General features: G+C 39.0%; 1 protein-coding gene across 1 annotated transcript; it reads left to right on the top strand.

Moving 5' to 3' along the window:
• Positions 1 to 6,588: 6,588 nt before the first annotated feature.
• Positions 6,589 to 23,707, top strand: LOC110877279 (WD repeat-containing protein 11). The gene is made up of 20 exons (XM_022125433.2): positions 6,589 to 7,728; positions 8,611 to 9,094; positions 9,957 to 10,044; positions 10,157 to 10,338; positions 10,494 to 10,633; positions 10,926 to 10,992; positions 11,947 to 12,082; positions 12,302 to 12,407; positions 12,528 to 12,603; positions 12,710 to 12,892; positions 13,055 to 13,215; positions 13,404 to 13,506; positions 14,446 to 14,647; positions 15,977 to 16,266; positions 16,923 to 17,044; positions 20,797 to 20,941; positions 21,041 to 21,133; positions 21,897 to 21,970; positions 22,897 to 22,950; positions 23,237 to 23,707. Exons 1-20 carry the CDS (start codon positions 6,698 to 6,700, stop codon positions 23,532 to 23,534), a joined length of 4,035 nt encoding a protein of 1,344 aa, XP_021981125.1. The 5' UTR covers positions 6,589 to 6,697; the 3' UTR covers positions 23,535 to 23,707.
• Positions 23,708 to 62,621: the final 38,914 nt, after the last annotated feature.

Genomic DNA, 62,621 nt, shown 5'->3' on the forward strand with positions numbered 1-62,621 from the left:
CATATCTGGCATATCTACTTGATGTTTATTACAAAAAAATGTAACATGTGCAAGAAAATAATCACATCCATTGATTCTGAAATCATTTAGACGTTCTTTTATTGCTGAAACTAACTCCATGGCATTAAGAATATCTTGGGATTTCTTTTGTAAGGCTTGAGAAAGTCTCTCAGTTTTCTCATTACTTCCTTTATCAAGTGAAGAATAACACACGAACTCAAATGATTTCAAGTGACCATAAGCTCTACACCAGCATCTTCACTACGAATATGCTTTCGAATTTTATTTGCAATATTACCAAGAATTTGTTTTTGAAAATCTCTAGAAGTATACTTTGAACTATAAGGAGCATTCTCTAATATAACATTTGAAACTTCATCTCTAATATACTATAGCAAGTTCAAGAAAATTACCTTGATTTCTAGAATTAGAACTTTCATTATGCCATCGTAAAGCACAAACTTGGTATGTCAACTAACGAACTGCATCATTTAAGCTTTAATTGTATACGATTCTTCAATATTTCCTCTTCATTTTGTTTCAATATGTGTGTCAATGTGTGTTGCTTGGATCAACAAGTTTTCACTGAATACTATAAAATTTCTATGTTGTGAACTGTCATTGTGCTTGATAAATGCCAAATCTTTCCTTTTAGTTCTTTTCAAACTTTCAAATCCTTTAATAGTAAATGCATCATAACCATTTATCATACTTGGTTTATTATTAAATAGATAACAAAGAAAACAGTAAGCAAAATTTATTGTTGGAGAATACTCTAACTAACTAGGGTAAATTTTGAACCAAGAATACTGCAACCTACGAGCATGCGTCTTTGAACCTTTATTCTGATACTCTGTAAGTTGTATTTGGAAAGGTCCTAAACTCAGATAAGCTCGTCTTACTTGTTCCCTTAAGTTAACCGGATAGTTCCACATTTGTCTTCATTTAGCCGGATCTCTTTCGAGATGGTTAGGATCCACTTCATTGGTATTTGATTGTGGTTCTTGTGGAGCTTTAGAAATACCATGCTCTTCTTGTTGATTTTCATGTTCTTATAGTTGCGACTCACTTGTTGATGAAGCTTTGTGACGTTTACCCCCTTCCTCTTGATTTTCATTAAAAGTTTCTTTAATTTCATCAACCTTTCTATTGAAAAAAGAATGAATGGTTTTCGACTTCCCCATGATAATTAACCTAAATTCAAAATCATAATTCATAAATGACAAATCGATAACCAAAACCTAACAATTATATCACTTGCGTCTTGTATATCTGGGGCTCCTCTACAAAGTACAAAGTGTAAGAAGTCAATGTATGCATTGTGTTTTAAATTTTAGGCATGATATTTTATATTCTTTTGTTATTGTTGGGATTGAACCCTATCAGAGGAACAGATGATTAAAGCCAAAACTGGATCAGGGCAGTGGATCCAGAATAAGCAGATGTTTGTACACAAGCTTTCCCCTTGATAATGGCTCTAACATCTGATGGATTCAATCTACTGGCTTTCCTAACTGTTGTTGACTCCAAAAGACTGATAAAGACCAAAGTGCTGATGACTCAAACAACTGCCTTGTCTCAAGTACTGCTGAAGACTAGAAGCACTGCTAAAGACTAAGCGGTGGAATGAAGAATCAGTAGTTTAGTTTATTTCTATGTAATATATTGTAATCAATTGTTTGCTATCAGTAGTTGTAATAAGGGCAGTAGTTAGAGTTTGTTAGGAGGTTAGATGTCACTATCATGGTGACGTCAGCAAAGATGCCACAGTGGTTTGCTCGTGCCTATAAATAGAAGAGTACCTTGTACTGTTCTATTAGCTCTTCTTCACTTTTCTTCCTGTACGAACAAACATTGTGAGCTCAGGCTGAGGGGGAGTTTGTTACATGCATGCAAAGTTGTAATCGGTGATTGGAATAAATTTAATCATTCGGTTCAATGTTTAAACATGTGTGTTGAAAGCATTTCTCCTATTTGATTGTGTGCAAAGTTTATTTCCATTTATATTCTGCTGCAATTACTTGTTCATCTTCATTAATTTCTAAACGAAAAACACAATAAAAAAGAAACTCAGATTCTAACAGTTACTGTATAATAAAACATCAAATGCATTTAAAACACAATAAAATGTATTCTAGGCATGGGAATCTAAAACACCATGCGAAGAAAGTTAATAAGTGTGTTTTAAATTTAATGCCTATAATATTTATGATTATGTCTTAAATTGTTGTGTTTGGTATTTTTCTATATTATACAATCTCAAATGAATTTAAAACACAATGCCTAAAATTTAAAACACAATTTCTACTTTGACTTCTCACACTTTGTAGGAAAAATGCCCTTTGTAGACTAACCCTATCTATCTTGTATATTTTGTTTCTATAACTCAACGTAATAGTTAACACTTAAAGCCTAAAGACATAAGAACTAAGTAAGAGAGTGAGTACCTGGTGAGGGGGAGTACATTCTGTACTTTGATTGTATTGTAAACATTCTGAATTGAATGAAATCATTATGCAATAATTCCAAAATCCAATCGTGTTGATGATGATGTGTTTGTATTAACTATGTGGATTAAATTTCCATATCTATTCTACTGTTTAATAAAAAAATCACACACTTCACACTCTCAGATCCAACAATTCGTCACTTCACATGTGACAACTCGAGTCTTCAGGGTCTTTCCTCGCAGATGTGTCTTCATAATTCGTTGTGTTGTATTTTGTGCACCTTGTTAATTTGTTTATAAATTGTGGTGTTGTGTTACTTGGTTAAATAATGTACTGTGGAACTTGTGAACCATTTAAAGTTTACAAACCAAACCCTTACATTCTCACTTTTGGCGAAACCCGAACCCGACGGAACATTAATGTTTCATCATCATCCATACTCGACGAAACCTGGAGAGTTTCGTCGCCCAATGTAGTTTTGCCAAGACAGGCTTTCGGCCCATGTAAGGCCCATCGGCGACTAAGCCAACCCGTTGCCACTATCTTCACTTACGCACAGCCCAATCTTTTGCAATGAGACTCGGCCCAAACTCCCCTCTTGATTTGTGTACGTAAATACATGAACACAACTTTGGCCTTATGGCAAACCCTAAACTTGTTTCCCCTCTTGAATGGCGACGGCAATGGCAGACCCTTTCCCTTCGAGATAACATCTTGTTCGTTCAAATTCTTGGTTAGTAGTTCTTATCTGTGACATCCATATTTATATGATATTGTTTAATGGTGATATTGAATTAGATTAACGATTCATTACTTGTGATATTATGCAATGTTGTTATACAGTTAACATGAATCTGATTGTGATGGGCGAATAATTGTGATCTGTGATTATGGTTCGAACTTGAGTGTATCTATTTGACTTTTTGACAACGATTATTGAGTATTATTTGAGTATGTATAATTTTTAGGATCCGATAACTGTATGATCAGTGGGGTAGTGAAGTGGCTGATGATGATGATTTGGGTTCTGTGTTCGTAACTATTGAGGAAGGTTAAGGCACGAGGAAGGTTAAGGTTCCTCCTGAGGAAGGTTAAGGTTCCTCATGAGGAAGGTTAAGGTTCCCCGTAGGGGAAGGTTAAGGTTCCTCGTGAAAACCTGTAAGTACTTAAGGTTCCTCGTGAAATTTATAAGTAACAGTAGTAAAGTATGTTAACTCTGTTAGTGTGATAACTCTGTTAGTATGTTAACTCTGTTAGGTATGTTAACTCTATTATGCATGTTAAGAATGTAAACCCAGTTAGTTTATTAACTGTGTTAAGCTTATTAACTCTGTTAATTTTATTAACTTTGTTAAATTATGTATGCCACTCTGTTAAGTATATAACTCTATTAGTTTGATTACTCTGTTAGTTAACTAACACTGTTAGCTTATTATTCCTGTTATATATGTTAATCCTGTTAAGTTTGTTAACCTTGTCAAGTATGTTAAAGAATAACCATGTTAGAATAAACTGTGAAAGACATTTATGAGAAGCATGAATTGCATGAGATTGACTTATTGCTTACGTGATACATGATGTTAACTGCCAAGCACACTTAGTGACCTAGATTGCATGTGAAACCTTACCAACATGTATTGATTGTGTATACGTGCATAACTATAGGACTTGACTGATTACTTGTGAGCACATAGTTTAGCATACCGACAAATCAAGGTGAGTTCACACTCTTTCCAAGGCATGGGAGTCCCAAGGGTTGGGAGTGGGTTAATGATTTAAACGGTAATTACGACCATCCTCCGTGGGTAGGATGCCAAGAATACACACTGGACCAAACCTCTATCATTGAAGTCCCTCATTATATCGACTTAATCGCCGAGGCCTATGGCAAGCGGGTTATTAGTTAATAGCGCTATTAGGTTGAACAAACCTCACACCGTGTCGTTCGAATGGGCGTGTACTAATGGACTATGGGCAAAGGGTCAATGCTGATAGACATTGACTTAGGGCACCTCTTACATTTTCGTAGCAGTCGATACACACGGTCTAGTAACACATGGGAAGCCCCCACTAATCTTCGCAAACATGTCTGGGAGACCGCGATACGAATTAATACGATACATGGTTTACAAAACGAACATATGATTTACGAAACGAATACTATAACTAAACAACCAATTGTGAACTCGCTCAACTTTGTTGTTGACTCGTTGTTACATGCCTTGCAGGTCTTTAGGTGCATACTGACTGGAACTTGCTGTCTGGGAAGCTGGAGTGGTCATGGGTCGAGTTACATGGAAACGCAACACAAGACTAAGGGCTTTTACATGTGGTTTATAAACTCTTAACAAATGAATTTTGCTTCCGCTGTAAACTGTGAAATATTGTAACGTTGTAACACTTATTGTTAATAAATGAAAGTTTTATTTACATATACCTATGAGTTCAATGTGATTGATGGCTAAGATCTTGGTATGTCACACGCCTCGCAGGAGTTTCCGCATGTGGTATTTTGGAGGTGTGACATCACAGACTTCGACACTTCACACTTCGAATTGCAGTTTGTTGCCCCTGGTTACATGGTAAACAATCGAGTGGAAAACAGTAGATTAGGGATAGATAGTCAATCGTAGGTGGGAGGCCTGGGGGCGGTTCATTCTTTTCATAAAATCAGGCCTTCAGTTAATGAATTGATTAACTATATGAAGATGCGTCCCCATGCACGGACTAAAGTGTTAGGTATGAAAGTCAAATGACTTTAAATAGTTTTTTTAAGTTGTACTTATTAATCAACATGATGCATGAACTTTAAAATAAATTAGTAATAAGACTCGCGCGTGTTGCAACGCTGGTATTTCGCAAATATCGAATGGATTAGTCCAAGTATTATGTGATGTGTTAACCATATGAAAACGCACGTTTTGACGTATCCGATTGAACTCAATGTATCCTATAGTTGCATTGCGATTGGATCAAAACGTAACGTAAATCGAATTCATATCGTACAATCATAACGTATTATACGCGACTCGACTAACTCGAATTTATATCGTCAAGCAAAAAATTCTCGAGGGGATCAAAGTGGCATTTACAAAGTTTATAAAAAGTTAAGTGGTTAAAAACTGCATTTCCTAAATTTAAGGGCTAAGAACGGGTAAAGATAAAATTTAATAAAATTTTAGGGTAAGAAGAAAATATAACAAAGTTGGGGCTGAAAAGAAAACTATCACAAAGTTAGGGTGTAAAAAACAAACTATTTGTAAAATGGAGTATTAGTTTAGGGATTAAATTTGTCATTTTATAAAACTTTGAAGGTATCAAAGTCAAGGGGCTAAAATTAAAACATGATGAAAGTATGAGGGGAGGGGGAGGCAAAGCCCATGGAATTTCCACCAATTTTATCTTTTAAGGGCATGTTTGGCTAAGCTTTTTGAAAATTGCTTATTGACTTATTGGTTTTTTGAAAAGTCAGTATGGAGTGACTTTTTGGAAAAGTCACTTTTCCCACTCACATACACCCTCAGACCATGTGTAGTGGTTATACACTATAATGCCCCCACCATGGGGCGTTTTGCGCCATGTGGCGTCCTAGTCAGCAAGGGGGCATTATAGCAAAAGTGGTGTAGCGGGTATAATGCCCCATAATGCCCCATTCAATCCTTAAACAAAAAAAAAAAAAAAAAAAAAACAAAGTTATTTCTCATTGGTGGGTCAAACATAAGTCAAAGCTCCAACAATGCAAAATGGCGTTTTAATAGTCACGCCGGGAGGATTTTTTTTCAAAAAAAACGCCCCAAAACGCCCCATGTAATGGGGGTTTGGGCGTTTTTGGGCGTTATAAAGCAAAAATTTTTAAAAAACACGTCCCGTTACGCATGGTCTCATTATCAAACACCATTTTAGAGCTTATGACTTTTCAAAAAACCAATAAGTCAATAAATTATTACAAAAAGCTTAGCCAAACATGCCCTAAGAGTATCAGAAATAATAACAATAATAATACGTCATCAGTTGACATAATGGAGATGATCAACAAGAAAATTCTGAGCAACAGTAGTGAAGAGTTGATATAAAGCTGGTGTCCTAGTTGCCTTTTTGAATTTTTCTAAAACTTCAGGGACTAATTGTCAATAACGTAAACATAGCGTACATAACCATTTACCGACAGTTGAAACAAATACCTACCAGACACTCACCGGTCCACATTCCGGTCAAAACCCTCTCACCGGAAACTTCCACCGGCGACAATGCCGCCAAATCTCCGGCCACCACCGGACTCCTTCGACTACATGCTACCAGGCCCACCGTCTCGCAGCAACGGCGGTTCCGCCGACCTCCGTTCCACCGGCCTCCTCGCCTATGCCGCCGGCAGCAGCGTCGCAATCGTCGACTCACACTCAATGCAACTCGTCACCGTCATTCCAATCCCTCCGCCTTCCACCGGAAACTCAACAACTTCCTCAACGACGTCGTCTCTATCTCCGTTTGTAACTGCCGTCCGCTGGTGCCCTACGCCGCTTCGCCTGGACCTCCTCTCACACGATCCTACCTCTTCAAACTCTCACCTGCTTCTCGCCGCCGGTGACCGTCAAGGCCGGATCTGTCTCCTCGATCCTCGTGTGAAGTCATCCGTACCGGTTTTCCTGCAAACAGATCCGAATACGAAATTAGGTATCCAGGACCTCTGCTGGATCCGATCCGGGTTATCTGGATCCGATTCATGGATCATCGGATCCATAACCGGATCCTCACTTCTCTCACTGTTCGAAACCTCCACTGGCCGTTGCTTCTTCAAATACGACGCCGCACCGGAGGTTTTCACGTGCATCGCACGTGATCCGTTTGATTCACGCCGGATCTGTGTTGTAGGTCTTAGAGGTTTTCTGTTAACGGTTAGAGTCCATGGTGATTCTGAATCCGACGTCGTTTTGAAGGAGCTTCAGATATCTACTGATGTGTCTGAGTTGAATAAGTTGGAGAGAGATGCGGTTGCTTCCGGTGGAACGAGTGGTTCTGGTTCAAATTCTAATGCTCCGGCGATGGCGGTTTATCCGAATTATGTTGTGAAAGTGGCGTTTTCGCCGCATTGGAAGCATATTGTGTATGTGTGTTTTCCTAGGGAGTTGGTTGTGTTTGATTTGCAGTATCGGAGTGCTTTGTTTCGTGCGGCTTTGCCACGTGGTTGCGGGAAGTTTCTTGATGTGTTGCCGGATCCGAGCTTGGAGGTGGTTTATTGTGCTCATTTTGATGGTAGGATCAGCGCGTGGCGGCGGAAGGAGTAAGTTAACTCTCTGCTTAATTGAAAACTGTATTATGTTATGCCCATTCTTTAATATTAGCTACAGGTTTTCCTAGTGCATTGTGATCATAGTTGTCAGTGGCGCCAGGCGCAATTTAAGCGCAAAGGGTGAGCCTTGGGCCTAGGCGCAAGGAGCTTAACTAGCGAGGGTCCGAGATAAGTGAGGCGCATAGCCTAAACATACCATTTTTAAACATTTAGACATGTTTTAGGCTGGTTCCTGGGCGTTTTTGGATGGCTCAAACCAGTTCGGCCGGGATTTGTAGGTTTTTGCCAGAATTTATAGAACTTGGCTGAAATCCCGTCGGAACGTTGCTGGATTGCCGCTTTCCTTGCAACTCGCCCCGAGGGCCTAGGCACACGCCCGAAGGGCTTTTGACAACATAAATTGTGATCTGGACAAGCCAAAATTTTCTAAATTTAAGTCATATTCATGGTCATTCTAATCCACTAATTTGAATTAATTTATTTGGAGCTAAATGATATGCATATGAATTTGAAGCAATTGATAATCTGTAACAACAATTACACTTTTGCATGGTGGATTGAAGGTGATATAAACTAGGATGTTTTAGTTGTCCCCTGCACTTTTTTGAAGTTAAGGCAGTTGTGGTTTTCTTATACATGATATATCGGTCGTCTGTAAATGTTCCCCAATGAATATGACACATGTTTAATTAACATAAACGATAAGATATACTTGTTTTATGTAACTTGGAGCTATGGGTTTTGATCTTGATGCAAATGCCTTTATCATTGACTAAATAATGTTAGTTATGTATGCATGTCTATGTGTGTATATATTATATATCTTAATTTTTTTGGACATGAGAGAATGTACTTATATGCGTATCACCACAGAGGAGAGCAGGTGCATGTAATGTGCATGATGGAAGAATTGATGCCGGCACTTGGGACACCTGTCCCTTCTCCCTCAGTGCTTGCAGTTGTCATCTCTCGGTCAGATTCCACCCTCCAAAATGTTCGCAAGAGTCTCTGTGATGGTCATCACGACACAGAAGTTGATACGGATTTTGACAATCCTTTTGATTTTTGTGATGAGTCTCAAGTCGTTTCTAAAACACATTTGCTATCGATTTCTGATGACGGGAAAATATGGAATTGGCTTCTGACTGCTGAAGGCCCAACAGAGAATCAGAAAGATACGTCGGATGTTGGAATTGTTGCAGATATCAGTAAAGATCCAGCTTTAGATACAAATGCTAATGGAGTGGATTCTTCCTTAAGTTCTGTGAAGGATGTTATTAAACAAACAGATAAGGAGAATATTAGAAAGGGACGTTCATCACCCTCCAAAAAGAGCCAGGATGATCTGGCAGTGAAGGTTGATGCTTAAACCATTTCCAAGAATCAAATTGCATAAATTTTGTTGCTATTATTTAATACAGGCTCAATATTATGATTTAGGGCTGTAAAGAACCGAATATTCAGCGAACAGTTCGTGAACCGTTCGGCCAGAAGTTCGTTTGTGTTTGTTCGTGTAATAAATGAATGAACATGAACAAGAAATTTCGTTCGTTTAGTTAAATGAACGAAGATAAATAGAGGCCTGGTTCGTTCATTTATGTTCGTGAACGTTCGGTAACATGTTCTTTTATGTTCAATAGTTCATTAGGTTTTTTATTTTTATTTTTATATTTTATATTAATACTTCAAAATTCCAACTAATAAAATATTTAGTAAATTTTAGGTAGTGTATATTACATACCTTTTTGTATACCTTCGTTTTTGTTCATGAATGCTTGTCTGTGTTCGTTTGTGCTCATGAACGTTATTTTGTGTTCGTTACCTAAAATTAACGAACTAACACGAACACGTTCATTTCCTTAATGAACAAACACAAACATAAAATCTCATTCGGTAAGTGTTCATGAACAGTTCGTGAACACATTTATTTTCTAACGAACGAATACGGACAAGGCCTTTTTCGTTTTTGTTCGGTTTGTTTGCAGCCCTAGTTATGATTCAAGTAGGTTTGTACTTTACAAAGGCCAAAATGTCTTCCTTCCCTTTTGTGTGTGTTTATAACTACATGGTGGTGGTGTATCAATGTTGTTATCGTTTTATGTATGTGTCGCTAGCACTAAAAACTGACATGCTATTACAAAAGGAGATTATACATTCCAATTTGAAGCTAATTTTGATTATTGGGATTTATCAGAAGCTTGATAAAATAATTTATGCAGATCAGCCTGGTTGGCCAGCTGCATCTTCTTTCTTCATCAGTGACTATGTTGGCTGTACCATCTCCTTCTTTAACTTCTACTTTGGCACGTAAGTTCTGTTTTCTACGACTTTTACTATATATAATCTGAAAACATATATCACAGTTCTGGTGGTTATGTATTTGATTTATCAATTAGTTACTAAGTTATAACATGTGAAGGAGGGGGAAACCATCCTGCTGTAGCAGTTCCACTTGTTGCTTTAGGAACTCAGAGTGGTTCAGTTGAAGTTATTGACGTTTCTGCAAATGCTGTTGCTGCAAGTTTTTCTATTCATGATAGTGTTGTAAGAGGATTAAGGTGGTTGGGAAATTCAAGACTAGTCTCATTCTCATACACTCAGGTATCAAACAACAAAAATATACTTAAAAAATGAGTAGAATTTCCTTATTAATTTCGTATACCTAAAAAATGGTTGGGAAATTCAAGACTACTATATTAATTTCGTATACCTGAAAATAACACTAACTACATACAATTATTTCTTTGAGAGTTCAGGGAAATGAGAAGACTGGTGGTGGCTATACAAATAGGCTTGTTGTGACCAACCTTCGAACAGGCCTTAATCGAACCTTTAGGGTTTTGCAAAAGCCAGAGCGTACGCCAATAAGAGCTCTGCGGGCTTCATCTTCCGGAAGGTTCTTGAAACTGAACTAATTTCTTAATTTTCTATATGCATTTTTATGCATCATGCGACCCACAAACTTCACTTGCTAATCATTAATCTTTTGGAACTGCCTGAGCATTTATGCAATTTTTGTACTGAGTTCGTATTAGACTTGTTTAGTGCATACCATTTTAATTGGAAATACTTGAAATATTATGAAATAATCTGAAATCTGCCTTTCGTTTGAGTGAATACATATTCTTATAGTTATAACGGTGTTCTTGTGGAAAGTTATACTGATACAATCTTGGTGCATTTTCTAGGTATCTTTTAATATTGTTTCGCGATGCCCCCGTGGAGGTTTGGGCAATGACAAAGACTCCAATTATGGTAAACTACATGACTCATTTCCTTCTGAATCATTTTATGTAACTCTTTCTAGCAAGTCCATTCGCATATCCATCTTTCTTGGGTTGCTGGTCATTATGCTGCGCTATTATTCATTTCTATGTAATTGTGTATGTATATACTCCATTCATGATTCATTTGCTTGTTTATTATACCTCTACATTGATTTTTTGAAGTTAATTGTTACTCAAGCATGCATGTCTTTTTTATTTTCCGAAGAGACTGCATACTGATTATGTTTATATGTTTATTGTGTGTTTTCGTGGTTACTTATTAAACTTTAAGATAAAATATAAAGTAATCATGTTTGTCATACCCTCTATTTTGATTTTTGGAAGTTAATCGTTAAACAAGCATGCGTGTCTTTAATTCTTGAAGAAATTTAGTTGTAGCTATGTTGACATGTCTACTGTCCATTTCCTTCATGGTGATAATTTCCATGGCTAATCATTTCAGTTAGAATCATATTTGCAATTCTCTTTTTTATATCTTTGCTCTATGCTGTAAGATTTGGATTCTATAATACGAAGCCATCAAATGCATTTTTTTGTTTCTCTATGCCTAAAAGGCGAACACTACACACACACACACGTATTAACATACTAAACATGAGAAGTGAAGGATTTTTTTTCCATCTACTTAAGCATGATATTTTGTTGCAAAATGTTAAAAAAGTAGTGTATTTACTCTAGTAGAGTAATTATGTGTAATTACACTAGAGTTAACATAAGTACTCTACTAGAGTAAATACACGATTTTTTAGATTCTAGGACTAAAATACATGCTTGACAAGATGGGAAAAAAATTTCAATTAAAAAAAAGGATTTCCCTCCTTCACTTCTCATGTTTAGTATGTTAAGCCCATTTGTACAATAACCTGACTCTATATGTGTATGTATATATGTATTGATATTAATAATGTTTCCTTTTGTGCAGCTTAGGTCTTTAGCTCTTCCATTTACAGTATTGGAGTGGACTCTTCCTACTGTTCCACGACCAACGCAGAGTGGAGTATCTAAGCAATCTGATGCTTCTGTGCCACCCACAGGGATGGTATCCCAGGCAGAGTCTAGTGAGTTAAAAATCAATATTTATTACCATGGTCATTATCATTGAACAGTGTCACATTTTTTCGCTCCTAAAACATAAAATCTCATCAAACTGTTAATCATCATATGGACTACCAAACTAATAGACCTTTTTAACTAGTTCGATTTTACCATTGCTGTTGTTGCTGCTGCTATTGTTCTTGATATTTTACTTGGGGACTCAAAAGTATGTTTTGGTGCAGAGGCAGACGGAGCTCAAGAAGAATTTTCAGAGAGTTTTGCATTTGCTCTGGTTAATGGTGCTCTTGGGGTGTTTGAAGTTCAAGGCCGTAGGATAAGAGACTTCAAGTATTAATCTTTTTTTCTTTCCATTTTATTAATATTTTAGTTTAGCTTGTTCTGAGTAACGTGTTACGACTTACGAACTGAGATTCTATAAGCTGACGAGATGTGTTCGTTACTGAGCAGACCAAAGTGGCCTTCCACTTCACATATTGCTGCTGATGGATTAGTTCGAGCTATGGCCTATCGTTGGCCTCATGTGGTTAGTATATATTAATTATCTTTCCCCTTGTTTATCAAAGTTGTATTTAGGGTTTGCATCTTTTGAACTCTTAATATTGTGACAAATTTATAATTTATTTGCTTAGGTCATGGGTGACAGATCAGGAAACATACGGTGGTGGGATGTTACAACTGGACAATCATCCTCTTTCAACACTCATCGCGAAGGTATTCGGAGAATCAAGTTCTCACCTGTTGTTCCTGGAGACCGTAGCCGTGGACGTATTGCTGTATTATTTAACGATAACACATTTGCTGTATTTGATCTTGTAAGTCAGACACATAACAATGCTTTGAGTCTCGTTCTTGATGTTCTAAATATGATCTTATATTACTTGAAGTGAAAAACAGAAAAAAGTAAATATTAACTTAAAGAGAAGATCATATGGATAACGTATACATAGAAAAAGATTAAAGTTGCTTTTTTGCAGGATTCACCAGATCCATTAGCCAACTCTCTATTACAGCCTCAATTTCCTGGAACACTGGTGCTGGAACTTGATTGGTTACCTGTACGAACTGATAAAAATGATCCGTTGGTTTTGTGCATTACTGGAGCAGACAGTAGCTTTCGACTTGTTGAGGTTAACGTGTATGTATGATAACTTATCGGGTTTTCAACAACTTTACTTAATTCTTGTCACAAGGGACAACTTTCCAAGTTCTTTTTCTGTTTGATTAAAAGAAATTGTACTGCTGATAAGTATCTGTTGATTGGTTGTTGAGTTTCACAATTTGCTATTATATATGTTCATTAGAATTTCCTATATTTTTATGCAGTGAGAAAAGAGTTGGTTATGAGGCCCAGTCTGGAGCTATAAAGGAGCGATTTCGGCCAATGCCTTTATGTTCTCCTATATTACTTCCTACACCACATGCATTGGTAATTCTGACTCCAATCTGTTCTTTAAACAAACTTTATGTTTTTATTAGATACAGCCTTGGATTAACTCTTCTAATTTATTCTTAAACCATAAGTATTATTTCAGTTATAAAATGCTTAGAACTGTTTATTTTTATTTGAAATGGTAGTTCTTTAAACTCTGCAGTTATATGAAGAACGGCTGCTTGGTTCTTGCGGTTTAAAAGCCTTTTATGGTTAAATTCAATGTTTTAAAAACCGGTTTTATACCATACTGGGTTGGGCTCAGAAACGGTTCAACCGGGTGTATCTGGCGGTTTAACCGGGTGCACCGAACGGTTTAACCGGTTGTATCAGATGGTTCAACCGGTACTACCGGCCGGTTTAAACCGGTTTTTAAAACTTTGGTTAAATTACTTTAGATATTTGAACATTTAACCCCTTTATCTTTCACTAGCTTACATGTAGTCCCTAAAACTGGTAAACTTTTACATACAAAGTGTAAAATTAGTTTGTGTAGGTTAACATCTAACCCCCTCTATGTTCATTAGTTTACATTTGGTCCTTAAACTTATAAATTTATACATAAAAAGTATACAATTAACATTATATATATGTATAAAAATTATAAATATCTATTATTTTTTTAATTTATAAATTTTTAACTACCTTATCGCTACTGCTACGTAGCATATAGGTAGTTTGTCGCTATTGACCACTATTCGCTATTAACAACTATGATATAGTGTGAACAAAAAAATTTGACAACAATCTTCATCACTACAAAATTGTACTTCTATTAGTAATATGTTGAATTCTCTTTGACATCATCAATCAATTTTTTTACTTGTTATCTTGTTTACAGTATGCTGCTGACCTGTGGAAATGAAGTCAAAAACTGACTATTCTATTTCTTTATAGTCATTCAACACTTGACCTCTTTATCTTTTTTAATGGCAGGCACTGCGCTTGATCTTGCAATGTGGTGTAAAACCTTCATGGTTTAACACAAATAGTTCCCTTATCAATAAAGAAAATTCTCAGTTATCAAAAAGTTCATCAGTAGGAGATCTTCGTAGTTATTTAATTGATATACCAACTATTGGTGATTCAGTTGTGCCAGAATTGCTTCTCAAGGTATTAGAGCCTTACCGAAGAGAAGGTGAGGTTATGAGTATATGGCATGGAGCTCATTCTAGTTAGAGGTGGCAAAATGGGATTTGTTGGGTAACAGGTTCAGGTTGAAACGGGCCGGGTCAAGTCGGGTCGGTTAACCCATGACACCTTTTTAACCATTATTATATTTCTTTACCACATTTACAACAATGCCATTCAACTCATGTTTTTTTTTCTTTTTGTGTATTCAACCCTTCACTTTTAGCATTGCCACTTACACCCCCTCAGCTTTCTAAAAACTTTGTAAAATGTCATTTTGACCCCCCCTCGAGTTTTACGTGCTTATTTTTATGTACGTGGGTCGAATATAATATGTTTTCGTGCTTATTTTCATGTACGTTTTTGGTTGGTCTACGTGTTCAGAAACGAGTCAGGTCAAATACAATACGTATTCACTAAGTAGTATATATTTGAGTTACTTTACGTTTCAACTCTGCCGCAACGCGTGGTACCGTTCTTTAACGTAAAAAAACACTATTTTCTTACGTGCTTATTCTTAAATATGTTTCGTTATAAATCCAAGTTGGTTTACGTTTTGACGTAAATTTTCTCGGTAGTGAGTTGGTCAAATATAATACGTTTTTCGTGCTTATTTTCATGTGCTTTTTCAGTTGGTCTACGTTTTGACGTAAATATTGTTCGAAAACTAGTCGGGTCAAATATTTGACGGTATAAGTTCGAGTTACTTTAAGTTTCGACGCCGCCGCAACGCACAACGGGTCAAATTATTAGTTTTTAACATATATTGTTACAAATATAATCTATGCAGTTAATGCGGTAAAATAGCGGATATCGGTCAAGGACCGATATTTGATATAGGTTATCTCGGTGAGATATCGGTGGGATATCGGTAATTTTAATATAATGCAGAATTTATATATATAGCAATTTAACACCAATAATTCAGTGATATATCGGTTATATCAGTCAAATATCGGTGATATATCGGTGATATATCGGTTATATCGGTCAATATCGCTGATAATATCGGTACCGATATTTTACTCAGGGACCGATATAACCAATATATAACTTCATAGAATATAATAGTATGACACTATCACACTTGACAGTAAAAATCTAATCTTTGAATTAAATGATTTAGGAGGCTGTTGTACTTTAAAATTAATAGATGAGTTGAATTTAAAATCGACTCATTTGAGATAAACTGTAACCCAAATCGACCCATTCATACTTCTGATTGAAATTGCAGTAAATGGGCTGTGATTGAAATTGCCACCTCTGTTTCTAAGTGTATATTGTTGAAAAAATTCGTTCATTTATTGTTTTACTTTGTTGAATTATGTTGCATCAGGTTGCATACTTGATAATGAGATTGTACGACAGTATGCTGCTATACTTAATAAAGGTTCAGCTGCCAGATTCTCTTTTGCAGCTGCAATATTTGGTGAAACCTCTGAGGCTTACTTTTGGCTGCAACTACCTCGTGCACTTAAGCACTTGATGAACAATCTGGCTAACAAGTCTCTACAGAAAAACCCAGTAATATCATCATCATCATCAGAAGCTGATGACGTGTCCTTGCTGACTAGGATATCCTCCAAGGGCAAATCTGGAACTGGGTCAAGTAAAAGTAACACAGTGGTAAGCTTTCTGGGTTTTTTTTACCATAGAGAACTGAAATACTGAAATTCTATTTCAGTTAAGTATTGCTAAAACATAACCGAGGTCTTTCACAACATCATTTATGGTTAATTATAGGCTACTTATACAACTAACTTCCTTTCCTCAGAACCGATTATTTGATCTTCAATAATCCGAGTTATATAATTAGTTGTAATAAAAACAGGAAATGTTGTTTGGATGTGCTTCATCCTTTTCTAGTTGTAACAGCCAGATAAAAAATATTTGAGTGCTTGGAAAATTCTTATTATTGAAGGAACTAATAAATATATGAAGCATTAAAATTTAAGATAACGCAGTTTTTTTCTTTCAATTAATATAGTTATAACTAATAATATTATTAGGAGGATTGTCATCTGTAATTTCAACAATAATCTTTTTCCCTGAGAGAAAATTTAACTATGAAAATTTGGGCAACAATTTTCAGAAACGACTGTTTCAAGCCCCTCCTATAGGTTTTACATTTTACCAGTATTTACTTTTAATGTAAATTTTTAGTGCTATGAGCATATACCTATACTTCCATATTTCTGTTTATCAGGCCTTTCTTTGAGAATGAATCATAAAGAATGAGTTATTTTGTGAGTAGAAATTAACGATGTTATCACCTCAAACAGAGTGATGGTGAACTTAGATCAATGGCTTTTGAGCAAGAAGAATTGTGGGAACGAGCTAATGAGCGTATTCCCTGGCATGAAAAACTAGAAGATGAAGAAGCTATTCAAAACCGTGTGCATGAGTGAGTATAATTACCGAAATTTACCTTTTACCCAGTTTTATATCAAATGGGTCAAATAAGATATATAGATTAGGGGAACATGCCAAATGGGCCAAAAGTTTATTTTTAGTGAATACAACCTCCAAAATTTTTAATCAATCATTGAGATTATGATTGTAGGGGCTGGATCATGGACATGGCAATCTTAGCCTACAAAACGTAGGGGACAACCTCAGGGTGACATGTGTCCTTTTTAATTTAAAGGGGGGGGGGGGTATTATGGTCTTTTCTCGTGTGACCTACATCACCCCCAATTTTTGAACGGCTATAACTTTTTCATATGATAGTTTAAAAAAAATTACACTGTATTAACGAGCATTTCATTCTCTCTAATTTGAGTAGGCTATTGCTATAATTTTCTTAATTTTTAATTTTTTATTTTATTTTACAAGCTATAAAGTTAGTAGTAAATTGTTGGAGGTGGTAGATGCACTTAAAAGACGTAGGATAGGGATAGCATGCCTTCAGGAGACTAGGAGGAAGGGGCACAGAGGGGAGGTGTGTAATGGATACAAGTTATTGTACTCGGGGACGGATGGGGCAAAGAATGGGGTAGGCTTTCTAGTGGCTTTGGAACTGTACAAAAATGTGGTAGAGGTGATACGACACAACGATAGGATTATGGTGGTGAGGTTAGTACTAGGAGGAGAGGTGGTGGCAGTGGTCTGTGCTTACGCACCACAAGTTGGACTAGGGGACCAGGAGAAGCGGGATTTTTGGGATTGTTTAGATGCAGTTGTGAGGGCCATACCAAGGGATGAAAGATTATGTATAGGAGGCGATTTTAATGGTCACATTGGTAAAGGTAGTGACGGCTTCCAGTCAGTGCATGGGGGTTTTGGGTTTGGTGATAGGAACGACCCCGGTAGGGATCTTCTAGACTTTGCAGTAGCTCACGACCTAGGTATCTTAAACTCTTTTTTTAAGAAGAGAGATTCACATTTGATTACCTACAGTAGTGGAGGACGTAACACACAGATTGACTATCTTTTAATGAGGCGATGTGATCTAAGATGGTGCAGGGATTGCAAGGTTATACCAGGGGAGGCAATAGTGGCTCAACACCGTTTACTGGTCGCTGATATAGTCATGAGAGAAATTTTGACTAAAGGGAAGGGGAATATGCGACCTAGGATACGTTGGGGTAATTTGAAAGGCGACAAGATTGCACTATTCAGAGATAAGGTCATCTCGACAACTTCGGCCCGACTGGATGGGGACTCAAACCTGGTGTGGGAGGCTATGGCGACCACCATTACTTATGTGGCGAAAGAGACCCTAGGGGTAACAACAGGAAAGATAGATGGACGTAAAGAGTCTTGGTGGTGGAATGATGAAGTACAAACCAAAATAAAGGATAAGCAAGAGAGCTTTAGGGATCTTTTCAGATGCACGGATGACGAGGAGCGTGTGAGATTGAGGGAGAGATACACAAAGGCCAAAAGGGAGGCGAAAAAAGCAGTGACTGAAGCAAAGAACACAGCCTATAAGATGTATGAACGCCTAGAAACAAAGGAGGGGGAAAACGATATGTTTAAGATTGCCAAAGCTAGGGAGCGCAGGAGGCAAGATCTAGGGGTAGTGAAGTTTATAAAGGGAGAGGATGGACGTGTGTTACTCAAGGAACATGACATAAAGACGAGATGGCAAACTTACTTCCACAAACTTTTCAACGGCGATGGGACTTACCAACAGCAAAGAGACAACTCGACTACACAAAGACAACAACGAAATAACTGCTATTGTAGGCGTATCACACAGGGAGAGGTGATGGCAGCACTTAAGAAGATGGGAAGGGCTAAGACAGTGGGTCCGAACAACATACTAATTGAGGTGTGGAAGTGCTTAGGACATAATGGAGTTCAATGGCTAACTAACTTGTTCAATCTCATTTTCAAATCTGGAAGAATGCCAGACCAGTGGAGGAGTAGTATTGTAGTGCCTTTATATAAGAACAAAGGAGACGCCCAATGTTGTGGTAGTTATAGAGGGATTAAGTTGTTAAGCCACACTATGAAATTATGGGAGAGGGTGATTGAGACCAGACTTAGAAGAGAAACCCAGGTTACGGTAAACCAATTTGGTTTCATGCCAGGGCGTTCAACTACAGAGGCGATACACATTCTAAGGAGATTGATGGAAAAATATAGAGAGAAAAATCGAGATCTACATATGGTGTTCATTGATTTAGAAAAGGCGTATGACAGTGTGCCACATAGATTGATATGGGAAAGTTTAGAGGATAGAGGGGTACCTAGTAAGTATGTAGACTTAATTAAGGATATGTATGTTAAGACTAAAACTAGTGTTCGTGCACCGGTAGGGGATACAGATTTCTTTTCTGTGGAAGTAGGACTCCACCAAGGGTCAGCGTTGAGCCCTTTTCTATTTGCGATTGTCTTAGATGAGTTGTCAAAGTCGATTCAGGAGTCCGTTCCGTGGTGCTTGCTTTTTGCAGACGATATTGTGCTGATAGAAGAAAGTAAACAAAGCTTGAATGCGAGGTTGGAAGAATGGCGTATAGCCTTAGAATGCAAAGGTTTGAGGATAAGTCGCTCAAAGACTGAGTACCTTTACTGTGATTTTAGCGGAGCAAGCGACGAACAAGACACTCAGATTACCATTGAGGGCCAGGTGGTACCACAGGCAACTAAGTTCAAGTATTTAGGATCGTTTGTTCAGAGTAATGGAGAGATAGACAGCGACGTGGCTCACCGTATCCAGGTTGGATGGTGTAGGTGGAGAGCAGCCACGGGGGTATTGTGCGATAAGAGGTTCCCTGATAAATTAAAAGGGAAATTTTATAGGGTTGCAATTAGACCCTCTATCGTATACGGAACAGATTGTTGGGCCATCAAGAAAATGCATGCTCGAAAGCTAGAGGTAGCGGAGATGAGGATGCTAAGATGGATGTGTGGGCATACTAGGTTGGACAAGATAAGAAATGAGGTTTTTAGGAAAAGACTAGGAGTCGCTAGTATTTCAGACAAGATAAGGGAGGGGAGATTGAGATGGTTTGGGCATGTCAGGAGGAGGCAGACGACAGACCCGAGTAGAATAGTTGAAACACTCACTGTAGATGGAAGGAGGAGTAGAGGCAGGCCGAAAATGACTTGGGATGAGCGGATTAGGCAAGATTTGCTAGATTTGCACCTCTCTGAGGACATGGTCGAGGACAGAACTTCGTGGAGACGTAGGATTAAGGTTAAGGACTTTTAGGATTGCGGCCTGGTTTTTGGTTTAGGTTCTCGTCTTATGAGTTTAATTTTTCAGTTTGTATAAGGTGTGATATAGCTTTTATAAGTTCTCACATAGTCCCGGTGTCGTATTTTTACTAACACGTACTTATTCATTTATGTGTTTATTTTTATTCCCCCCTTTTTAGTAGTTGTGTGCTTATATAATGTCCCAGAAGCTTATGTCTTGATTATGGTTTATAGAGCCGGGGGTCTCACTGGAAGCAGCCTCTCTATCCCTGGGATAGAGGTAAGGCTTGCCTACATCCTACCCTCCCCAGACCCTATCAATAGCTCTGCTATAGGTGGGATTATACTGGGTATGGTTGTTGTTGTTGTTGTTGTTAAGCTATAAAGTTATGTGATTGTGTAGCGTTACGTGATTTTGTTCCGGTATGTAATTTAGACCTAAATCACGTATTGTAAGGTAATTTTAATATCTTATATTCTATGTTTAATAATAATAATAATAATCAGGCTCGTGTCAATTGGTAACTTGGAAGCCGCTGTGAGTTTGATGCTTTCCACACCTCCAGAAAGCCCATATTTCTATCCAAACGCCTTACGTGCTGTTGCTCTTTCATCTGCTGTTTCAAGATCCCTAAATGAACTAGCAGTTAAGGTAATTGGGATTTCAATATCTATTAATTCTTCAAATTTAAATATTACTTATTCCCGCACTTTAAATACTCATTCTGCACTCACTTGTTATTTTATGTAGGTGGTTGCAGCAAATATGGTTGAGAGTGACAGGTCATTGGCTGGTACACATCTGCTCTGTGCTGTAGGGAGATATCAAGAAGCTTGTTCACAGGTGTTGTTCGTTAACACAATCTTGTCATTTGTGAATTTTCAGAACTCCACAAAGTTGTAATCGAACTGTAGAAACACGTAGTGGCAAGTTAAACGGGCTATTTTCTTGAGTAAATTTCTATTTTGGCCCTTGAGGTTTAGTCAGTTTAAGCATTTTGACCCAAACAGGAATCTTTTGATATACCAGACCCTGAGGTTGCATTTTGTAACGGCTTTGGCCCCTAACACTAACTCTGTTACTTTTTTCTATTAAATGTAAGGTATTTTAGTACTTTTACACCTCAGGGGCCAAAATAGTTTTAAATATAACTCGACTTAACTGAAAATAGTAACAGAGTTAGCATTAGGGCCAAAATCGTTACAAAATGCAATCTTAGGGTCTGATATGTCGAAAGATTCGTTTTTAGGCCGAAAGGGTTAGACTGACTAAACCTGAGGGGCCAAAATAGTAATTTACTTTATTTTCTAAGTATGGTTAAAAAAATTATGTTATTTCAGTAAGTGAAGTTTTTTTTTTTTTTTTTTTTTTTTTTTTTTTTTTTTTGATAAAATCATTTTGGATGTTAAAATTATGCTTGGGGTGATTTTTGACCCATTTGACAATTGACGAGTTCCCTTTTAACTTAAGCAATATTATTTATTTTACCTGCTTGACCTGTTAGAGATAAAACGTAATGCAAGACCCATCAATAATTAAATTAAGTATATGTTTGAGACGTGAAAGTTATAGGTATATATGATACGGTACATTCATTATGTTGCAGCTACAAGATGCGGGATGCTGGACAGATGCTGCAACGTTGGCAGCAACACATTTAAAAGGAACAGATTATGCAAGGTTTGCATTTCCCTTTAACCGTTTACATTCATCTTTCTTTCTAGCTTCACAGTTCATTATCCATGAATATTTTACGTATCATCTCTAGCACACGATTTATTTTCCTCAGTTTTTAGTATGAGAAGAAATAAAAATAGAAATAAGGACATTGTTATATGGGGGATAATTTCAAGTATCCCCCTTTATCCTATTTACCCAACAAAATTTCATATTATCAAATATTCCTGTTTTAAAATTTAGCCTTTTGTCTTGCGTCCCATGTCTTCAAATTTCGGTAAGAGTTTACGAGTTTGGAGTGTTTTGAGTTTATTACGAAGACATCATTATGGAGGACTAAATGGTCATGTTATAATTTGTTTCTAACGAAATGGGAATATAAAAGTTCTAAGTGTTTTTAATGGGTATAACTGGTAGGATAAGGATCCGTTAGGAGCCACCCTTTATTGCGAGAACCGGTGTGAGCACAACCAAAAATACCTAAAAAAAATTAAAAACACACAAAATAATTTATTTTATTAAAATTCGCTAAATTTCGTCACTAAAAAAAGGATTTTTTTTAGTGACGAAATTTAGCGAATTTTAATTAATTTTTTTAGCATTTAGTGGGGTTTAGCTTTATGGTTTAGTTTTTAGCATTTAGCTTTGGGGGGGGGGGGGGGGGTTAGGTATTTGGGTTGTGGTGGGGTGGGGGTGGGTTTCTAGGTGGGGGTGGGTTAGTTTTATTTTGTTCTGTTCACATTGGTTCTCGCAACAAGGGTGGTATTATCGTTTTGAATGAGTATATTTGATTTTCAGCAGGGGTTGGGGCTGTATCTGGTGTTACTTTAGAGTGAATTAACTCTGTTAATATAATAAGTTATATATTTTCGCAAGACAGTTAGAGATGGTAGATTTTTTCTCATGTTTATAATATTGTGGTTTATCAGGGTATTACACAGATGGGCTGAACACGTCCTTCATGCAGAACATAACATCTGGAGGTATTCATTATCATTTCCTTTTGTTTGGCTGTAATTAAACTAATCAATTTTAAAGGTGGACCGGTTTACTTAACAAATAGGTCATATTTAGGGCTGCATTTTATCTCTAATGACTAATGTGTCAAATAGCCAAAATAGGAAACAAGTGCTAAAAAATGACACGTTCACTCGACCTAACACTAAGCAATTTTGTGCGTTTTGCTTCGTGGTCACTATATTCCGATTTCAATACTTCTCAGTTTATTTTCTATCGTTTAGTTAATCCTTGACTATTTTTCCAATGCAGAGCCCTGATTTTGTACGTAGCAGCTGGTTCATTACAAGATGCACTGTCAGCACTCCGTGACGCTCAGCAACCCGATACTGCTGCAATGTTCATCATTGCCTTTCGGGAAATTCATGTTGAGTTTATTCAAAATCTTAATACTAACGACGACTCGGATTCTTTAATCAAAGAGAAACTGCTTGTTTTGCCCGGATTAAACCCTGAAAGTGAAGATGTTATTGCTATTGGTGAATTGTACGGACAGTTTCAACAAAAGCTAGTCCATCTGTGCATGGACTCTCAACCATTTTCCGACTAATTTTTTTTCTTATCTACTGTTGTTAAAGCTCCATGTATACAAGTTGAGATTGCTGGTGCACATTGATGTGTATTTATGTAATTGACCATGGTTGTGGTCTGAGAAAAAAGAGTCAAATGGAGCTGTTTACAGATTTTGAGATCATTCTATTAATTATTCAACTTTACCTGTAATGTTTTTTAGTTTATTTTTACACGTTTTACGCAAACCATTCACTAATGAAACAATCACCTATAATAGCACTTGAAAGGAAAATTTGGGCGCTCAACAATCAAGCTATTTTGGGTAAATGTATCAAATGAGATACTAAAAAAAAATACATAGATACAAAGTAACGGCAAGGTGTTCAATACTTCGATGGCAAGGTGGGGTCTATGAATATCAAAGAGTTGTCGTTTTTGTGGCTTTCTAATCAATCCAAGATATCGCTTAGGGAATGGAGAATGTGTTGAGGTTTTGTTTTTTCATTTCATGTTTTGTATTTTGGGTGGTCTCTCTCCAGTTCCTTGCTGGGTGGAGCTGCCCCCGTTTGTTGAACTAAAATCATTGACGTTACGAAAAAAGTTGGGAGGTTTTTGTCTAATGAAATTTTAATTTTGGGAACCAAGGAGCTAGAGTGTTCAAGGGAGCGGCGACCCCCTGGTGGGGGTTCGTGTGACAGCCCGAAACCCGAGCCTGTTACACATTACTTACACCTCGGAAGAGTTTAAAAATAGCATTTAAATGGTTTATTACATGTTAAAAACTCAGTCAAACTCTGTCATCCACTTCGCAAATTGGGGTTTTTTCTTTTAATAGGGGTGGGGATTTCAGTAGATATCGAGTTGACCACACAAGGGGATTTTGATTGGGATTCAACAAATGTGGGACTAGTGTTGTTCTTTTGGTTAAAACTTCATCTAATGAAAATGGGTAGAGGACCACAAAGAACTCCGATGGGGATAATTTATGTATTTATACATTGTTTTTAGGGGTAACTTTGTAGAATAGTAACCAAGTTTCAAAAGTGTTCCAATTAGGTTACTCAAGTTTCAAAAGTGTTCCAATCAGGTTACTCAACATTCATTTTTCATTAAAATTAAGGTTTTTTCATCCATTTCATAGGTAACCGTGGTGATGTGGATTTTTGTTTCTTTTTTCTCTTTTATTTGATGCTAATATCGAGTGATAACGTGGATTGTGACTTGTTTTTTTAATTTTTAATGTAATTAAATGTTTTTTTATTTTTAATAAATATAATTTCATATATTAAGATAATTCAACCCCAACATTTTATGCTCCATTTTTTCTTGACACGTGGGAAAAAAGACATGGCTCGATTTGAATGTTAAGTTATCTAATTGTGACAAAAACGACACCAGTGACCTAATTAGAACACTTTTAAAACTTGGCTACTATTCTATGAAATTTTCCGTTGTTTTTATGTTAACTTAGGGGTTGAAGACAGATTTACCCCTTACGTGAGGGGCACCTGGGGGAGGGGGGATCGGTAGCATGAACAAACGTCATGTCAAGGGACGGGTTGTGTTAAGAGAACAAAGGTCAGGAATGGGAGGTAACAAGGATGGACTGTTAACCGAACCTCACGAAAAACACAATTTACTCCTAAAGCAAATAAGCTACACACAATTCACTATGATTGGATGCCTCCTGCTTTTGTCAAATAACTAAAAGCTTTTGGAAAAAAAAAAAAAAAACTTTATCAAGACGAAACATTTAACTTTCGATAACTGCTCTATATTAAATGTCCAATTAGTAGACATGTCATAACATCACATATCAGGACTTGTCATTCAAACAATTTGTCACGTAAAGCTGCTTGCCACTTTGCCCCTTTATCACATTACTTTGCCAAAAACACTTCCCAAAAGAAATCTTTGTAAAATTGACGTCTACACTTGCAACCTTAGAATTATAAATAAGAGTTTCTTTAAGAAAACCTGATCTCTTATCTGTTGTCTGGTTAGGACTTCACTATAACTACTGATACCCGTAAAATAAGTCACTTATCGAAAGTTTTTCAGTGGTGAATTAGTGGACCAGAGATGCCTTTCGTCATTCTATTGTAGTCGAGAAAAACATAAGATTGTTGTGGTAGATGTCTAGTGGCAATCTTTCGTTTTGTCTGTGAAATGTCCGAACCAATAGAAATGTACGAAGGTTGGTCTTGCCCTTTCCTTTACAACTAGTAGCTAGTAGCTTTGACATTGGTTTATCGTCTTCCCAGCCTATTATGACTCGTATGTCCAACCAACGACAACGACTGTTCTTTACCTTTCCGAAACTTTGTGTACAAGGGAAGTGGGAATCGTTGTGCTCAATTTCCGTCACCAAAGTGGACTCCAACTATGACACCTTACATTGACTTTATCTGTGCCACCTTTCTTGGACTTTAATTGATCTGCCAACACGCCACCTTAACCTTGGCAATAACGTAACTTAACCAAAGCCCGCAAGCCAAACACAATAATTAAAACTTTTTAAATCTTTAACTTGTCAAATCATGTAGACTCACCTTCCATTTTCAGTTTGATAAACAATCTTTCAAATAACTTAGGTGATTAATCCAACTAATTTATCACCTTCATTCCCACTGATTATCATGGCAATCATTTACATAAACATGTCCAGGGTCGGCCTAATGTTTTTTGAGATCCCAAAAGAACCAAAAAGTTGGAGCCCTTTTAAAATACGTTTTGATATAAACCCTCCTTTACTCGTGCTTGGACGATGTGTTAAAAGTAGTTTAATTAAAACAACTAAAATTAACCTAATCTAGACACTAACTAATACCCTAGACTCTTTAAAACTCAACTAAACTACTAACCGGCAAGCGAACCGATCGACTCTAGTAAAGTTGAGTAAGTCCGGAAATCGAACCCACAGGACTCTACTTAACTACGTTAACTAGACTCTCTAGATTTAGTCTGAAACGGCACTAACTGATTTTATATTGGGGAGGGGGGGGGTTTCTAAATATCGTAAAGTTGCAATTAATTAAAACTAATTAATTAAGACACGAATTATGACTTGGGTTTAATTCAGATGACGATGAAAGACTACCTAGACTGGAATCCTGGATTGTACTAGTTATATTTTATTAGGATGCAAGTTATTATGGAACCGGGATCTTATAATGCTAAACCTATCGAGACACCGAACAGGAACCCCGACCCTTCTCAGGAAGACACCTATAGAACTCTAAAGACTGTTAAGAACAGCGGGTGGTCCAGACTCCTTCTCAGGTTATCTAAGTGGTTTATGTAAAGTACCCTAATCCGATCTACTCCCTTTCGGGCTATAAACCTAGGGTAACTTGTCACATCCCAACCGATGGCGGAATCATCGGGGCGCGGCACTAGGCGAATCAGATTGCTCAAGAGAAATCCATAATAACTAAATTGCGATAGTATTTAATGCGTTCATTATCCCATACTAATAAACAATTACAATCACATAAGCTGTCATGAATTTCATGTTCTCCCAAACAATACAAATCCGACAACCTAGATTTTAGGTGTGTTTCTAGACTTCCTAGTGTTAGTGCACTTACGTCTGTCGACTACGTCCTCCATCGAGTCTTAGTATTGGATAGATCAGTCATGACAAAATAACCTAGAAACACTAGATTGTAAAGGTTCGCTTATGTATATAGGTCTAGGTTCGCTCATGAGTACATATCTAGTATAGGTTCGCTTATGTGACTGTTTGTCAGGTTCGCTTATATGGTTGAGTGCAGGTTCGCTTATATGGTCTTGACCATATAAGCGGATCTCCTTCCCTATAAATAGTTGGTTACTTCAAGCGAACCTAGAACACATAGATATGGTGTATTTGTTCCGGTTGAGCCACGAAGTGCTGTTGGAACTTGTATTCGTGCAATTGATCAATAATACAGCAAGTTTAAAGTGAATCCAGCTAGAATAGCACCAAATCATTAGTTTCCGCCTCTTGATTTGGATAGAAATTTCTTTGATCGACTCAAACAGGGCCGAACGCGATCCTACAAGTGGTATCAGAGCTCAGGAGGAAGAGTTCTTGCCATTTTAGCTGTTTTTCATCTATTTTTCTACACTTTCTTCACATTTTCAAAATTTTTCACGGTAAAATCGGCTCAAAATCACACACTGCACTCGGAATCATGGACTAGTAAACCCTTGAACTTTTCAGATCTAAAATCAACCTAGAAAGTAGATTTTTTTGTACATATAGTGACATCAGCAGACAGGTTCGCTCCAAAATATCTGCTAGATCCGCTTCAAGGAACAGATAGATTCGCTTTTAGTGACAGTTTTGAGTAAGGTTCGCTCCAAAATACCTGCCAGGTTCGCTTCAAGTAACAGGTTCGCTTGAACAAACAGCTTCGCTCAAGAGATCCGCTCTTCTGGTCCGCTCATTGGTCATTTCATCTGGTTCGCTCATTGGTCAGCCTATCTGGTCCGCTCATTGGTCATTTCATCTGGTTCGCTCATTGGTCAGCCTATCTGGTTCGCTCATTGTTACATCTATCTGGTCCGCTTATTGTGACAGTGATAGTTTCGCTTATACAACACTTGGTTGGTTCGCTTTTCTGGACAATTGGTGGTTCACTTATTTGGACAGTTTGTATAAGTTTGAAAGTTTTGTGAACCTTGGATAATTGAGCAATGGACACTGAATTCTGTAACGCTTTTGCAACCCCGATTTCAATGACTCAAAGTGCTTTGATTGAAAATGAAACCGGAATGTCTCAGAAGCCGCCTAAACTCATGGATATTGATGATTATAACGTGTGGTCTGAACGTTTTGGAAATTGGGTCGAGGCTTATCATCTTGATGCGTAGGAACACACTGAGGAACAATATGTTAGGCCCACAAAAAACAACGTTGCAAATGGTGCTCCGTTAACACTTAGAGAGATGAGTACTGAAGATAAAAAGAAATATCGAGATGAGAAATTGATGGTGAGTCTGCTTCAGCAAGCGATAAAAGAAGATATCTTGATACTGCTTCAACATGATGGAACTGCGTATTCAATTTGGACAGAATTGGAAGCAAAGTTTACGGGAAGTGATGATATGCTCAAGAATAAGATGTCTCTCATGAAGAAAGAATTTGATTTATTTCGGGGATTGAAAAATGAAAGTACCATGCAGATAATTGATAGATATTGTAACTTGGTGAGAAACTTGTCAAAACTTGGAGTTAAGAAAGATACTGACGAATTAATTGAAAAACTTGCAGATGCGCCTCCACATGAAACATGGGGAACGTTTCTGATGATGCTGAGATCCAATCGAAAAGATTACAAGAATATGACACTGGGAGATTTCATCAAGCACCTGGAAGCTCAAGAGATGGAGCAGAGGAAGATAGCCAGGATGAAGAATTATGATGGAGAACAAGACATCAGCTTGTATTACAAAGGTGGTGTTCCTGGAACGACAAATCATTCTCCGAAAATCGAAACTGCTTTCAGTGTTAAAGATTCTCCTGAAAAGAAGTCATCCCAGGTATCTAGCAGCACAAGATTTTCATCATTCGATCCAAACATTTCTGCAACAAAGAACGGAAAAAGACTTCAATGTAACATTGTATTAAATCTTGAAAGTGATCAAGATTATTCTGAAGAAGTTGCTAAGAATCAAATGTCTTTGTTGGGAATGGTGTTGGAATCTTATAGTAGTTTTGTGGCCGGAAAGATCGGTAATCCAATGCTCACGAAAGAGGATTACGATCAAATTGATGCTGAGGAAATGGAATTGATGGACATTAAATGGCGTATGGCTAGCGTGCTGAGACGAGCTGAAAAGTTTAAACAAATTACAGGAAGAGATGATTTCCGTGATGCAAATGTTTCAACTTTAGGCTTTGATAAATCTAAAGTTACGTGTTTTCGTTGCAGGGAAAAGGGGCATTTCAAGAGGGAGTGCAAAAATCGTGAAGCTACTGGAGCCCAAAATCCTTTTGGTAACAACGATTATCACAAAAAGGCGATTTATCACCAAGTCACACCACCAGCACAGCATCAGGCACAAACTGCTCATGGAAGAGATGTGATTGATAATTCAAAAAGAGCATGTCTAAGCAAATATGAAAACTTTTCATGGGATAAATATATTCCAACAAACAGCAAAGTGTGTTTGGCAGAGCAAGATGATGAAAAGTTGGCTGAAGGTTTCAATTGGGATGATTTTTGCCCAGATAAAGATCTCATGGCCAAAGAGATGTCCAAAAACACTTTAAATGCTTTCTTTGCTAATGCTTATGATTTGAAATGTGCAGAACGAAACAGGAAAGTCATGGAAGCTGCTGAAGCAAGACGAAGAAAGCTCGAAGAAGAGGAAGAAGAGGAAGAGCGATTAAAAGCTGAAGCTAAAGCTGAGAAAAAGAGAAGAGCTGAATTCTTACAACTAAACAGGACAGTCAAAGAGGTTCCTGAATTTGAAGTGAAGATTGAAGCAGAACAAGTTAAAATTCCAGAAAAGTGCATGAATTGTGATTCTTTAATCCAGCAGAACAATGAGTTGCTGCATAACATAAACAGATTGAAGGAATCGTATGATACCATGAACAGAGAAATCAACAAATATACTGATTCGAGTGGTGAACAAGCTGTGGCTATGAATACACTAAAGATAGCATACCTGAGACAGCTTGATGATGCAAATTTCCATATAAAGAAATGTGCTGATCTGGAGTTGGAATTAGCGACACAAAAGATAGAAACTGAGAAAGTTAAAAAGTTATTAGAAAGTTACTCATGTTCTTCTTTTGTTGTTGACAGGATTTATCCAGTTGTGGAAAATCTGAAGACGTTTGAAGAAGTGAAGACATCCGAAGAAGAGAAATCGGTGACAAAATATGAAGCAAATGTGAAGACTTCTGGTAAGAAATCAAGTGTGGTCTATAATAGATGTCCGCCCCCGTTCGAAAATGGATATTCACCTCGAAATCCAAATTCTGAGAGAGTCGAAAAAGCAATAAACTTAGAATGGGAGTCTGGGCCATCGGATAACTTGCCAGAAAATATTGATATCACGTACACGTCATCAGACACTGATCATGAGTCAAAGTTGATAAAAAGTGTGGTCGATCAAGTGTTGGATAAAGATGACAGTGAGGAGTCAAATCCGGAGTCCAAACCAAAGTCAAAGTCTGTGTCTAATTCGTCAAAGCCGACAAATAAAAAGGACAAACGGGTTTATGATAAAGAGTTTTTACTTTCAAAATCTAATTTGAATGATGAATCGGTCAAAGTGGCATATACTTTGAAAGGTTCTGACAAATTATATTCTGATGAGAGTTTTCCAATAAGAAGTGTTAGACTTGAAATGATTCAAAATGTTTTCAAAATAACTGAAATTAATATTTCTGAAATAAAAGATTTAAATCTTATCGGAAAATCTAAACAATACACTTCAAGAGATCAACAAAGAATCAACAAGAAAATGGGTTACAATTGTGGTTATAGTTTTCAAAAGAAACCAAACCATAATCGTAATTTCAAAAAGAAAGGTCTTGGTTTTGTTCCACCGAAAAACTATAAAAATGAAAAACTGTATAAACCAAAAACTGTGTTTGTTTCAGGAAAAACATCAGAAGCTGAAAAAGAACAATCATTCAGAAAGCAGTCTAATCAGGAATTCCTTGCCAAGAAGCAAGAAGAACTAAAGAAGAATGAAGTTCCGAAGAAGATTGAGAAGAGAACTTGTTTTCAGTGCAAGATTGCTGGTCATGTTGCTAGAGATTGTCCGAGGACATTCAAACCAAAACAGGAAATCTCTGGTAAAATGAAAGAAAAAGTTGTTGAGAAGATTGAACTGTCAACCCGGAAGTTTACTGGCTTTGAAAATTCAACTTTTGAGAAAGGAGAATGTTCAAAGAACGCTTCAAGAAGAAAAGATATTGTGCCAAATCAAAAATGGGTTGTGAAAGGTTCAGGTAATAGTTCTGGTGATGAATCTGATTCCATAAAATCAGAGGAGCCACGTGTTGAGAAAAAAATTGAAAGGAAAGTTCCAACTATGAACGATGAAAATTTTCCACCTTTGCGTGTTGAAAATTTTATGAAGAAAGTTGGAAAAGTTGAAATTTCAAATCAATTTTATTCTGACAAGAAGAAATTTGATGTTGAAAAAACTTTCAACGGAAATGTGAAACGTATCTTTGGACAAATGGTCAACGGTAAGGCCAAAAGTATCAAAGATTTTTATGCTTCCAAAGGACGTATTTACAAGCCTGTTGAAAGAAAAGATGAAGAAGATGTTGTTACACCCAAGGAAGGTCAGGCTTGGGTGGATATATTTTTCAAAGAATAAAAACCTGACTTGCCGAAGATCCCAAGTTAGTAATCGTGGATCATGAATCGGCATCCTTCTAAATCTGTGTTTGAGGTTTTGCAGGACTTGCCGGAACTCCCAGGTTTGTAAGCGAGGAGTAGGAATCGGCACCTTGAGAATTCAACCAACAGATGGTAATTGGTTGAAAAACAGGTTTGAAATGCTTAGTGGTTCATATTTCAAATGGTTATATGTTTGTGGTTGTTACAAGTGATTCAGAATGTGAACCAGTTGTTTCTACAAGTGGTTAAATCAGGGTCATTGAATTGAACTTGAATTAACTATTATTCACAAGATTGGTAAAACAATGTAATGATTTGTACCCCAATTTTACAAGTGGTAATAACAACTAAACTTATTTTCCGGAAAAACCATTTTGATTAAAACAAACTTAAGTGTTTTGAAATCATTATGGGAAAATAGTTTGTTGTGAGAGGGAGTTCTGATTGTTTAAGCCAAACGGATGGAGAATTGAAGCGATTCGATATCAGTTGTCATGTTCTGTACAGTTTGTTTTAAATTTTCTTTAGATGTATTTGAATTTTAGGGGGAGTAAGTTTTTTTTAGAAAATCCAAAAACATCAGAAAATTTGAAAAAAGCCAAAAACATGATAAAACTAAAATGAGTTTTTGTTGCATAAAAGAGGAAATGATAGTACATCAGTGGACTATCACATCACGCTAAAGAATTGTAAAGTCAAAATGTGATAAACAATCTTACTGTGGATGTGTCAGTAGGTTTTCGCACATTTAGTAAATTGAAACGAGATATAAACCTAAATTCGAACTTGCTTAATTCGTGGGTAACTATTCTTGAATATATGGGTAACCCCCGAAATCTTGTTTGAAGGGTCCCGTATTCTGAGATACTAGGTCTTTATACTCAGTGATATCTGGGGTATTATCCTGGGACTTCTGCTGTATGGAAGTACTGACCTAGTCCCCGGATAATACTTTCAGCAAAAAGCTTTGAAATACAAGCTCGCCCTTAGCAATTTGATTAAACAATAAAATTGATAATCTTTGCTGTTGTAACAAAAGATCCTCTAAAGGGGACACACCTTAAAGTCGAAGCCGTCATCTCTCTGCGTATACGGAAGTATCGACCTGAGCTCTCACGGCCCTCGCACATTACCCCTTTACAGATAACAACTGTGGTATACTCACCTGTAAGACTGAATATTGGGATCTGGATACAGGAGTATATTCAAGTGGAGTGCTACACAATTAAGTTTTAGTTTCTAAAACATTAATATCGTATCTCGAATCAATTGAAGTCTGTGTGAAAATTTCAGTGGACAAACATACTGACAATCTAGGTAAATTGTTTAGAACTTAATATGTAATCTAGCTTAACGGTGTTAGTGATATGTTTCATAACTGATATGATCCTCTTGCACGAACTCATTGTCTGTAAATATTTCGTTTATGCATTTACTTTTATTAAAAAAATTCAAAAAGATTTTTGGTTTGTTTTAGCATAAATTTTGAAAAATCCAAAAAGATTTTCGATAACTGATTTTGGAAAGCTGATTTTCAAAATTCCGAGTGCTAAACATGACGAACAAATGGTTTGGGTGAAAGTGTTTGAAGATTATTGAAATGAAGATGAGAAAAGTTTTTGCTATAAAACGTTATTCCTGCATGTGGTAAATTAGTTTTGAAAAACTTATCCACAAATGGTTATCAGAAAATTTATTTTTGGGTAGAGTTTTTGCAGGTTGATAAGGTTCCGAAACCTGAATGTGATGAAGTGCCAGGTTACGATCTAAGAATGAAGTTGTAAATTCCAGACTACGATCCCAGCTGTGTGAGAGGGGGAGTCTGAAGACACCGTGTCAACATTCGAGAGAGAGGAGTTTGTTGATGATGAAGAAAGAGAACGAGGATTCTTGAAATGAAAGATATTTCAAAGGAAGATTGAAGACTGATAAAGACTGTAGATTGACATTTGTGAAGACTCGAAGACTCCGTCAACATCCGAGGGGGAGTTTGTTAGTGCACTTACGTCTGTCGACTACGTCCTCCATCGAGTCTTAGTATTGGATAGATCAGTCATGACAAAATAACCTAGAAACACTAGATTGTAAAGGTTCGCTTATGTATATAGGTCTAGGTTCGCTCATGAGTACATATCTAGTATAGGTTCGCTTATGTGACTGTTTGTCAGGTTCGCTTATATGGTTGAGTGCAGGTTCGCTTATATGGTCTTGACCATATAAGCGGATCTCCTTCCCTATATATAGTTGGTTACTTCAAGCGAACCTAGAACACATAGATATGGTGTATTTGTTCCGGTTGAGCCACGAAGTGCTGCCGAAGTGCTGTTGGAACTTGTATTCGTGCAATTGATCAATAATACAACAAGTTTAAAGTGAATCCAGCTAGAATAGCACCAAATCATTAGTTTCCGCCTCTTGATTTGGATAGGAATTTCTCTGATCGACTCAAATAGGGCCGAACACGATCCTACACCTAGCTTGGTTTGACGTAGACTGCGACTAAACCTGCAACATACGTTAAAAAAACGTCAAGTTTTGATAGAGTAGCGTAAATAGTTAAAAGTACTGCGAATTACCAAATACATAAACGGGATACCTCAACATACATGCATATAAGACAGATACTACCAGCTAAGTCATTCGAGCTGCGAGTGCGATTGCTATTCATCCTAACTAGACCCCGTCGGGTTCTATAGTACTATACTAGTTAAGGCGGGACCTCGCGAGTAAAAGTCCTAACACATATGTAGCTAGCATCACGTGTAAATATGCATAACAGTTATTCGCAAGTGATAATAGTTTGATTGAATACTTTATTTTGATAAATTCGATTTAATAGGAACGTATGTTACACCCAAAATGCGGTAAAAAGGGTTTGAGTATACTCACAGTCGGTGTTCAGCAAGTAAACACAACTTGGTTGGATTGAAGAGAACACATCTTAGATTAGCCTGATTACAGATTGATAGCGTAAGCGTCGAACAGTGCGTTAATCGGGGCAGTGTACCAAGTATCGGATGGCAATCCGATCGGATGGCCAGTCGATCGGGTGGCAATCCGTTCGTATGGTCATCTGATCGGGTGGCGATCCGATTGGTTGGACACTTAGTGAGAACAAGTTCACAGCAGTTTGTCACTCGATCGGATTGCAATCCGATCGGGTGGCAATCCGTTTGGAACTAACTATGCATTGAACATGTTGAAAATTGTTTAAGTGTTGAAGTTTGAACATCACATGGTCGTATGGTCGTTCGATCGGACGGCAATCCATTCGATATTCAAAACTTTTGAAGAGCTGAAATGTAGTTTAAGTGTGGAACCAAGGTGCAAGCCGATCGGACGGTTGTCCGATTGGGTGGCAATCCGATCGGGTGGTAATCCGATCAGACGGCAATCCGTTCCGGCGGCCTGATCGTCTTGTTACTTGGTTGTTTTGATAGTTTTGCGGTCTTCTCGAGACGATACGATAACGTGCCAAACAACAGACCCCTATCAACGCCCAGGTGACCCGATCGAGCAGGTATCACCCTAGTCCGGTCGGTCAACTGTTCGAGACGACGGTTCTTGTTTAACCCGAGATCGGTTGTCTCATAGATAGAACTCAGATCTTGAACCAACACATCACTAAGAGAGTGAAGATCAGAACAAGCTTCGATTCTATCGGTTTTGAGTGCATTGAGTGTGAAAGAGTTGAAAGAAGGTTAGAAAACCATCTTTTAATCCTTTTATTCATGAATCTGTGTAGATCTGTGCGAAAGTGTTGTTGATTCTTGTGGAAATCCCTCAGATCTGAGTGGTTCTTGGTGGAATGAAGCCAACATTTGAAGTTCATAAGAACTCCATGATGACATCATCCTAGAACTCCTCAAATCCATTGATTTCACGGTTAAAAGTTGAGATTTAAAAGAGAAAATGATGAAGAAGTGCGTGTAGATCATAGAAGTACAAGATTTGAGGTAGAAACTTACAAGAATTGCGAGAAATCGAGAGAAAATAGACCCCAAGCGTGCTGGCCGAGTGAGAGCTATCACATCACTTGAACAGTGATGTGACAAGGGCTATTTATAGGTAAAGAGGAGAAAGGGGTGATGGAATGCCATGGATCGGATGGCTGTCCGATCGGGTGGCTGTCCGATCGGGTGGCTGTCCGATCGGGTGGCAATCCGATCGGGTGGCCATCCGATCGACCGGTCACTCGATCGGTGGTCTCCGGTGAATTGCATTTCGATGTTTCGTTTTGATCGTTAAGCGTTGCGATAGTTTGGTCACACCTTTTCATACCCACATTCATATATTTAGTATAATTAGTCACATAGGGTCGTATAAATATCCATATTTCAACGTTGCGATACAATAACCGGGTTTCGTTTCGAATATGCATTACTCTGTGACACCTCACGACCATCGAGGAGGGTAGGATAGGTCCTCACTCAACGTCATCGTGAGCGTTAGTGTGTGTGATGCGATGTGTTATAGCGATAAAGTATGCGTAATATGCGATAATACTGCGAAATAGCGATGTATTCGCACATAGCTACATTATGATCCGAATCTCTGGTGCTAGGCGTAACGAGTGTAACGAGTAGTAACAATGCACGAACGTGCGGGTTGTTACAATCTCCCCTGCTTTAGGAAATTTCGTCCCGAAATTAATCCATAAGAAGGATCGCGAGGGTTGATGCGAATGAGAGTAGCGATAAAGCGTCAAGAATAAGCGAGCGATCGATTGAAGATTGATGAGAGAGAGCGTTGCGAAGGCTGGGCGATTGCGCCGAGTAAGATGATTTGTATACAAAAGAAGGTAACATACAACAAAATCGATCCAAAAGTGTTTTGAATTCTCGAAAAGTTGATTAATTCGAAAAGGTTTGAAGAAATTTGTTTATGAAAAATCTTCCCACAGTGCGGCGTTAAACTGTCTCGATGTCCACACCAGCGCTATGAGTGGGGTTTTATTAGGTTACTAAAAGATTTAAGGATGTTTAAACTCGTTTTACGAAATTTTCTCGTCACGCGGCAGTAACTTGAGTCGATTGTTACACCATCGTTACAAGAAAATCTCGTTTTGTTCAAAGGTTTTGATCAAATTTTTAGAAAAAGTTTTGTAAGAAAATCTTTGTTTACACCAAGGTTTTACTAATATCAAAATTTTAAATTTAAGCCGGCCTCGCATGGCACTTTCCCACGAAAGTTCGACAATATGGCTAAAACACTTATATATAGGAAGTACCAGCGGCGTATCCACCATATGTTAGCCATATGGCTTCCGTCCCGTGAGGCGGTGTCATGTTTGTCGACAAAGTACTGATAGGTTTCGATTCCCTCAGTCCACGCGAGAGATGGTGGGACCGAGTGTAAGAGAAAGATTAGGCAAACTGAGCGATGAAGTCGCTTCCGACTCAGTTTAGTGACACCAGCGAGTGCGACAAGCGATAAGCGGTACGCGATAATTGATAGCACAAAACAAACATAATAAGCGAAGGCGATGAGGGATAAGCGACGAGCGATAGCGACAACGTTGAGCAATAGGCGACGATCGATGCGTTGCAAGCGATGGGAATATGCGATTTGATTAGATTAAACGACACCATAAATTCTTTTTTAAACTAACATTAAGCCCCATATGGCCTTTTTCCACGAAAATCTGCTGATATGGCTAAGACACTTATATATAGGAAGTACCAGCGGCATATCCACCATGTTTTAACCCTATCAGTTTCGTCTCGTGAGGCAAAGTCATGTGTGCTAACATAACACAGATAACATAAATAACGGTAAGTGGTAGCGATGGCGATAAACGTTAAGCGATATACGATGAGCGATGGAGCAATACACAAGCGGTAGAGCGATACACACGACATGCGATAGCGCGATGCTCATAATAAGCGATTTAGCAAAACACACATTAAGCGATTGAGTGATTTAGATTGCGAGATAGATTCCAGTGATAATGCGATTGCGAGCGTGTTGACTTACGAAAAGTCTAGCGATTACACGCTTTGAGTTGCGATTGAGATTGTTACGCCTTGCAATGTAGTGTAGTGTGTCGAAAATAGATTTAATAGTAGTATACTTGGTCTAATAACGTTCAACTTGTATGGCACTTTCTTCCCAAGACATTGGCTGGCATGGCGAAGCACTTATATATAGGAAGTACCAGCGGCGTATCCACCACGCTTCAACCACATGCCTCTGCCCCGTGAATAGGTGTCACACTGTGTCGACATGGTCAAGACGCTTATATATAGGAAGTACCAGCGGTGTATCCACCACGCTTGACCATGCTTTTAACGTTATGGCATCATTGAAACTCATTACGATCTTCGTGCACTAATCACAGTAATCCCGTGTGCACCCGTGATTAATTTGATCCTTGCACGTTTATCGTACTTTATCTCAAGAACGCATAATAGGGGTAAAACGCATTATATAGTACATAGTGCTAGCATTTAGTCCGTGCGCGAGTGCAAGGGAGAGCGGGAGATAAATAGAGTCCACATTGCGTTGAGAAATAGAACAAGTTCAACATACAAAAGAAATTAACGGCGAGAATCGTATCATTACAATAACATTGGAAGCATAACTAATGTCGTTGTGGAGGACTTCTGTGGAGGCTGCGATTGTGGCTGAAATTCCTCAAGTCTGCGGCCCCGTGCGGCAGTGCTTCGAGTGGACTGGGATCGCCTGAAGAGGTTCTGGTTGCGACAGTTCAGTTGTTGAAGAGTTTAGGCTCATGGTCTTTCGTTTGCGGCTGGGCTGAGCTTCCTGAAACGGTACGTTGTCGTCAGAGGATTCGTCCGAGGACTCACCTGAAGAATCGTTGGAGGAATCGTCGGAAGAATCGATGACGATTGCTTGCTGAGCTTGCTTGACAGGATTCTTGGAGAAAGATCCGTCCAAGACTCATTTGTCGTTGATTTCTGCGGCTAAGCGGTAGGTTTCTTAGATGGTAGCAGGTCTTGCAGCTTCAACAAAATCTGTGACAACCCTCTCAAAACCAGGTATCCGTACGACTTAATTAATTATCAATTATTGCCTAATTACTGTACTTTACTGAGTTTGCTGATAAACTGCTACTTGATTGTTGGTACTTGTACATATCTGCATCATACTTTGATATTCCTGTCACTACACTACTTAATTGCTGAACCTTAGTGACAAACATGATGCACAAAAGCACAGTAGCACTAAACGGATACACAGTGAACATGCTGATATAGCCAGCATCAGGCAAACACTGCCTCTAAAGGCCTGAATGAGCCAGAATTATTTTACTACACCCATAGTGTGTGTAGGGATACAAGGGTTGTATGATTACGTCTCTAGGAATAAGATATAGAGATTTGGATGTGCCTAAAACATACTTTAAGCACGAAACACAGCACTTTTATCAACACACTAGCTTCTAGCTAATTAATAAAGTGCCAAAATATGAGGAATTATTCCCGACACTTTGCAGAATAAATTGTGTCGCTAAAAATATTATTTATGACGCTTAACGGATATCTTAAGCACTTTAACGAATTACTATCCGACCGAACAACCGGACAATACCCGGAACATAAAAATATTGCCAAAATTAATATTGGTACTTTTCTGAGCCAGTTAGGGTCCCTGATTACCCTAACACCCGCTTTTAATGCATTAAAACAACTAACGGGGTTAGACCTCGCACTTAACGCACTTAACCAAACTGAACCGTAACTGAACGATTGGAAACGAACCGAGTGCCATTACATCTCAATGGAATCGGCCAACTAGTGGGCCCCGGGGGAGTACGTCCTTTATTATTTTATATTAGATTACGCGAGGATCGAGGCAACTTTGTCTATAAAAACCCCTCATCTCTCACACACTTGAACACACACACTTCACCTCACCACCTCTCCCTCTCCCTTGCCCCCTCTCTCGGCCGAACATCACCCCACCCCCACATCCATTTTTCGGTTCCAGTCTTGACATTCCAAGTATACTCAAGTGTCGGTGGTTACATACAACGGAGCTCGGAACAAACGGAACGCGAAGGACCTCTACCGTTTGCTATTATCCACGCAGTTTTCGACTAGTTTCTTCCCTAGCCCCGAGCTAGAGGTATAACGTTTAAAACTCATTTTTGGTCATGTCTAAAGTGGTTAAAAGGATATTTGTCGGTTGAATGTCGGTAACCCGCCTAATGGAACTTTAAAGTTTACTAAAACGTGTATATCGTTGGATAAAAGCTCAAAACGCGTGTAAATGTCGTAGTATTTGAATATGTTGATTTTTATGGCCCGATCTATGATGTGGTGGCTCTCATCATCGTTTAACCCGACTTTGTTAAGATCTCGAATTTTGGCATACACTAGATGCCAGCGGTTCAAGGGTTAAAAGGTGAAACTCCACCACACGAGAACATGAACTTGTATAAAAGTGTTTTAACATGAAAAATAGTATTTAAAACAAGCCGATCTACGTATGTACAAGTGGTATATTCGTAGGACCGGGTGTCGAGAAAATCATGTTTTTATAAAAATGGATAAAGTGTTAACAAATACGATTTCTATAAACTACAAGTGTAGAAACACTTGTAGAATAAAAGATCCGACAAAATAACAATGTTTACAAAAATTGTCGGGAAGTTGTAAGAAGTGATTTGTTCCAAAAACGAGGTTTTTGCAAGACTAAGCTATGTTATGAATAGATCCACTAAAAATAACGAGATCTACACCGTAGTTTTTGTAAAAACTACAAGTTCATGAAACAACGCGGTTTTACATACTTATCAACTAGTTTGAAGTATTGGAAATTGATTCGGTTGATTTGATAAATTGTTGAGATGATTTGTAAAAGAAAATGATACGCTTGAAAGCGTGGCCACCTCCAGTTACAGGGGAAACTCTGGCGAAATTTTCTAAAAATCTAACACTTAGAATTATTTACAAGTGTTAGACTACTTTGACATGTTTTCAAATATATTTCGCCATGACTTTATTTATAAATAATCGGAGGTGGGATTTTCACAAAACTAAACGTGATAAATATATATATTCGGTAAATATATTTTGTCACCTCACTGTTTATGATTATTTTGTGAAGATATATAAATATTATTTTTAGAGTAAAAATAATATTTACTAACCTTGTCAAGCCCGAAATAATACCAACGCTTATACGACAAGCATAAGAGTTACAACGGTAATTACTATTACCACTTAATCACCAAAACATAACTTACGCTTTATTCGGAAGTATTCATAAGCGCGTGTGTTGTCAATATATTATTTTGGGAAAATATTATGAGAAAAAGGAAATATATTATTTTTGAGAAAAATGAATATATTTTGGAATAAGAAATAAAATATATTAAGTGGGACTTAATAAAATAAAATAAGTATACATGTATTTAATTCCCCCATCCTTGGGAAGGAGAATGCGTATCAAATATATATACGAAACGGTTGACTAACTGTTTCCCAAAAATGTAAACTATGAAACTAAAGCACGGCCATCCGTCTAATAGAATTAGCACATGTAGGTCGTTGCACAGCACCTGGATATTGGATTGCTTGATTTTGTGACGCGTTCACTGTGAGTTCATGTCCCCCTTTTCTCTTAACTGTTTTCAGTTTTATAAACTGCGGGGGTGAAATACATGTTACAATGATTATGGATATGTTATACATGGTATGGTTAGCGTAAGGAGGGTTACTTAGATCATGTGAATGGGTAGGCGGAAACTTGAGGTCATTAATCCTCAGGGTAGGACCGAGGGGCAGGAGCGGTAGATCTATTTGGGTGTAGCGAGCCCAGTCCCAGGTCCAGCAGAACGGACCTTGGGATGACTTTGTTCCCGACGCATAAATTTGCTAGGTTTGAGCCTTCCTACTTGCATTTACACATATCAATGGCCTTGCAAACCATTGGTGATCTCTTTTTCCTTATTTGCTACATACCAGGGTTTTTGATAAAGATAAAGGTTTATTTACTCACTTTCGCATGAACTCGCTCAACATTATTGTTGATTTTTCAACTTACATGTATTTCAGGGAATTAAGGATCTGGCACGGTTTAGCAGGATTTCCCGCTGCATTTAGACTCAGAGTCATCCGGGTTCAAGGCTTATGGCTCTTTCCTGGACAAGCCATAGCCCCTGAACCATGTTTATTTATGTTTGCATTATGGTAGTAGTTGTACTGTTTAAGACAAGTAATGGTTGTTGGGTGTTTACCCATTTAGACAATGTTTGACAATTTTATTTTCAATGGATGACTTTGCATGATTTTAAATTCATATAGCTTGTTATGGTTAAGCTATGGTATTAAGAAGTCACACCAAATTAACCACGCTTCCGCAAAGCCAGGGTGTGACAGCTTGGTATCAGAGCACTGATCATAGCGAACTAGGGTTCATTTTGAGTCTAGACTATGATCACTAGGGCTCTCACGAAAACATTTTTACTGCATACCACTTAAGTCCAGATCCAAAACCTTTTTATAAACAAATGTTGAGCATATTTTATTTATTATTTTTAGGCTCAGTCTGGGAGGCTGAGGCTCGGTCTGGGAGGCCGAGGCTTGATCTAATGGATCGAGGTAGTTGTCTAGTGGGACTAGGGAGTCAGTCTGGGAGGCTGGGAGAATTGGCTAGTGGGACTAGGGAGTCAGTCTGGGAGGCTGGGAAAATTGGCTAGTGGGACTAGGAAGAACAGTCTGGGAGGCTGGGAGGCTAGTGGGACTAGGAGGAATATGTGATTATTATGTGGTAACTTGTGTGATTACCTGATTTGCTGATATTTGTGCATACTTGTGATTGTATTACAGACTCATGGACACCTCAGATACTGGAGACTCGGACACTACTGGACCCCGACCCATGGAGTCAGACGAGATTATGTCATCAGAGCACGAGGTGCACACCTCGGATTATACTAGTACAGACGACGACGACTTTCAGCCGTTCGCACTACCTGACGGCGTCGATGAGCCCATCGTTGGTGGTCCTGCTGCGGATCTTCCTCTCGCTGTGATTCCCGCCCCGATTCCTCTTGCATCCTACCCAGCTTATGAGCTTATGCTTGATGCCGAGGCTGGTGGCGATATTGATCTTTTCGATGATGAGCTATACGAGGACGAGGTTCCTGACCCAGCTCTTTTGCCCGCTGGCGGTCTTTTGATGATCGCCGGTGCTCCTGTCGGAGACTCGCCTGTTCATTCTCCAGCCCCAGACTCCTTTGAGTCTGTGGCATCTGCTCCATCACATGTGGCGAGCACGCAGCTTTTCGTTCATGACTCGGATCCTGACCAGGCGTCATCTGCCGCCCCTATGCCGAGCTTTGTTTTTGAGCATGACGATATCGAGGATTCTGACCCTGTATTTCCCCCTGGATTCGATCCAGACCGTGATATTGAGTTCGTTCATATGGACCAGCCTGTGGAGGACCCCGTTGACCCCGCCGACCCTTTTGATCCTATCGATCCGGACTTTGACTTCGATATGGCGTTTGTCGATCCCGAGCCTGCAGTAGCTCCAGAGCAGGCCGCTGCTTTCGATCCCGCACATGAGCATGGTTTGGCGCATGCTGATGTTCCTGTTGATCCTATTTTGGCGGGTCAGCCACTTGGCGATTTTCCTGTTGATGATATACCTTTGTTAGATGCTGACCATGTTGTTGATCCTCTTGTTGACCCTCCGATCGCTGACGTTCCAGTTGACCCTCATGTCGATCATATTGATCCTGTAGTTGCTCACGTTGATCCTGTTTTAGCTCCTGTTGATCCCTTACCTATTGAGCCCGAGCATGCTCTGTTTGCAGAGCACATGGATCCCCCTGACGAGGAGGCTCAGCACGGTTGGATACCGGCTGACGAGGATGTTCCGCCGCTTCCTCCTCACCGCACTGATGCTCACCATCCTGAGTTCTCGTTTCAGATTCCTTCATTCATACCTCCAGCGGGGCCTGGAGAGGGCTCTTCCGCCCATCCATTTGGCCATGTACCGATGCCATTACCTGTCATATCTCCTGTTTTAGCATCCACTTCATCTTTTCCTGTTATGCCTTTTGGCACTGTCAGCGAGCCTTCTTTCTGGTCTTCGCTACCCGTTATGCCACTCGTTGATCCACCTCATATGGGGCATACCCTAGAGGACCTATTGATGTCATTTGTTCTTCAGCATGATTCCCATTCTCAGCGTTTGCAGGAGCTCGAGAGAGCTCAGATGCCTCCTTATTCATGTCATGGTCCGTCATCCTCATCTGCTCAGCCGTTTCGGTCTTTTCCTCCTGACATTGCTGCTCGACTTTCGATCCTAGAGCAGCAGATTGCATCCGTGATCCGCACCCAGCAGGCCTTAGAGGAGGACTGGCTTCTTTTTCGCCGCTTGCATTATCCTGTCTATCCTCCTCCACCACCACCACCCGTCTAGAGCACATCGACGTTACCAGGGTAGACACGGGTGAGACAGCCGCGATTGTTATGCACAGCTTTTGAAGACCATTTGACTACACAGATTTTTTGTTGATACATGTGATGTATTGATTGTATGTAACACTGATATGATGTATTTTGTACAGGGGTGATGAAACCCCTATGTGATTGATGGATGTACTAACACACTTACTATGCTTATGGTCTTGATATATATGCAATCGCCGCATTCTCATCATATCTGATTTACTTGATTGATTATTTTTGTGTTGGGACATGGGATGTTGGACATGGGATGTTGGACATGGGATGTTGTGTGTGATATATTGATAACATGAGATGTTATATGCTATTACTATTACTATATACGTATGATTTCTATGGCCTAATCGACGTACGCATCTTTAGAAAATGGCACCAAGACGTCAACCGCAGCCGATGCCCACTACTCCTGAAGAACTACAGCAAGTTATTGCTGCCGCCATTGCTCAGTATGCTGCCTCGCAAGAAGGACCAAGCGGAAGCAACACGAACATCAACGGCAACCAGAATCCCCCTCATGGTAACCCTAAGTCTTTAAGACGTACCATGGTCTAATTGGATTCCTGTAGCAATTGCTAATGTAGTTCCTATATTGAAACGAATGTGCAGGGTGCACCTTCAAGCAGTTTCTGGACTGTAAGCCCACAAACTTCGACGGCACGGGTGGTGCTGTTGCCTTCGTTCGTTGGGCAGAGAAGACTGATTCCACCATCCGTATGAGCAAATGTGCGATCGACCAGCAGGTCACTTACATTTCAGGGCTGTTTCTAGATGGAGCCCTATCTTGGTGGAACCTTCAAGTGCAAACTCTAGGCGAAGCTGCCGCCTACGCCCTGTCTTGGGCCGAATTGAAAGAGCTTATGCGAAAGAAGTACTGCTCTCGCGCGGAGATTCAAAAGCTTGAAACCGAGTTTTGGCACCTAAAGATGGAAGGGTCGAAGATAGCGGAATATGTTCAGAGATTCCACGATCTGTCTCATGTGGTACCTTATATGGTCACACCAGAGTTTAAGAGGGTTGAGCGCTTCATCTGGGGATTGGCTCCTCAGATAATCAGTATGGTGACTTCTTCCAAACCCGCAACCATCACAGAAGCCATTGATCTGAGTGTGGCTTTAACTGAAGAAGCGATTCGGTTAAACAAGTTCGATGAGATTGAACCCAAGAGAAAGGAGACTCATGTGGAGTCATCTAGTGGTAATAAGCGGAAGTTTTCGAGTTTCAAGCAAAGCACCGGGACGGTGATTAAGAAGGGAGAATCGAATGCACCAGCTCAAGATTCAGTTGGTGGTAGAAAGAAGAGCAGGGGATACATGGGTGCACAGCCCAAGTGCAACTCATGTCAAAAACATCACTCCGGTCGTTGTGGGTTGAAAGTTTGTGAAGCATGTGGAAAGGTTGGCCACCTGAAGGAGACTTGTTGGGCAAATGCTGGCCGGGGAGGTCAGGGAGGAAATGGAAATAGAAACAACCGTGGTGGTGCTGGGAACCGCCCACAAGGAAATCAGGGTGGAGATGGAAACCGTGCTAACCAAGCAGGCACCGTGAACCGAAACCAGGGAAACCACCAAGCTGGGAACAATGGTGGAAACGGGCAGAGGCCCGGATGTTTTAATTGTGGAGATCAAGGGCACTTCAAGAGGAACTGCCCGGAATTGAACCAAGCTCGTGGAAGAGTTTTCAACATGGAGGCCAGGGAAGCGCGCCAGGATCCCAATGTTGTTACTGGTACGTTCCCTGTAAACCAACGCTATGCGTCTGTTTTGTTTGATACTGGTGCCGATTATAGCTTCGTATCGCTAGAATTTAAGAACATGCTTGGTTTAGCCGCTAGTAAGTTAGATATTCCTTATTCGATCGAGCTAGCAAATGGGAAGTTAGTAGAAGCCAATGAAGTGATTAGAGGTTGCGTAATCGAGTTAGGAGAGCGTGAGTTTGCTCTCGATCTGCTACCAGTCCAGTTGGGAAGCTTCGACGTGGTAGTAGGGATGGATTGGTTAGCAAGTAACAAAGCAGAGATTGTTTGTCGCGAGAAGATTATCCGTATTCCAACCGACGATGGTGAGACCATTGTTGTTCATGGAGAGAAGCGTGAGACGCCGTTGCGGATTATTAGCTGTCTGAAAGCAAGGAAGTGTTTAAAGAAAGGGTGTGTTGCTTTTCTAGCACACATTGTGGATAAAAAGGCTGCTGAGCCGAAGATCGAAGACATCCCTGTCGTAAGGGAATATCCGGAAGTCTTTCCAGAAGACTTGCCTGGCTTGCCACCTCAGAGGCAAGTGGAGTTTCGCATCGACTTAGTTCCAGGCGCCGCGCCTGTGGCTAAGGCACCTTATAGACTTGCCCCGTCTGAAATGCAAGAGCTATCAACACAACTTCAAGAGTTGTTGGATAAGGGTTTTATTCGACCAAGCTTCTCGCCTTGGGGAGCTCCAGTTTTGTTTGTCAAGAAGAAGGATGGTAGTTTCCGTATGTGCATTGACTACAGAGAATTGAACAAGCTGACGATCAAGAATAGGTATCCTTTGCCAAGGATTGATGATCTGTTTGACCAACTTCAAGGTTCAAGTTTCTACTCCAAGATCGATCTTCGATCTGGATATCATCAGCTTCGAATACAGGAGGAAAGTATCCCGAAGACAGCCTTCAGAACTCGTTATGGGCACTACGAGTTCCTTGTCATGCCGTTTGGTTTAACAAACGCACCTGCAGTGTTCATGGATTTGATGAACCGAGTTTGTAAGCCGTACCTGGATAAGTTCGTGATTGTGTTCATCGACGACATCTTGATCTACTCAAAGTCGAAGGCAGAGCACGAGCAACACCTCAGAACTATCTTAGAGCTACTGAAGAAGGAGCAGTTGTATGCCAAATTTTCTAAGTGTGAGTTTTGGCTGAGAGACGTGCAATTCCTTGGGCACGTGGTAAATGAAAGTGGAATTCATGTGGATCCAACCAAGATCGAGGCGATCAAGAATTGGGAAGCGCCAAAGACGCCAACCGAGATCCGGCAATTCTTGGGTTTGGCTGGCTATTATCGAAGATTTATTGAGGATTTTTCAAAGATCGCTCAACCATTGACGCTCCTCACGCAAAAGGATAAAAAGTTTGATTGGGGAATCAAACAGGATGAAGCATTTCAGTTGTTGAAGGATAAGCTTTGCAACGCGCCAATCTTAGCTCTACCGGAAGGTACCGACGATTTTGTGGTATACTGCGACGCTTCGCGTCAAGGATTGGGTTGTGTGTTGATGCAACGTCAAAAGGTTATCGCCTACGCATCACGCCAACTGAAAGTGCACGAAAAGAACTATACCACACATGATTTGGAGCTAGGCGCAGTGGTTTTTGCTTTGAAGATTTGGAGACACTACCTTTACGGGACAAAGTGTACGATCTTTACAGATCACAAAAGCCTCCAGCATATATTCAATCAGAAGGAGTTGAATATGAGGCAAAGGCGATGGGTTGAGTTGCTGAACGATTACGACTGCGAGATCAAGTATCATCCGGGGAAGGCGAATGTGGTCGCCGATGCCCTAAGTCGCAAGGAGAGAATCAAGCCCATAAGGGTTAGGGCTATGGAAATGATTATCCAAACCGATCTTTCCTCACGCATTCGAGCAGCGCAAAAAGAAGCTCTCAAGGAGGGAAACCTTGAGAAAGAATATCTCCGTGGGATGGAGAAGATATTGGTTCCAAACAAGGAAGGAACGTTATGTTTTGAGAAAAGGATTTGGGTTCCTTTGTTTGGTGATTTAAGAGAGGTTATTTTTGATGAAGCTCACAAATCACGGTACTCTATCCACCCGGGAGCGGATAAGATGTACCAAGATCTTAAGGATTATTATTGGTGGCCTAGGATGAAAGGCGATGTTGCTATTTATGTGAGCCAGTGTTTGACTTGCGCTAAGGTTAAGGCGGAATACCAGAAGCCTTCGGGACTTCTGCAGCAACCAAAAATTCCCCAATGGAAGTGGGAAGAAATATCCATGGATTTCATTACGAAGTTGCCAAGAACGCCTAAGGGCCATGACACTATCTGGGTGATAGTGGATCGCTTGACGAAGTCAGCACACTTCTTGCCTATCCGCGAAAAGGATCATACAAGCAAATTGGCGGAAATTTACATGAGAGAGATTGTCACTCGCCATGGAGTACCTCTCTCGATTATTTCTGATAGAGATGGAAGGTTCATATCGAGGATATGGCAATCCTTCCAGGAAGCTTTTGGCTCGAAGCTGAATATGAGCACCGCATTTCACCCGCAGACCGACGGCCAAAGTGAGCGGACGATTCAGACATTGGAAGACATGCTGAGAGCATGTGTGATGGATTTAGGCGGTAGCTGGGATAAGCATTTACCCCTGGTTGAGTTTTCATACAACAACAGCTACCACACCAGTATTGGTGCCGCGCCATTCGAAGCTTTATATGGGCGCAAGTGCAGGTCGCCGCTCTGTTGGTCTGACGCAGGTGATAGACAATTGGTAGGTCCCGATGTAGTTCAGGAAACTACAGATAAGATCGCGCAAATCCGAGATCGCATTAGCGCGGCTCGTGATCGCCAGAAGACCTATGCAGATCTGAAAAGGAAACCTCAAGAGTTCGAGGTTGGGGATATGGTTTTGTTGAAGGTATCACCCTGGAAGGGTGTAGCACGCTTTGGGAAGCGTGGGAAGTTGAATCCACGCTACATTGGTCCTTTCAAGGTTTTGGAAAGAATTGGAACAGTAGCATACAAGTTGGATCTACCTGCCGAGCTGAATAACGTTCACGATACATTTCATGTATCCAATCTAAAGAGGAGTCCAACTCAAGTTAACGTTGCCATTCCTACCGACGAGATTCATATTGATGACACGCTCCACTTCGTTGAAGAACCTGTTGAGGTCACAGATTGGAAAGTTAACAAGACCCGCCGGAGCAGTGTCAAGCTCGTCAAAGTTCGCTGGAATGCTAGACATGGTCCTGAATTCACCTGGGAGCGTGAAGACCGAATGAAAGAGAAGTACCCCCACCTGTTTCCTAAGAACCCTGCTTCTTCAAGCAGAACCTAAATTTCGGGACGAAATTTATTTAACGGGGGGAGAATGTGACAACCCTCTCAAAACCAGGTATCCGTACGACTTAATTAATTATCAATTATTGCCTAATTACTGTACTTTACTGAGTTTGCTGATAAACTGCTACTTGATTGTTGGTACTTGTACATATCTGCATCATACTTTGATATTCCTGTCACTACACTACTTAATTGCTGAACCTTAGTGACAAACATGATGCACAAAAGCACAGTAGCACTAAACGGATACACAGTGAACATGCTGATATAGCCAGCATCAGGCAAACACTGCCTCTAAAGGCCTGAATGAGCCAGAATTATTTTACTACACCCATAGTGTGTGTAGGGATACAAGGGTTGTATGATTACGTCTCTAGGAATAAGATATAGAGATTTGGATGTGCCTAAAACATACTTTAAGCACGAAACACAGCACTTTTATCAACACACTAGCTTCTAGCTAATTAATAAAGTGCCAAAATATGAGGAATTATTCCCGACACTTTGCAGAATAAATTGTGTCGCTAAAAATATTATTTATGACGCTTAACGGATATCTTAAGCACTTTAACGAATTACTATCCGACCGAACAACCGGACAATACCCGGAACATAAAAATATTGCCAAAATTAATATTGGTACTTTTCTGAGCCAGTTAGGGTCCCTGATTACCCTAACACCCGCTTTTAATGCATTAAAACAACTAACGGGGTTAGACCTCGCACTTAACGCACTTAACCAAACTGAACCGTAACTGAACGATTGGAAACGAACCGAGTGCCATTACATCTCAATGGAATCGGCCAACTAGTGGGCCCCGGGGGAGTACGTCCTTTATTATTTTATATTAGATTACGCGAGGATCGAGGCAACTTTGTCTATAAAAACCCCTCATCTCTCACACACTTGAACACACACACTTCACCTCACCACCTCTCCCTCTCCCTTGCCCCCTTTCTCGGCCGAACATCACCCCACCCCCACATCCATTTTTCGGTTCCAGTCTTGACATTCCAAGTATACTCAAGTGTCGGTGGTTACATACAACGGAGCTCGGAACAAACGGAACGCGAAGGACCTCTACCGTTTGCTATTATCCACGCAGTTTTCGACTAGTTTCTTCCCTAGCCCCGAGCTAGAGGTATAACGTTTAAAACTCATTTTTGGTCATGTCTAAAGTGGTTAAAAGGATATTTGTCGGTTGAATGTCGGTAACCCGCCTAATGGAACTTTAAAGTTTACTAAAACGTGTATATCGTTGGATAAAAGCTCAAAACGCGTGTAAATGTCGTAGTATTTGAATATGTTGATTTTTATGGCCCGATCTATGATGTGGTGGCTCTCATCATCGTTTAACCCGACTTTGTTAAGATCTCGAATTTTGGCATACACTAGATGCCAGCGGTTCAAGGGTTAAAAGGTGAAACTCCACCACACGAGAACATGAACTTGTATAAAAGTGTTTTAACATGAAAAATAGTATTTAAAACAAGCCGATCTACGTATGTACAAGTGGTATATTCGTAGGACCGGGTGTCGAGAAAATCATGTTTTTATAAAAATGGATAAAGTGTTAACAAATACGATTTCTATAAACTACAAGTGTAGAAACACTTGTAGAATAAAAGATCCGACAAAATAACAATGTTTACAAAAATTGTCGGGAAGTTGTAAGAAGTGATTTGTTCCAAAAACGAGGTTTTTGCAAGACTAAGCTATGTTATGAATAGATCCACTAAAAATAACGAGATCTACACCGTAGTTTTTGTAAAAACTACAAGTTCATGAAACAACGCGGTTTTACATACTTATCAACTAGTTTGAAGTATTGGAAATTGATTCGGTTGATTTGATAAATTGTTGAGATGATTTGTAAAAGAAAATGATACGCTTGAAAGCGTGGCCACCTCCAGTTACAGGGGAAACTCTGGCGAAATTTTCTAAAAATCTAACACTTAGAATTATTTACAAGTGTTAGACTACTTTGACATGTTTTCAAATATATTTCGCCATGACTTTATTTATAAATAATCGGAGGTGGGATTTTCACAAAACTAAACGTGATAAATATATATATTCGGTAAATATATTTTGTCACCTCACTGTTTATGATTATTTTGTGAAGATATATAAATATTATTTTTAGAGTAAAAATAATATTTACTAACCTTGTCAAGCCCGAAATAATACCAACGCTTATACGACAAGCATAAGAGTTACAACGGTAATTACTATTACCACTTAATCACCAAAACATAACTTACGCTTTATTCGGAAGTATTTATAAGCGCGTGTGTTGTCAATATATTATTTTGGGAAAATATTATGAGAAAAAGGAAATATATTATTTTTGAGAAAAATGAATATATTTTGGAATAAGAAATAAAATATATTAAGTGGGACTTAATAAAATAAAATAAGTATACATGTATTTAATTCCCCCATCCTTGGGAAGGAGAATGCGTATCAAATATATATACGAAACGGTTGACTAACTGTTTCCCAAAAATGTAAACTATGAAACTAAAGCACGGCCATCCGTCTAATAGAATTAGCACATGTAGGTCGTTGCACAGCACCTGGATATTGGATTGCTTGATTTTGTGACGCGTTCACTGTGAGTTCATGTCCCCCTTTTCTCTTAACTGTTTTCAGTTTTATAAACTGCGGGGGTGAAATACATGTTACAATGATTATGGATATGTTATACATGGTATGGTTAGCGTAAGGAGGGTTACTTAGATCATGTGAATGGGTAGGCGGAAACTTGAGGTCATTAATCCTCAGGGTAGGACCGAGGGGCAGGAGCGGTAGATCTATTTGGGTGTAGTGAGCCCAGTCCCAGGTCCAGCAGAACGGACCTTGGGATGACTTTGTTCCCGACGCATAAATTTGCTAGGTTTGAGCCTTCCTACTTGCATTTACACATATCAATGGCCTTGCAAACCATTGGTGATCTCTTTTTCCTTATTTGCTACATACCAGGGTTTTTGATAAAGATAAAGGTTTATTTACTCACTTTCGCATGAACTCGCTCAACATTATTGTTGATTTTTCAACTTACATGTATTTCAGGGAATTAAGGATCTGGCACGGTTTAGCAGGATTTCCCGCTGCATTTAGACTCAGAGTCATCCGGGTTCAAGGCTTATGGCTCTTTCCTGGACAAGCCATAGCCCCTGAACCATGTTTATTTATGTTTGCATTATGGTAGTAGTTGTACTGTTTAAGACAAGTAATGGTTGTTGGGTGTTTACCCATTTAGACAATGTTTGACAATTTTATTTTCAATGGATGACTTTGCATGATTTTAAATTCATATAGCTTGTTATGGTTAAGCTATGGTATTAAGAAGTCACACCAAATTAACCACGCTTCCGCAAAGCCAGGGTGTGACAAAATCGCCCACACACTCAGGCAAGCCACAAATATACTTCGTGATAGCTTTTTCTGAAGTGTTGACTTGACTTGGGCAGATTATGCTAAGCTGTTTGAACCTTGCAGTGTAGCCAGTAGTGTCACCTTCGACTTGCTTGATTTCCCAAAATTCGTCTTCTAGCTTCTGGACTTCATGGGGAGGGCAGTACTCTGTCTTCATGAGCTTTTTCAGCTCATCCCTAGAGAGAGCGTAAGCTGCGGAGATCCCACGTTTGTTACGTTCGGCTGCCCACCAGTCGAGTGCTCGCGATTGAAACACTCTGGTAGCGCAAGTAGTACGAAAACCATCAGGACACCCACACTTCGATAGAATCGAACCACTGGAGTAGCTGGGAGACACCTCCTTCACCCGTGAAAACCATCGGGTCACAGGCTTTGAAGTGCTTGTAGAGGAAAGCGGATTGCGGCGCTTCCGTCTTAGAGTCTTCCGGGATTCGACAGTTGTTGAGAGAGTGTACTTGAGCGACAGTTTGAGGAATGACCTTGGCCACTTCCCTTGCCACAAGCGAGGCAATCCTCTTCTCGGCGCTTCGTTTGGCTCTTCTCCTAGCTGTTTGTCTCGAGGTAGAGTCGTTTGAAGACATCTAGACAGAGAGAGAGTTAGAGTGAGATTCGATCATAATGATTTTTGAGTTTGCGATGCGATTGAGTGCGTTCAAAACTTGTTGCGAGTAATATAATAGACTTCACATAGGAGCCACATAGGAGACACGAAATTCCTAAGTTCCCACACAATTGATTTGCTTGTATATGTATAATTAGTTGTAGTTTATGCTTACACACATCCATGTCGGGATAGAATGCGCGAGCACGCGTTGAAGGGGGGGGGGGGGAAAGCGAAAGCGAGAATTTAGACATTAGTTTTGTTGTGAGAATTCGGTTTTCGTTTTAGATTGTGATGGCTGTGCGGGTTGTGCGGTTGCAAAAGCAGGGAGCGAAAATCGATAAATCGAGAAATCGATAAAGCATAAAGTTTAAATTGTAAACACATAAGCGTAAATAGGTTCCATAAAGCGTAAAATCGGCGAGTCGTATGCTAGAAAAATGGATAGAGTGCCTCGGGTGTTTAGGTGTCGACTGCCCAAGGTAACCCAACTATACCCAACAAGTTCGTGCACGCGCGTTGCCCTGGAAGGCTTATGCTTCCACTGGGATGCAACTCATGGCATTCGTCTTCCTGGTCATCGCGTGGCTCGAGTTATCGTTATAGCCGAGTCCTTGGTGAGAGCTTTTGAAAACCATTTTATAAGCAGTGGAACGGTTTATTAAGATACGGGTTTCACCCCTAACTTAATAACTTCGCTCCTAACTGTGGTTGTACTCTTCGAATAAATTCGGGAGTCCCACTGGATTTTGAAATGGAGACTTTCGTTGAGTTATGGATGTCACTCCTAGCTCGACGAAAAGTTCTCGTGCTAGAAAATGCGCTGAGTGAGCGATCTTATCGAGAGTTCTCGGTTTTCACACCTGATCTCGACTGGACCACTCGGTTGTGTTATGCGAATATATTTTTTTTTGAAAACGTGTGTATTGTGTTGGCCTTAGGAAAGGCTAAGTAATATTCCAGCCTTAGGAAAGGCTCTTCGCGTGAAGTTGTAGTATGCGGTGTTCACGCGAAGTTGTGTTTTTTAGTGGGTTCGAATGAGAGTATCAAGTAGGCCTGTACAAATCCTACTGGGTTCGTACAAGTCGGCCCGTTGGTACTTAGACTATAGACTAGGTCGTTTCTAAGACATCGACCCGGACTAGGTCATGTCTGGCCTAATTCTCTATAGTTATGGCTCTGATACCTATCTGTCACACCCCAACCGATGGCGGAATCATCGGGGCGCGACACTAGGCGAATCAGATTGCTCAAGAGAAATCCATAACAACTAAATTGTGACAGTATTTAATGCGTTCATTATTCCATACTAATAAACAATTACAATCACATAAGCTGTCACGAATTTCATGTTCTCCCAAACAATACAAATCCGACAACCTAGATTTTAGGTGTGTTTCTAGACTTCCTAGCTTGATTTGACGTAGACTGCGACTAAACCTGCAACATACGTTAAAACAACGTCAATACAAAAGTATTGGCGAGTATACAAGTTTTGATAGAGTAGCGTAAATAGTTAAAAGTGCTGTGAATTACCAAATACATAAACGGGATACCTCAACAAACATGCATATAAGACAGATACTACCAGCTAAGTCATTCGAGCTGCGATTGCGATTGCTATTCATCCTAACTAGACCCCGTCGGGTTCTATAGTACTATACTAGTTAAGGCGGGACCTCGCGAGTAAAAGTCCTAACACATATGTAGCTAGCATCACGTGTAAATATGAATAACAGTTATTCGCAAGTGATAATAGTTTGATTAAATAATTCGTTTTGATAAATTCGATTTAATAGGAACGTATGTTACACCCAAAATGCGGTAAAAAGGGTTCGAGTATACTCACAGTCGGTGTTCAGCAAGTAAACACAACTTGGTTGGATTGAAGGGAGCGCGTCTGAGATTAGCCTGATTAAAGATTGATAGCGTAAGCGTCGAACAGTGCGTTAATCGGGGCAGTATACCAAGTATCGGATGGTAATCCGATCAGATGGCCAGTCGATCGGGTGGCAATCCGTTCAGTTGGTCATCCGATCAGGTGGCCATTCGATTGGATTGTCACCTCGTTTGGTATGGATGTGTTTGTGTATGATGGTTGGCCTTTTGAAGTTTTCGTTGTAGCATTTGGAAAATAAAGAAGTATCACTATCCTTCAGGTCGATCGATCGAACGGCGGCTCGATCGAGTGACGATCCGATTGGTTGGACACTTAGGGAGAACAAGTTCACAGCAGTTTGTCACTCGATCAGATTGCAATCCGATCGGGTGGCAATCCGTTTGAAACTAAGTATGCATTGAACATGTTGAAAACTGTTTAAGTGTCGAAGTTTGAACATCACATGGTCGTATGGTTGTTCGATCGGACGGCAATCCGTTCGACGTTCAAAACTTTTGAAGAGCTGATATGTAGTTTAAGTGTGGAACCAAGGTGCAAGCCGATCGGACGGCTGTCCGATTGGCTGGCAATCCGATCGGGTGGTAATCCGATCGGACGACAATCCATTCCGGCGACCTGATCGTCTTGTTACTTGGTTGTTTTGATAGTTTTGTGGTTTTCTCGAGACGGTACGATAACGTGCCAAACAACAGAACCCTATCAACGCCCAGGTGACCCGATCGAGTAGGAATCTCCCTAGTCCAGTCGGTCAACTGTTTGAGACGACGGTTCCTATTTTAACCCGAGATCGGTTGTCTCATAGATAGAACTCAGATCTTGAACCAACACATCACTAAGAGAGAGTAGAAGATCAGAACAAGCTTCGATTCTATCATCTTTGAGTGCATTGAGTGTAAAAGAGTTGAAAGAAGGTTAGAAAACCATCTTTTAATCCTTTTATTCATGAATCTGTGTAGATCTGTGCGAAAGTGTTGTTGATTCTTGTGGAAATCCTTCAGATCTGAGTGGTTCTTGGTGGAATGAAGCCAACATTTGAAGTTCATAAGAACTCCATGATGACATCATCCTAGAACTCCTCAAATCCATTGATTTCACGGTTAAAAGTTGAGATTTAAAAGAGAAAATGATGAAGAAGTGCGTGTAGATCATAGAAGTACAAGATTTGTGGTAGAAACTTACAAGAATTGCGAGAAATCGAGAGAAAATAGACCCAAAGCATGCTGGTCGAGTGAGAGCTGTCACATCACTTGAACAGTGATGTGACAAAGGCTATTTATAGGTGAAGAGGAGAAAGGGGTGATGGAGTGCCATGGATCGGATGGTTGTCCGATCTGGTGGTTGTCTGATCGGGTGGCAATCCGATCGGGTGGCCATCCGATCGACCGGTCACTCGATCGGTGGTCTCCGACGAATTGCATTTCGATGTTTCGTTTTGATCGTTAAGCGTTGCGATAGTTTGGTCACACCTTTTCATACCCACATTCATATATTTAGTATAATTAGTCATATAGGGTCGCTTAAATATCCACATTTCAACGTTGCGATACAATAACCGGGTTTCGTTTTGAATATGCGTTACTCTGCGACGCATCACGGCCATCGAGGAGGGTAGGATAGGTCCTCACTAATCGTCATCGTGAGCGTTAGTGTGTGTGATGCGATGTGTTATAGCATTAAAGTACGCGTAATATGCGATAATACTGTGAAATAGCGATGTATGCGATATAGCTACATTATGATCCGAATCTCTGGTGCTAGGCATAACGAGTGTAACGAGTAGTAACAACGCACGAACGTGCGGGTTGTTACAGGTAACTTGGGTTCTTGATTCTACTTGATAGACAACCGTTGCCAAGGAAACTAGTTCAGACTCCTCTCGAAGACCCTACCTAGCAATTTACCAACTTATACCTATCAATAACCTCGCACCTCTCAGCTATTGAGATTAGTAGAACACCTAGACCTACTTGATTACCAAATAATGCTTCTAAGGTATATCGGCCGATTAACCAAACAAATCACAACGCAAGATTATGTTCTTGTATAAAAACTTATGTTATGAACAAGTTCATTATGCCAAAACGTGTTAATTATATTACCATATCAGTAGGTTATCCATTTCATATGTTCATCATTGATTAAAACCAAGTTATGCATAAAAAGGGCATTTTGGTCATTATTAGACATATTATAAGAACTTGTATAAAAACTCAGGAACTGATTATGATCAGGTAGTATAACCATAGAGGTTTATTCTACACTATAATATGAGCATAATGCAACTTAGAATCAGTAGCTAAAGTTACTAAATTGTGTCAGAATCGCAAGTCAAAGCAGAAGTCAAACTGCTTGATTTTCGGTTGCAAACCGACACATAAAATGGAAATGACGGGCTTAACATGTTTATACATGTTCTAATATTAGTTACCAACTGATTTAGTGTTATAAACATGAGTTAAAACAACTACAAGTTCATTTTACAAGTTTTCCGGAAATCTGCCGTTTGACTTTTTATTAAACTTAACTTTGATCCGTCATTTGACCAACTTAACGTGATTTGCAGGAGGTACCCTTTTGAGGGATTAACACCTACCTTATTATGATCACATAGCCATGTTTGATTCAAACAATGGCTGGACCATAATGGTCTAAACCGAAAGTCAAATCAAAAGTCAATTTGCTTGACTTTCGGCTAAATTCTTATCCTACAAAAGGAAAGAGCTGGAAATGAACACTTACTTGTGATCCTTAGAATGTTTAGAACTCAAAGGAAGCTCCTTTTAAGATTAGGAACCTCCAAATAGCAGATAGAGAGAAGACTGAAGAAAGGTGCAAGGAAAAGTGTTGCACCAAGGACCCTATTTATACTTGAAGAGGTTGAATTGAGATAAAGACAGGTGTTGGAGTTGATGTAGGAACATCCCAAGTGTCCATGGACGTGTTAGAAGCTGAGGAAGGGTGGCAAATTGCGAGAGAGGTGGCAAAGGGGCAGAGTTTCTTGGCCTCCAAACAAAACTGCCACGGGCAGTCCCTTACGGACCGTATGGCCTTCTGGCTTACGGTCCGTAAGCCTTGTAGGCGCACACAGTTTTCAAATCCCTTACAGACCGTAAGGTATACAACCTTGCGGTCCGTATCCACTACTCAGAAAGAAAAATAATTCATGCTTGCTGTCTGTAAGCACAAAGGCTTTACGGTCCGCAAGGGGTCACTCAAAGGCCATAAAATGGCACGTTGACATAATTGGTCCCTCCATATTCATACTTTCATAATTTGACAAAATTTAGTCCATCTCGTCCAAATTATTAGGCATATTTGAGAGTGGACACGTGTCTTTATATAATTCGACACAATTTTACAAGGTGTTACAATGTATCATGTGGGTAAAATGTCATGTCGTATGAATTTATGGTCTTAAATCTTGCGTTGATGGATTGCCAACATCTGAGGTCTTGGGTCTATATAATATTGAGTCATATGGGGATATCATGGCTGTCCTTCTGTTGCATCCAGATATATGCAGACCTAGACATAGTCAGTATATCTTAAAAAAGATCCAAATGGCCAAAAACCCAAAGGAAGAAAATATAGAAATGAGAGAATTCCATGAGCTTTACAGCTAAATGTGTACCAAAAAGGTATTTGCCTTACCCTTGTTGGACATAAACATTGGTCGCTTTGACTGTACGATTATACATACTTGTCACTAATGGTCCGACATTGTAAATCAAAAGGATGATTCCAATATACGCACCTCCTACGATGAATTATTATGCATACCTTGATTGCGGGGATATGTTATGGAATGGGACACATGGGTATAATAGTATAATATACCTTAAGCATATATGAAGTTGAAAATTGAAAAATAGGTGTTCAAGTTTAAGTCGACAAACATATTAGCAATCACTTAGACTAGTCTGAATAAATTCATACTGAAAAAAAGTTCCTTGGTTTGCATGAGAATGATTTGATCTCGTTGCAATTTTGTGTTTATTTCATTATCGTAGATTCATGTGTCAATAGGCTTATTTATTTTTGTTTGTTTTCACAAAATGTGCTCAGTCGGTCGGATCGTGGAAATATTCAGAAGGTTTTTACTTTTTAATTAAAATCAAAAGGTTTATAATTAGTCCAAATTAAAAGGATCGGGCCCACCGTAAACTTGGTGGGCCATTCGAATTTGATCTTTCATCAGTTGTGGCCCAAGTAAAAATTCAAGCCACTCGAATTCAAGTATCAAAGGACTGGGCCCATTAATAGCCCAACCCAATGGTTTAAGTATAAAAGAGAAAAGGTGGATCTCGAGAACTCAGTTTCTCTCATTCTCTCAAAATCTCAGAACTCAAAGCACCTCTCAAAATCTTGTTAATCATCTTGTTCGAAAAGAAGATTTAAAGGACTCATAGGTGATTATCTGTTTTTTGATTAGGTATAAGTTTGTTGCCGGTGAAATCAATGGTGAATGAATGATTGGTTTTGGTTAGATCTCGAAATTAAGGGTTTTTGAGAAGAACAAGATCGTGATGAACATATGAAGTGTTTCGAGTCGAAATCTTCTTGATGAGTGTGTTAGATGTTTGAGTATGATTAGGCTAAGAAAATCGTTGATTTGGAGGCTGTTAATGGACATTAGGGTTTGTTTAGCAATTGAGAAAGATGTATGATACACGGAAATCATGGTAGAAAAATATCTGTTTAGATATTTTGAGATCTTGAATCCCTAAATTTTAGGGATTTTAAGGCGGTTCTGTAAACAGAAGATCTCGAGGTCTCTAAATGGAGAAGCCGAAAACTCAAGGGTTCTAAAAAACTCTGACTTGAACCCTCTTCAATTGAACTAATGAATGAACCATAAATTGGACCTCATGAAATCTCTTAATGAACCCCAAAACTCGAATTAGACCTTGAATCTTGACATTTGGACCACCTGACATAACTCGAAAACGTGACTCAAGTCGAAAATTCAAGGGGAATTGGCCTCTAATAATCCCAACTAGAGGTTATTGGTCATTCACAGCCCCACCTTTGAATATTCCCCCACCAGTCCCACCTTTCACCTATTTTGCCTACATTGCCCCACTGTTAAAAAAAGCTTAACGGAGTTAAGCTTTTTTCCAAATTACAAACATATTTTTTAGTGTTTTTAATCAGAATGATGATACAAGTCCAATGATGTAAAAGCTTATCTCGAAATGGTGCTCTAAATGACTTGTTTTTTGTTAACTGGAAATTTAAGCACCCGAATTGAAGCGTCGTTTTCATCGTTTGGAGCATCATTTGGAGGAAAGTTTTACATCAATGGACTCATATCGTCGTTCTGATCAAAAGCCGTAGAAAAACTGTTTGTAATTTGAAAAAAAAAAAACATAACTCCGTTAAGTTTTTTAACGAGGGACTGGTGTAGGAAAAATAGGTGAAAGGTGAGACTGGTGGGGGGAATATTTAAAGGTGGGACAGTCAATGGCCAAAGACCTCTAGTTGAGATTATTATAGGCCAATTCCCCTAAATTCAATTTGTTTTCGAGAACTCTTGAAGTTTGACCAAACCTTCTGGTTAAACTGTTAATCTAAGTTGACTGTTTGACCTTTGTTGACTAATTCACTTTTTTTTAAGAGGCAAACAAAAATTTTACTACTATTAATATACTTCCAGTCAACAGCAGTTAAGCCGGAATGGATATACATGCACCAAGAACCAAAAACGAACTTCAAACTAATGCACTCCCATACTAGATAGATCAAAATTACACCAATCATTCCAAGATAACTCGCTACATTTCGCTCTACTTTTAATCCTAAGATACCCATACACTCGAATGTCTTCCTTAATCTTCACCATGTTCGGCTATTTGTTATTAAATGTTTTAGGAGGGTTGTTATACCAAGTGTTTTCACGATTTTGTACTTTGATATTATCAATAGAAAACACATTATAATTAGCTTGTTCTTGTCTGATCCACTCTCGTACTTGGATTCCGCACAAGATACGAGATCTACGCAGTCAACGATATATTGGAATCGATCCTAACACGATATAACAAGTGGTATTAGAGCGGGAGATTGATTGCAAGGACTGAAGATACAAGAATTCAAGCAAATTCAAGCAAATCAGAGCTAATTTCATCATTTCTTTTTCTACTCATCTTCTACTCATTCTTTTTCATCTTTAAAACTCATATATATATATATATATATATATATATATATATATATATAGAGAGAGAGAGAGAGAGAGAGAGAGAGAGAAAGTATATCGTACATTACGGCTTAACGTACTTCACGTACGACAACGCGCGTGATTTGTTCTATAAGATGCGTGATTAATGTTTTCAATATGTGTGATTAGTGTGTTTCAACATGTGTGATTTTGGATTTTTAAGTTATAACGTGCGTGATTTTAAAATGAACGTGCGTAATTACCTGTCGTATGTGATGTACGTTAACCTTCCTCTATATATATAGAAAAAAGACTATTCTTAGGTAGAAAGAAAAATAAAACTAAAACATACAAATCAATACTAACACGGCAGTATTTCTGTTTAAGCGTAGACTTGCAAGTCGTCCAGTAGATCTACATCACTGCATGGAAATTTTTCATCATGTCGTTCTCAAAATTCTATTACTTATGGAAAAAAAATTAAAACCATTTATTTTTTTCTTGGAATACATGGAAAGTCTTTTTTTAAGAAATCGAGTATTATCAAGAATGAAGGATGTAGCTAAATGCATCTCTTTTTTTTTTTTTTTTTTAATTTTCAAACCCCTTTTTCTATAAAAAAAACATTTTAAAAATTCATTTCTCACACTTTTTACACTAAGTATTAACAACCAATACTCTTTTTTCTTCTATATTTATACACCCAAAATCTACCAGGGCTGGGTTTTTATTGAGTCTCCACGATAACAATATGGATTCTTTTTATGTTCTTTTTAGTATTATTTTAATCAAAAGAATACTCAATGATTAAGACGTCTATTTAAATAAGAAAAACCAATGTTTTATATTCCTAAAAAACAACCAAAAAGTTTTTTCTTTCGCACCAAGACTAATAAGCATGGATCTCAAAGTCTCTGTATTGTTGATGAAAGATATAATTTAAGAGAACTCATGTAGGCTACTAGGCTTTGAATATCTTGATTTTTTTTTTTCAAATACAGTCATATAAATATATTTATTTTTGAGTTAATTATATAGTTAGTTCATATGGTTTGCACAAAGTAACATACTTAGGTACTAATAGTTTAAAATCACTTTCTAGGGTATTAACTTTTCATTTTGTAATGTTTGGAGGTATTAACGTTAATTG

The sequence above is a fragment of the Helianthus annuus genome, chromosome 9 (genome assembly GCF_002127325.2).
Source record: "Helianthus annuus cultivar XRQ/B chromosome 9, HanXRQr2.0-SUNRISE, whole genome shotgun sequence".
NCBI lineage: Eukaryota > Viridiplantae > Streptophyta > Magnoliopsida > Asterales > Asteraceae > Helianthus > Helianthus annuus.

Excerpts from the sequence above, each read along its gene's own strand:
- LOC110877279 (XM_022125433.2), top strand. The coding sequence starts at position 6,698 with ATGCCGCCAAATCTCCGGCCACCACCGGACTCCTTCGACTACATGCTA. Across the intron at positions 7,729-8,610 it reads AGCGCGTGGCGGCGGAAGGA|AGGAGAGCAGGTGCATGTAA; the intron begins GTAAGTTAACTC and ends GTATCACCACAG. Across the intron at positions 20,942-21,040 it reads TAAATGAACTAGCAGTTAAG|GTGGTTGCAGCAAATATGGT; the intron begins GTAATTGGGATT and ends TATTTTATGTAG.